Source organism: Bos grunniens, chromosome 23, assembly GCF_055505025.1.
Source record: "Bos grunniens cultivar Pamir isolate PY7600 chromosome 23, Bosgru_T2T1.0, whole genome shotgun sequence".
NCBI classification, from domain to species: Eukaryota; Metazoa; Chordata; class Mammalia; order Artiodactyla; family Bovidae; genus Bos; species Bos grunniens.
The window spans coordinates 9157313-9225890 of NC_141187.1; the positions used below are offsets into that span (position 1 = coordinate 9157313).

A 68578-nucleotide genomic window follows, 5' to 3' on the forward strand; every position below is an offset into this window, starting at 1 on the left:
ATCAAGAAAGTAAAATATTTTTTTAATAAAAGGAGAGCTCCTCAGTCTGTGTAAGAGAGGCTCTTACGGTGACCTAGGCGAGATCCAGCAGAAAGGCAGAAGGTTCAAAGGCCCTTTCTAGCACTCACGTTCTGGGGTTTCTTCATTTCCCTCTTAATCTCCCCTGGTGCCCCATCTTAACCTCCTATGGCCGGCACAGGGCTGTGCCCTGAGCAGAACGCTCGATTCCCCCTTCCTGCGGTTGTCGCTCCTTTTCCTGGAACACTCGCCCTTCTTTCTCATCCTTCAGTCCTGCCTCTCTTCCAAGGCACAGCTCCAACGCCACCTCCGTGGTCACCCCACGTGGCAGGGAGTCCTCACTGCCTCTCCTCTCCTGTGTAACCCTCTGTGCAGCTGAGCAGAGGGCCCCCACTCCCCACTGAAGCACCACTGATATTTTCATATGAGGATCTTCAGTCTCTCATTAAATCAAAAGGTTCTTATGAATAGCATCACCATCGCTACAGTTCCTGGTTTCCTACAAGGCCCTAGCACCATGTGGCTTGTACCAGGCACTTGGAAAGTATCTGTCGGATGAATGAATGGAAGGAGAGAAGGACAGATGAATGACCTCATAAACAAATGAATGAGCTACTCAGCCAGATCTCCAAGGGTCTCCACCCTCTGGGCTCACTCCATCTCTCTACTTCATCTCTACTCCCAGCCACAAACCCCACTCAGAATGGGCTGGTCTGTCCACAGACTCACAGCCCACTGGACCTTCCCCTCCCTCTACTCCGCACCCCCACCAGTGCCCCAGCCCCTTCCCACTCCTGTCCCCCTTCAGGGCCTAGAGGAAGTCCCATCTCCTCCAAAGGTTTCCGTGACAACTCAGCTCTCCGCAAATGGTTCAACATTATTACACGATTGATCATCTGTACCATGCGGGTTAATCCACTGTATTATTGGGTATGTCCTACGTGGTTTGTGGTCAGTGCGTTTGTGTTTTTCTTGCCTCCTCAACTAGAATCTAGCTCCCAAGAGCTGAATCATCCACGGCACTTAGCGAAGAGATCAGCAGGGCACAGCCGAGCAGGACAGGCATGCACTTGCAGATTGCTGGATACCTGGGGCTCCCTCACCCTTTTGCCCTTTTTCAGTAAACGCAGACTGGAGAGCATACATGCATGCGCTCCTCCTTCTCCTCTTCGTATCTTTCTGTTCTCCCTCTTCCCAGATTTGCATACTTGCGTGGACTCATCCACCTGAGTTGCTGAATCTGCAAAGCCTGGCACAAGCTTCAGACCACAGTTGCCCCTCTGAGTCCAGGAGTCTAGGAAGAACAATCTAGAATGGTAGCCAACTTAGCCCCTTGCAGCAAACTGCACTTTTCTCGGTGACATGTTCAGGAGGAGGAGGGAATCATTTGGGCTGGACCTCGGAAGGGCTGCAAAGGAGGAAGAAGGCCACCGTGAAAGGGACCGTGGGATAAAGAGGTGGCAGGACATCACATTGGCAGGAAGATGGAGCCACCATGGAGACCAGCTGCAGCGTAGGTGGCCACGTGGGTGGCCAGCCCTAAAAGACGTAGATTCCAGGGACTTTCTTGGTGGTCCAGTGGTTAAGAATCCGTCTTGCAATGCAGGGGGCACGGGTTGGATCCCTGGTTGGGGAACTAAGATCTCACATGCCGAGGAGCAACTAAGCCCACATGCAACAAAAATCCTGGGTGCTGCGACTAAGACCTGACGCAGCAAATAAATAAATACTGAAAAGAAAAAAAAGACTCAGATTCCAGCTGACATCCCCACCTCACCCTCAGGCAGCTTCTATAGCACCCAAGGCTGAGAATGGGAACAGGAATCAGAAGCTCAGCCAGGGAGTTTTGATGGTTGATGCAGTACTAGGTTCTCAAGCAAGGAAGTGGCCCAGAAAAAGCGGTAGTTTGGGCTCCCTTTCATCATTAGGAAATAACTTCGTTGTCAGCTGACTTCTTTTTGCCACTCAGTATTTGCTGTTCAGTCGCTCAGTCGTGTCTGACTCTTTGCAACCCCATGGACTGCAGCACACCAGGCCTCCCTGCCCATCACCAACTCCCAGAGTTTACTCAAACTCATGTCCATTGAGTCGGCGATGCCATCCAACCATCTCATCCTCTGTCGCTCCCTTCTCCTCTTGCCCTCAATCTTTCCCAGCATCAGGATCTTTTCCAATGAATCAGCTCTTCGCATTAGGTGGCCAAAATATTGGAGCTTTAGCTTCAGCCTTCCAATGAATATTCAGGGTTGATTTCCTTTAGGATTGCAGGTTTGATCTTACTGTCCAAGGGACTCTCAAGAGTCTTCTCCAGCACCACAGTCTGAAAGTATCAGTTCTTCGGTCCTCACCCTTCTTAATGGTCCAACTCTCACATCCATACATGTCTACTGGAAAAGCCATAACTTTGACTATATGGATCTTTGCAGGCAAAGTAATCTCTCTGCTTTTTAATATGCTGTCTAGGTTTGTCATAGCTTTTCTTCCAAGGAGCAAGCATCTTTTAATTTCATGGTTACAGTCCTCATCCACAGTGATTTTGAAGCCCAAGAAAACCAAATCTGTCACTGTGGTTTGACTCAATTTTCTCACCAAGGACGCAGGGCATGAACCTCAGTCACAACTTTAGGAGGCCAAAGATAATCAGGTGTTACCTTGCTTGGAAATCCATACAATGTAAGCTAAAATGTAAAGAAGTTTTTATTATCCAGGCATTCTTTCTTTCTGCTGGTGTGGATTTTTTTTTTTTTTTTTTCTTTGCGAGAGGGGTGGAGAGGCTGTGTGGATTTTTGAAAGCTGATTGGCTATGAGAATACAAAAATTGCTTCCTTTTGCATTGTGTAAGGTTCACATGAAGAGACCACTTACTTCTCAGGTCTGATGCCTGCCTTGTGATACACGCACATTATTTTATTAGCCACCGTTTCTCACCCAGGTTCCCTGAAGGACTGCAGGAAACCGCTGAACGGCTCTTGCGGTGGTATACTCTAGTATACCATACAGTGTGATGATCAGAATCAACAAACAGAAAGGGCAATGAAAGTGAAAAAAGTCGCTCAGTCGTGTCCGATTCTTTGCGACTCCACGGACTGTAGTCCATGGAATTCTCCAGGCCAGAACACTGGAGTGGGTAGCTGTTCCCTTCTCCAGGGGACCTTCCCAACGCAGGGATTGAACCCAGGTCTCCCGCATTGCAGGAGGAAACCAGTGAACTGTTCTTGTGGCGTATACTCTAGTCACCCATAAATTGAAAATACCATACAGCATGATGATCAGAATCAACAACAGAAGGGCTAATAAGGCACACCAAATAATCACTGGTGACCTCAGCAATTTTATTAACAAATTTATTTCCCTAATTGGGTAACGTATCTCAGTGCTTGACTCGAGTGCATTGTAATAGGTTTCTACACTGCAGGAGAAGGAATTAATTAGAACCATTTGCTCTCGGTTCTGCATTTACACTGTCCACCCATCTTGTAAACATTGAACCTGGTTTCCTGGGTCTTCCAGGGGCCTCTCTTCTAACTCCCCCACCCTACCCACCCCACCCCCAATAAATAAATAGAAAGCAAAGAGTGTAAGTTCACATCTTCCTCCTGCGAGGTCCACCCCCATCGGAAGCTGCACTTCATGGTCAGGATCTGGCAGAATCATCACTTCCCATAGAACCTGCCCTTCCATGGGCAAAAATGGGGAGGCTGGAGTCTCCGTTTGCCAGTGCTGTGTCTGGAATTTTCCTTGTCCATTTGGAACCTGGGGTCAGAGCTGGTGAGATGGAAGCTCTGTCTCACGTCTCCCTGCCCCACCTACCGCTTTGAGGAAGGTAAGAGACATTACTAGCCTCTGTCTGCCCCAGGAGCCAGCAGCCCATGCGAGCAGAAAAACCATAAACTCGGGAACACATTCTTCTAGGCTTCTTTAAGTAAGATTTTTTTTTTCCCTCACAGTTTGTGAAAGTGCAGCATGACAACAAGAAAGCGTCCTTCAGTGCAAGTGCTGCAGAATCTCGCTGTGACGCTGGCCCCTAACTCCTCTGCAGCTTTCCTTACTCCAGAAAAGCACCATTTCATACTCACATGCAGCCTGTAAGGGCCAGCATGAGCACAAGATGCCAGGGTACATGCATTACCTCCAGAGTTGGTGTCCTTAGCAGCTGTTAGTATAGCCTGTCATGTGGAGAGATGGCTTTTGAACATAGATATAATTATTACAGACCCATCTCAAGGGGGTCTAGACTACCAATAGGTCCCCTTGGAGGGCTTTTCTCCGGAAAAGTCCGGATGGGCCCAACAAGTCTCACTGTCCCTCATGAATACGTTGCAGGATCTGGATGAGGTTTTCCAGGCCAAAGATATAGCCTGGATCTGGTCCATCGTAGGTAGTATGTTCATTCCAGGAGCCTTTGTATGTTGTGTGAGCAAAGTCGATCATCCGGACGTCGACTTTGATGACACTGCTGCCGTGGGGCGTCTGTGGAGTCTCCTGCCCATCGTAGATGATGAGAAGAGAGCTAGAGTAGAACCGGTATGAACTCTGGCTCCTAATGACCGAGAGGAGGGCCTGGAGCTGGTGCTGGATGGGCTCCAGCAGCTCCATCCGGAAGCGGGTCCCATCGTGCAGGAACTGGTAAAGCGCTTGCCTGAAGCCCTCCACCGAGAGCTTTCTTCCGTAGTACTTGTCTTTGCAGAGAAAGTGCTTCTTATCGGTTTGATAAACCTTACATTAAAAAGAAGATAGAAAATGTTAAGAATTGCAAACTTAAAAAAAATAGAAATCACATGTGCTACAGAGGCAGCATCTGAAGAAAACTTAATACAGAAACACATTTCTAGAGATGCCGAGCAGGAATGGCTGCAGTGACTGGCAAGACAATCTTTCACCAAGACCAGTGTTAATTTTACACTTAAAAATGTTTTCTGTGCAAGGCGTTAATAGAAATCCAAGGTCCAAAGATCCTTCATCCTACAGAGGTGACCCTCTGCCCATGAGGAAAAGGTTTGGATCTCCTTCCTTGTGCATTTCCAATGTCAACCGCCAAGTCATGATTTAAGTCCTGGCTTCTGGCCCTCTTCAAACATTAGCAAACCCAAGCCAGAAAGCTTTAGTGGGAATCTGAAATCACAGCCAATGGCCTTGGGAAGCCAAGTAAATTAAAATTTCCCCCAACAAAGTTTGTGAAGTCCTTTCTCTGCAGAGTCTGAGGAAGCTGTAATGGCTCCAGGGGTGGAGCAGGGTGAATTGTTTGAAGATGGAAAGACAGGCTAGATCAGGTGTGCCTGGAGTTTTCAGGCGGCGGGTGATGTTGAGGGGAGCCTGGATGGAGCAGGCTCTGCGGCTGGTGGCGCCTCTCCTTGGCACCAGCTCCTCCCCAGTCCCCTGTCACGTCTTGGCCACCAGAACGAAGCAGATGGAGGAGAGACGCTGATGGGGGGAACAGTGGCAGCCGCTCCCATTTCATTCAGATGGCAGAGGCTGAATGGAGGCCAGCGGCTGGCACAGCCAGAGGGTGGACTTGGCACCCCTCCGCCTGGTACACCTGGGAAGGGCTGCCTGTACCTGGCCATGGCAGTTTCTCAGGTCTTCCCTGACTTCAGATTACATGGCATCTTTACAGAAAACACGAGTGGAAAAAAAAAAATCAGAAAGATACGACAGACTTGGTGTTGCCTTTGGAGGGCTGAAGATCAGCTGCTAAATTGGCCCGTCCTAAACACAGGATAGGCCTCACTTTCCAAATAAATCAGATCAATTTCAGAAGGTTTGAGGTCCAGAAAGAAATTCCATTTACACCACAGCGCATCACACTCCATCCTCTCGAGAACTACATTCCAAGCTTTCCTAGGGACATCTGTGCCTCAAATTTATAGATTCGACTTCCAGTTTCAAGGGGTGGCAGTTTCAATTAAGGAAAGCGATAGTGTTTACCATCAAATCCGGGTCTGGTTTTGCTTTGAGTAGATAGATTCTAAGAGGGAACCAGTAGAGAAAGTTTATTTCCTCCTGTTCTCCTGCAGCCCCAGCCACAAGCCACAAGAGACCAGCAAAAATGAAGCGTGGACTCTGGGCAATAAGAAGTCAGCCATTCCTTTGCTGAGCTTTGCTGCTTACGACTTTACCATTGCTAACCAGAACAGGTAATAATAAGCAGTAGAAAAGGCAGAGTAAGAAGAGAGAATGGCTGATATGGACTTGAAAAGCTGACTGCCTCCCAACATCTGAGGAGGAGAGGGTTCAGCCTCATCATTCAAGAGAATGAGGACCCCACGGAGCACATGGGGAAGCATTCCCTCAGTTCTCTCCCAGCCCTGCTCACACACTGGCATCAAAGGTCTGCGCTCAACATGGGCAGGACTCACGTGGCCAGGGCAGAAAGTTCCAGCAACCAGAGACCCTGAGATGAGTTTAAAACTGGTGGTTTTTAAAATTTTTTTAAAATTAAATATGTAAAAATTTTAAAAATTAAAAAATTTTTTATTTAAAAATTTATTGATCTACAATGTTGTGCTGACTTCTTCCGTTTAGCTAAGCGATTCAGTTATATATATAGATTCTTTTTCCTATTCCTTTCCATTGTGGTTTATCACCGGATATTGAATATAGTTCCCTGTGCTCTACAATAGGTCCTTGCTGCTTATCATTCTATATATAACACTTTGCATCTGCCAATCCCAATCCTTTCTTTTCCCACCCCTCCCCACCTTGGGAATCACAAGTCTGTTCTCTGTGTGAGTCCATTTCTGTTTCCTAAACGTTCATTTGTGTCGTATTTTAGATTCCACATATAAGTGATATTACATAATATTTGTCTTTCTCTTTCTGACTTACTTTGCCTAGTATGATAACCTCTAGGTCCACCCATACATCTGCAAGTGGCATTATTTCACTCTTTTTTATGGCAGAGAAGTATTGCATTGGGGTCACACAGAGTCGGACACGACTGAAGTGACTTAGCAGCAGCAGCAGTATTGCATTGTGGAGAAGGTGATGGCACCCCACTCCAGTACTGTTGCCTGGAAAATCCCATGGACCGAGGAGCCTGGAAGTCTGCAGTCCATGGGGTAGCTGAGGGTCGGACACAACTGAGCGACTTCACTTTCACTTTTCACTTTCATACACAGGAGAAGGACATGGCAACCCACTCCAGTGTTCTTGCCTGGAGAATCCCAGGGACGGGGGAGCCTGGTGGGCTGCTGTCTATGGGGTCGCACAGAGTCGGACACGACTGAAGCGACTTAGCAGCAGCAGCAGCAGTATTGCGTTGTATGTATGTTCCACATCTTCTTTATCCATTTATCTGTCAGTGGACATTTAGGTTGCTTTCATATTCTGGCTGTTGTAAATAGTGCTGCTATGAACACAGCGATGCATACATCTTTTCGAATTACAGTTTTGTCTGGGTGCATCCCCAGGAGTGGGATTGCTGGATCATATGGCAGCTCTATTTTTAGTTTTTGAGGAACCTCTGTACCATTTTCCATCGTGGTTACTCCAATTTACATTCCTCCCCAAATGGTGAGATTTTGACACCACTGTCCTGAAAGGTGCTCTTAAAAAAAAACCCAGCATGTCCTGGATCAGGATATGTGTTTCCTTGGGGAAAGGGGTGCTTGGCCACTGCCTCTGTTGCTCCCACAAAGCGAAGGCAACGGTGTCTGGTTGGGGGACACCCTTGCCTCCAGCGGACCTCCCGGGATGCCCAGTCCCGCGGTTGCCCCAACCCCCACCTACCTGCATGCCACAGATGCGCATGCCCAGATGGGCCGAGGTGCTCTGCGCACACTTCCTCATGTGGCGGGCCTTCTTCTCCTCCGAGGCATCGTCCCCGTGCTGCCGGGTCCCCATCTTCAGGTCTAAGATGCAGGGATGCTTGTACTGTGACACGACGTTTTCCAGCAACAGGAACCCTGGTCGCGCAGCATTAAGGAAGGCTTCCTGGGACACAGAGGCCACTTTCCCGCAGGAGGTGGTCAGTGGGCCTCTGAAGCCAGCTGGAGACCCCCCACCGGCTGAACCCTAGCCCTTCAACCCTGTTTCTTTCACTACAGACCAGCCTGTTGTCTCTATGAAGAATTCAAGGCATTGACTTTGCAGGCTGCTCTCATAAGTCCATTTTTTTTAGGGAGAGTTTATTAGGATGTGAGCTTCTGTTCCTTTCCCTTTTTGCTCTGAGGTTGAAATTTAAATGCAGGCATGAAATCCCTGGCAGGCCATGCCCAATTTACATTTTATGGCAGAAAATATGAAGGCTAAAACCTCCAGTCACTGAATGGGCCAGTACCTTTTGGGAGAAGTGTCTTGATATTAGCTTCAGAGATGAGTTGCAGGAATATTAATTTCAGCCGAATAATTATCCTGCAAAAAGCTTCTTAGGGATGCAGATTGCTGATGTCTTAGTAAGTACCTCAAAACCAGGCACCAGTTTGTGGGAAGGAGCCTAGTGGTGACAAAGGGGGCCTTCCAAGCCTGAATATGCTCCCTGAGTGTGTGGCAAGCAGAGGGGGACAGGGGAGTACCTCTCCTAAGGGTCCACTCCGCAGGTCCCTCCCTAAGAGAGGGGCCATGCTACATTCTCACCCATCAGCTCCGTGATGGCTGTGGGGAGGATTGGGAGCGTAAAAAGGAGGTTGAGGTATGGGAACCCACCCACTCACTGAGTCCCCCTGGCCCTGCTTCAGTGCAGCAATCATGTTTCCTAACTGCCCACAGAGACCCCAGCCCTGCCCATCCTCACCGCCCAGGTGGCAGAGACATGACCAGTGACCCAACAGAGGCACTCAGTTCACCCCCCACCCCACCCCCCATCTGCCTTCCCCAGCCTCTGACTTCTCTTTGCTTTCCTGGTGGCTCAGGAGGTCAAGAATCTGCCTGCAATGCAGGAGACACAGGAGATGCAGGTTTGATCCCTGGGTCAGGAAGATACTCCGGAGGAGGATATACTCGTGCCTGAAAAATCCCCTGGACGGCGGAGTCTGGTGGGCTTAGAACCCAAAGGGTCATGAAGAGCCGGTCACGACTGAGCAACCGAGCACAGCACAGCTCTCCTCCAGGGGCCAACTTGGAGGGCTGTGCGTCCCACTCTCCCTGACATCCCTGTCTCTCCCCGGCCCTGCCTCAGCACGGTTGTCTCGGTCACCCCCCCTTGCCCCTGCCTCCCCCACAGCAGCGTGCATGGTGGGCGGGCGGGCGGGCGGGGATACGGTGCCGCTTGTTCTCCGGGTACTCGGCACACAGGCGACTCAGGTGGGCCTGGTGGCAGTGGAGACCCCATGGGTTAAAGCTTCCCTTCTCCGTCAGGTTCCCATTCGCGTCTTCCACCAGCGAGGGGACTTGGGCCTTGAGGTGGAGCTCGGACCTCAGGAGCGCCGTGGCCGGGCTGTGGGCGAGGGGAGCACATGGCAGTCAGGACCTCGGTGGCTGGCAGGGGCCGTGGACTGCCCCTGACTACCCTCCAGGATGCCCCCCAGGACCTTGGTGCCTCCCTGTCCCGCTCAGGCCCCAGGCCCCAGGCCAGGCTAGGCTGCCGGCCTCGCTGGGTCTCTCTAAAGTCCAGAATAAGTCACACAGCATAGTGGGGGCAACCCTGCCTGGGATCAGAAGGCTGGGGGTTAGGCTGTTCCTGTGGCCTCATCGGGGGTGAGAACCACAGATCCACGGTCCACCCTCCTGCCCTCTACATTTCAGCTCCCCGGGTCTGTAGCAGGGAGATAATACACACCACTTCCTGACGCCAAGCCAGGAGGCTTAATTAGAATCTGCTGCGCTCCCTGGGGAAGGGAGGTACTTTCGTTGTATTAGCTCCCTTTTGTTTCCCATAAATGTTTAAAATTCCCCAGGGATGCCTTTCTTCTGAGAAAGGTCAGCTAACACCATCAGAGGTTTCAGAGACCTCTCCAAGGACCTCAGGTGCCCTGAGCCGCCTGCATCTCCAGGGCCCCACTGGCCCCTCTCTCCTCACCTCGACTCGACCGCTAAGGAAAAGGATTTCCGAGAGGCATTAGCCACACTTTTTCCTTTATGTCAACTATTCTGGGGCTTCTGCTCTGCACATCTCCCCCCTCCAGACATACTCCATGGTCTCAGTGAAATAGATATTTAATTAAACAAATACACATTGAATGCCTTCTCTGTACAGGACTCGGCACGCTCACCCACTTTCGAGAAGAAACGCATTGAAATCCTCCCTCTGGAAGTGGCACCAAAGAAAATGCATTCCTTTCTTTGGTCACAGGAGTTCTGCTAGACAGAGCCCTCGTCTGAATTTGTCATTTTCTCGACTCTGGCCCCAAAGGGGAGCCGTTGGCCTTGGCACGGGCGTGAACGGTGCTGGTCCCCGCTAGGGACGCGCAGCCTGGCTTCCGGCATCCTGCCACGTGGCCTCACCTCTCCTTGAGCGAGTGTGCCCGCTGGGGGTGCTGCCACTGGGCGAGGGGGAGGGCGCTACCGCCAGTGGTCTGCTGGAGGGTCTGCCATATGGCCACTGCTGCCGACTCCGTGGAGACCGTGAAGGGCCCCCGGTTCTCAGTCAGGGGGTTGGCAACCAGGCTGAGACGGCCGCGGCTATCCTTCTGGAGGTGCACGGTGATGGTGCCTGCAGAGGGGGAGGGGTGGACATTGTGCGATGTCCTTTCGAACCACAGTTTAATGGCAGGGGTCAACCTGCCCCCTTCCCCAGCTCCTCTCTCTAGAAAGCGCTCTGGGGACTGGCCTGACACAGATCCTACTCTGGAACGAGCCAGAGCCCATGGAGCCTGCCAGAAATGGCCTTGGGCTGATGCTTGCACAGCCCCTGCTTCATGGCCTCTCCCTGCCCCTTCACGCTTGAAACAGGGCAGCTGCGTGCATTTATTTCATCCTCACATTCCTGCTCCTTTGGGCACAGCCCACATCACCCAGGCACCCCGTGGCACCCCATTCGGGTCCAGCCTTGGGGCATCTGAGCTGGTCCTCTGCAGAGAAGAGCCCCACCTGTGAGTGGCAGTGAGGGAAGTCGGTGGGGGGGGCGCATCTCTTTCTGTCTCCTTCATCACCCTTGCCTTCTCCTCCATGTAATCATGATCTGAGCAGCTTCTTCCAGGAAGCCTTCCTCTAACAGCCTCCTGCCGCCCGGGCTGCCCCTTCACCATCCTTCCCGTATCCTTGGCTTTCACACTGAGACACGTGATACACACCCCATGAGGATTATGGACAGAATGTGGTTCTTTGGTAGAAAATAGAAGGAAAGTAAGATTTTTCCAACGGTACCTTCTAACCATCCGTGTTTGTGTTTGTTTATTTTGGCCATGTCACAAGGCTTGTGGGACCTCAGCCCCCCAACCAAGGATTGAACCTGCAGTTCTAACTACTGGACTGCCAGGGAACTCCCTAACCCCTGGTGTTTGTAATCCAAGCGTGACCTCCTCCTCTGGATGCTGGCTGTGACAGCAAAGGACATGCGGACCCCCCAGGAACCCGTGCACTAGCCGGGCTTCTCCTCTGGGACGTTGGCCAGGCCAGGTCCTAGGCTCTGGCTGCACATTCACGGCTCTGTGGTCATCCCCCATGGACTTCTTGCTCTGATGGCAGGGTCCACGCCTCCCTCCGTGGGGCCTGGCATCCAGTGGGTGCCCAGCCTTGCCAGAGTCCCGGTGAAGCCGGAAGGTACACTTGATCACAGCCCAGGAGACTGCCACACGAGTGCTTTTATGAAAACTGGCTCTCTGTAAAGTCCTTGATGCCCCCTCTCCCTGCAGCTGGTGCAGTGACGACTCCTCTTGGCTCTCTCACCTAACACCCCGCTCTCCATCTCTCTCCACCCTGCTTTGTGCCCGAGGGGCTGACTCTAGCGTGTACCTGTGGCTTCCTCGCCTGCCAGTTGGGCCAGTGAGGGTCACCGGTGATAGACAGGGGAGAGGAGGAGAAAGGCTGGGGGCTGCATCCCCCGGCTCCCCTCCCTGCTGCCCCATGGCTCTGCGCTGTTTCGCTGCGGCCCCCTTCTCGCCAGGTCAGCTCCACCATGCCCTCACTTGGCCTTTCCGGCCCAGGGGTGGCTGTAGCTTTCCCATCCCGCTGGTCCCTGGCTGCCTCACCATCCCTAGCTGTTTCCTCTCACCTCTTTTTTGTTGGCCACGTGACATGAGGGATCTTATTTCCCCAGCCAGGAGCTGAACCTGCGCCCCTTGCAGTGGAAGCACACTCTTAACAACTGGGCCATCAGGAAAGTGCCCCCAGTTGCTCCCTTCATCCTGTGTGCAGTTCTGCCGATAGACCCTTAAAGAATACTCTTTATTTAACCCTCTGGCATGTACCACTCATTTTCTGCTGGGACCCTGGCGGGTGGGAGAGTGCCTGCGATCGCATCCTCCCAGGCGTTTATTACCTCCCCCAGGCACTGGGTCACCTTCCCGGCCTCTAAGTGGTCATTTCTGCTGAGCCAGCCGCCGGGGCGGCTGCTTTCCCCACGCGAGGTCCTGCCGGGCCCTCCTGGGCTGCTCAGCGCAGACACTCCTTTGCAGGGCTGCCCTGTCATTCGCTCTTCAGGCCCATCTACGCCTAGCTCAGCGGTCTCCCCGGGCCAGGCCTGTCATCTCGGGTTCTCAGAGCCCTGATTCTGCGGCCTGACGGTGACCTTCGTTTCCCTCCAGTTCCTTAAAAATTCTGCTCTTCCTTAGCTCATCCCAGACCCTAGTATCCCGTGGAGCAATCGTGATGCTAACGGTCACAGCGCCCTTGAGCGCAGCATGCTGTCCTTCACCTGGACGGCCGCCTGCCTCTCTAGATGGAGCCCACCCGTGCTGTTCTTGCTGGTGAGAGCAGGGGGCTGGTGGCGGCTGGAGACACAGCACAGGAGTGATAACCGCTGCCTGCTCTTTTACACCTACTGTGTGCCAGCATTATGTGAGTTTTGTTTACTGCTAAGTTAGTGTCTACCGCTAAGCCTGCAAGGCATTGACTGTGGTCCCCGAGGCTCAGAGAGATTGAATAACTTGCCCCAGGTCACACGGTCGGTAAGGGTGACGGCTGTGCCAGCCGTGACTGTGGGAGAAGGAACAGGCTGCCGCACGAAGCCCAGGATCTCTCGGGAGAGTCGGGGTTGTCACGCTGTGTTTCCCCGAGTGTGGCTGATGAGGACATTCCTGCTGTGTCCCCAGTCACATGTGGCTGGTCATTCTGTTCCACGGGAGCAAACAGCGAGGCCACGGAGCCACCACCTCATGAGAGGCGATCAGTGTCAAGAAGCCCAGGACATGGTGCTTCGTTTCCAGCCTTGACCTTGCGGTGCTCATCCCGGGAAGGAGCCCCCCCCAGCCCAGGCCCCAGAGCCCACTCTCCAGGTGCCAGGAGAGGGGGAGCCCCACGGCCTCTGTGCTGGTTCTTGGGGAGCTTGGAGCCTCCTGCTCGCTCGGAGAGGCAAGAGGGTGTGCCAGCCAAAGGCAAGACCCTTTTGGATCTCACAAAGTTCAAGTTACCGTCCGGTGGCCCCCCGGCCTTTCCCATTTGTGAGGCTAAGGTGACGGGCCTGCCAGAAATCAAGTTCCTGGGGAGCCCTGGGCCCAGGGGGCCTCCCTGGAGGGACAAGAAATGTGACCTTCACCTGCTTCTCCAGGCTCCAGCTCTGGTCTGATCTCATCTGGTCTGAGTGTCAAAATAGATGGAGGTGAGCAGAGGAGCAAATAACACCTAACCAGTAAAATTCAAAAGTTATTTCTATTTGTTGTGTCGTCAGCGCCACCCAGCCAGACTCCTGTCTCTGCCTTCTCGCTGCATCTCCCTGCACGCCTCTGCATGGCTCCGTGTCTCTCTCTTCCTTCCCTCTCTCAGCTCAGCCCAGCCCTTCCCTCTGAAACCTGGAACCATTGCACAGAGTGTTGTACTAGTCGCTCAGTCGTGTCCAACTCTGTGCGACCCCATGGGCTGTAGCCCGCCAGGCTCCTCTGTCCATGGGATTTCCCAGGCCAGAATACTGGAGTGGGTTGCCATACCCTTCTCCAGGGGGTCTTTCCAACCCAGGGATTGAACCCAGGTCTGCTGCACTGCAGGCGGATTCTTTACCATTTGAGCCACCAGGGGAGCCCCATAGCTCACAGCGACCTTGCAGTCTCAAGTTGCCTGTCCTTGACAAGAGCAGCCACTCAGTGGGATTCAGACTCCCTGAGGTTTGGATTGTTTCTTTGTCAAGAGCCTTGTTGGCCCCAGCCTGGCCTCCAGCTCGCCTTGGCTATCTCAGACGCCCACGGGCTCCCAATACACTGCTGCCCCTGCCCAGCCAGGCGGGTGGGAGACCCCAGCCCCATCTGCTTACTCACCAGCCCCCAAGCACCTCGACTGTGTCAGCTGGGCAGACGGGAGCGCTCCCTGACACACCCAGAGCATCTCAGCAATTCCGATTTGGCCGAGCAGCTTCCGTGAATATTCTGTCATGTATTTATTTTTAAGCTCATGAGGACATTAATTCGCCGACGTCTGTAATATGAACCTGGCTCATCCATTATCCAGCTGGACCTAGGAGCGTGTCCTCGCTCGCCCGAAGCCGAGGGGAGGAGGGACAGTTTCAAGATGCTCTCATGCCATGCTCTCATGCCCAAGGAGTCCAGGCGCTCTCCGGGTCCAGGGAGGCTGCCCCGGGGAACGCAGTGCCTGCCCAGCACCCCAAAGCCATCAGCGTGTAGGCGTGAGACAGAAGAGGGTGGGCTCCGGGGCATGCGGCGGCCACATCAGCAACGGCCCCTCTTTCCGGGCTGGTCCCATCAGGATGGAAAGGGAGACCCCTGCAGCGGCCTTGTGGGCACTTGACTCACTAGCTAAGTGACCCTGGGCAAGTCACTTCCCCTCCCTTGCTGGGCTGAATGGCTCCAAGCACTGGCGTCTGGGGAGTCGTCTCTGCAGGGATGGTCGTTGGAGGAGCGGGGCTGGGGGCCGAGAGGCCACACTTGGGAGCCAGACTTGAATCCTGGCTCCATTCTACTGGCTGTGTGGCCTGAGGCAAGTTGGGTGACCTTTCTGGGCCTGTTTCTTCCCCCATGAAGTGGGGACAACAGGAGTGTCTTTCTTAGAGTGTTGTCAGGGTTAAACAAGTCAATCACAGAAACAACTTCTAGGGTGTTCGGCACTGACGCTAAAGGTTGATCAATAGGACTTTTCTTGATTTTTTTTGGGGGGGAGCTGCATTGAGCCATATTTGGGATCTTAGTCCCCAACTAGGGGTCGAATCTGTGCCCCCTTGCGTGGAGGTGCGGCGTCCTAACCACTGGACTGCCAGGGAAGACTTGGCATTACTTTTCTTAACCGGGGAAGGAAGAAGCCTGCACAGCCCAAGGCCCTTCAAGGAGGGACCCTTTCCCATCCCCAGACCCGACCTTCTTCCCTCCTGCCCCAGGGGTCTGAGGGCACGCAGGCCTCACTTCTGGGCCTTTTTCTAGTGTCTCCTCACATGTGTGTTTCCTCGGGTGGCGCCTGCACCCTGGCACCGGACAGCCCGTGGTATGGCAGATGAGGGGATCAGCGTTCCTCATCGTCCAAGCCTTGTGTTTGGGTGTCAGGCCATCCCGTGGGCTCCACCTCACCCTCACCCACAGCCGGGCTGCATGGTCTCCCCTGATGGACATCCTGGGCCTCCCTGATCTGGCCTCTCCTGACTTGTTTGCAATCATAGTCTCCAAGTGAGGACTCAAATTAATCTACGGAGTTAATGGGGCTCCAAGGTGGGGTGGGGGGTGGGTACCAGGATGGGCCCAAGCTGAGAGGGAAGCAAGGCAGAGGAGTAGTCTGGACAGCTGACCAGTGCCCGAGGCTCCCCAGGGCAGGGGAGACGGTGCAGGCAGAAGGGGAGCAGGGAGGGCCCTGGGGTGTGGTTCTGAGACCATCAGCTCTTCCACTTCCACGGTCTGCCTGGGGTGGCCCTGGGAGCCAGTCTCAGCTCCAGTGCTGCGTGGGACCAGCGGGGAATGCTGCGGGCAGGAGGGCCCCCCTCCAGAGATCCGGCCGCCCCTCTGCTGGCTTGAGTTCACTTGTGAAGGAACAGCTGTTAACTCCAGCAGATGTTCTGACAAGGTGGGTGGTGACCCACAGCTGATGGGCAGCACCGGTCAGTGTGCACCAGCCGCCACCCCATCTCTCGTGTGTCTTGTGTCAGACTCTTGAGGGGTCCTGGCTGCCCACAACTGAAGCAGTGCCCAGGGCTCACGGCCTTGGGCCCCTCTCAGTGGGTCTGAATCTGGACGCTGAATACAGATTCTGGGCTCTGACCCAGGGATTACGATTCACAGGTCAGGAATGGGGCTTGGGAGCCTGCATTTACACATGCACACACACACACATATCCACATACATACATCAGTGATTCTGGTAAACTTGTTTGACCCCAGATCGTTCTTATGGGAAACACCAATGTATTAGGTTGCCCAAAATATTCGTAAGATGATATGGAAAAACCAGAATGACTTTTTTGGCAAACCAATAGACGGATCCCGTCCTTCCCAGTTTTCTCCATCTTTGAAATGCAGGTGTTTTTAAGTGACTTGTCTGAATGTTATCATCGCTTTCACTACAGATATTTGCACAACGAGGGCAGAAGCTTAAGGTCACAGGTCTAAAATCCTTTAAAGGAGGTCTCCTCTCTGAGCATTCCTCACTTTGTGGGGCTGGCGGCTGGCAGAGTCATGTCCTGAGCCCTGAAAGCCACTTTTACCAAAGGCTGGGGGTGGATACAACAGCCTGCCTCATGGATGCCAGCAGCCGCCCAGAGTGCACGCCCCCCGCCACCGGAGGCCGGCAAACAGCAGCCCTCCCCACGCAGCCTTCTCTCCCCAGACCTTGTGCTCAGATCTGGAACACATGCTGGGGGAGCAGCCTGCACGCCGGCTTTGCCCCTGGATGACAGTGGGAATTCTGGCTTCCCAAACACACTGTGAACCGGCTCCTCCATAACCTGTCCCAGACCCAAGGCTCCCGCCATCCGCCTGGGTCACACAAGGAAGGTCTCCACCCATCCTGTGTCTACCAACCACGGTTGCAGGACCCGGGCACGGCGCACCTAAGGCACAGAGCAGAGTGCCCCAAGGTGGGGTGGGGCTGGGGGTCACCTTATCCCGTTCTCAATCCCTCGAAGACTGGTGGCTTGAGCTAATTTACAGGGGATGCCAAATGGCATTACACTCCAGGCCTGGGGGCTGGAAGAGTTCAGAGTACCTGGGGCGGTGAAGGCCAGCGCCTGTGCAGAGGGGCAGGTCTCCATGGCAACCCTTCAACACACCACGGTGCTTGAGGAGGTGGTGGGGGCGTGCGGAGAGGCCAGCCCCTTGGGGGCTGCCTGGACACTCACCTTTGTACTGCGGGGTGAAGCGCTTCATGGCCAGTGGCAGGGACTCATAGAACCTCTGTTCCCGGGAGATGAGGGGCTTGCACACCGTGTGCTCATCATACCTCATCACGCTCAGGTGCCCCCCGACCTGGTGCAGGAAGGGCTCCAGCGGCACGCCGGGGGCGTCCACGCTGTCCTGCACCACCATGCTCCAGCGTGGGAGGGCGGGGTGGCTCCCTGCAGTCCACAAGAGGCTTCGGGGTCTGGGACTGAGGTCGCAGCTTCCGGACAGAAGGTGGGCTGTTAGTAGTCCTCAACTTTCCTTTCTCAGCCTTGGCTAGAGCACAAGAGTCTTCCTGGCTGAGGGCTCTCGGCAGTGGGGGTCCCTGGAAAACAGAGGAGAAAGGGAAGGGATGTGAGGGAGACCGTTTGGAGGGGACGAGGGCACCTGAAGTTCCCAGCCACCCCCCAGGTGTTAGATAAGACCGTAAACAGGCATTGATTTCTTCTGGAATCGTCTGTTACAAGCAACTAATAACAGTTTCCGCCTCGGGGGAGCAGGGCTGAGAGGGAGACTTCACTAAATACTATTTACAAGCGCCTTTTGAGTTTAAATATTAAAACATTCAAAAAACAAACAAAAAATCCAAAAGACGGTCCCTAAGATTACAAGCTTGAAGAGTGTAGCGAGCATGTCTGAACTGCTCACGTCCCATGGCTGGTCTTCCCCTTTGGAAATTTTGGTCCCAGCCCCAATGAGAAGAGAGTCCCTGCTGGTGGGGACTCACCATCCTGCAGGGGCTGGAGGGGTGCAGGAATGTTTCATTTTGATATAGCATATACATAAGCTGGGCACCATTTGGGCCCCACAACATCATTGCTGTGTGACCCAGGGAAGTTACTAAACCTCTCTGGGCCTCAGTTTCCCCATCTATAGAACAAGATAACAATGATACCCACTTCACAGAGTTAGGGGCAGAATTGAGGTATAAAGGCTATGAAAATGTTAGCCCAGTGCCTGGAGCTAAGTGCTTGATAAATGTGATCCATCACGATTATTTCTAGCATTATTGCCCTGGGGATCAGATTTTCTTACCAGTCCTGAGAGGGCCAGCTTTATCACGGATGCTTGCAAATGAGGAAAGTGAAGCCTGCAACGGCTTGCTGGGGCCCACCTCAGGCCAGGAACAGAGGCAGAAGCTAGGCAGGGGCTCCTGATTGGGTCCCCCACCGTCCGCTTGCCCTTCACCCTTTGTGAGGTCTGGCTTGCCAGACCTTAGGCAAACGCTGGAAACTCTGGCTGGAAACTTGGCCCCTAAAGACATCCTGACTTTGGGACTTTGCTGGTGGTCTAGCGGTTAGGACTCTGAGCTTGCAGTGCAAGGGGCCCCGGGTTCGACCCCTGGTCAGGGAACTAGATCCCACATGCCGCAACAGAGTTCACGTGCTGGAACTGAAGACCCCACGTGCTGCAACTAAGACACCCAGCACAGCCAAATAAATATGTTTTTAAAATATAAAGATGTCCTGACTTTGTCTCAGGAGAGAGCCAAGGAGACACTGCCAGGGGAGGCTCTTGTGGCCGCATTCGTCATGTTCGAGAGGACAGTCCTGCGGTGGTGCCGTCACCATGGAGTTATTAATACTCTCGTCTGCTGGACTCCCGGCTGAGGATGCAACCAGGCCGTGCAGTGCTGGGCATGATCAACTCTCTAACTGACCTTCAGTCCAGACCATGGGCATGGCTGGCTGCCTCCACACGCAGCAGTGCCTGTCACTTTGTCCAGGCCCCCAGCTCACAGAAGTCCCACCATCCACTTGGATCTCCAGCGCCAGGAGGCATTGAAAGCCTCAGCCTGGCCCGTTCACGGCCCTCCACCCCGTTTCCCTTCCGAGGGGAGCTCTGTGGCCTGCCGAGCAGTAACCAATTCAGGGGTGTCTTCTGCCTGTTCTGTGCAATTGCTATGCCGGATGCATGACTAAAGCGCGACTAGGGAGTCTGGGGGTGCTGGGCAAGGCCTTGGGCCTGTTGGGGAGGGCTTTCCCCAGCCCTGCTCTGAGAGCCCCCTGCCCACCACCACCCGAGGTGAGTCCTCCTTGGGATGTGCCCCAGGAGCTGAGAGAAGAAGTTGGGAGGCATGTAAATGTGAGGAGAATCAGGGATGGGTTGATACTTTCGGTCTGGTTATCAGATAAGACATTGCAGTTGCTTGGCAAACCTAATCCTCCCTGCAAACTCCTGCCGAGGCAGGAAGGAGGAAGGAAGAGAAAAACCAAGGCGGCCCGACGCCTCTTCTCTCACTGGGCTCACTTGGGTGCCAGCCTTTGCCAGCTGACCTGTCCCCAGGTCAGGGAGGCAGAGGCGCAGCTGGGAGGCAGAGGGACAGCCTGCTTGTGAAGTTCATTTATAGCCACTCCTGGAAGGAGCCAAGGCCCTGGCCTGCACAGTCTCCCTGGGGGTCAGCGCTGGCCAGACCCACACTCACCTCCTCAAGCCCAGCTCTGCCCGGGAACCCAGGTGGCGTCCCCAGCAGACCCTTGTGCAGCCACCCAGGGCGGCCCCTCACGCTTCTCTCCCCTCACCCGGTCTCCCAGAGGAGCCCTAAGGACATAGATGTTACCTTGCTGTGTGGTGTGGGAGGAGATGGTAACAATAAATGGGAACAATAATGGGAACAGTAAATGGTAAAAAACACAACACAGGCAATGTCCCGGGTGTTTACCTACATTCACCCATGTGAGCCTCACCGCTGCCTGATGAGGGAATTAGTGTCATCAGCCTTTTATAGGTGAGGAAAATGAGGCACAGAGAGGTTCAGTAACTTGCCTGTGTGCACCCAGCTACTCAGGGGAGACCAGGGATTTGAACCCAGGCACACTAGCCCAGAGCACAATCACGGGTCGTCCTGCGGAAATGCCGGGGGCTGCTGTTTTTCTACTTCGAGAGTCAGGAAATAGAGCCCCAAGGAGGCTGGGACTTGGCCAAAGTCACTCACAAGTCACTGGCTGTGATGACACAGGCACTTGGGTTTTCTTGTCCCCAGGCCTGGTTTCTCCTATCCTGATACCCTTTGGCCAGCCCTCCCCCCACCTGCTACAGTGAGTGCGTGTCCCAGTGGTGGCTGGGGTCCACGTGTCTGCAGAAATCAGCACGAGGGGTCAGGTGAGGCCCCCTGGAGCTGGGCCTTGGTACTGGCCTGCATGGGGCTTTCAGCTGAGGGGGTGTCAGCTGGATCTGAGAGGCACTGTCCGTTCCCAGAGCCTCCCCATCCCGTCACCTGCCACCCGCACGGTCAGACGTTCTCAGGGGCCCTGGCCGAACCTCCTCAGGGAGCCAGGATCAGCCAGAAGTTCCTCCAAGATGGCCCCTACACAGCAACGCAAACCCTCCCGCCCCCAGGCTTGGCAGCAGCTTTTTTAAAACGCTGGACTTGAAGCTGGGGAAAACTGAGGCCCTTCCGCTTAAGGGTCACCTTAGGGTATGGCCTGGGGCAAGATTGAGGGTCCTCGGGCTCCTGATGCAGATTGTGGGAAAGGGGCGCAGGGAGGACGGACGGGCGCGGGGGTGGGAGATAGAGGGGCGCGGGGAGAGGCACGGAGGGGCGCACGGGGGGAGGACGGACGGGCGGGGAGGGGACGGAGGGGCGCGCGTTGCGGGGTACGGAGGGATGCGCGGGGGAGGACGGAGGGCGCGCGGGGGGGACAGACGGGAGCACGAGGAGGACAGACGGGCGCGCAGGGGAGGACGAAGGGGCGAGCGGGGAGGACAGATGAGGGGCGCGCGGCGGTGGGGGACGGAGGGGCGCGCGGCGGGGGGAGGACGGAGGGGCGCGCAGGGGGGGACGGAGGGGCGCGCTGGGGGGTGGGGATAGACGGGCGCGCGGGATGGAGGGGCAGTGGCTTAGTCCCCTGGCTTCCTGCCTGAGCCGGGCAAGTGGGTTTGCTGCTGCTCAAGGAGCCGCTCTGTGGCTTCCCCCAAGCGCTGACGCTGACCTTGGATTCCCAAGGAGGCTGAAGTTCCCATCGGTCGCTGTGGGACCGAGCTAGAGAAGGCCTCCCTTTCCCCCATCCCTCCTGCCCAGTCCTAAATGAATAATTCAGGCTGACAGAGCTTTCTCAGCCGACCTGCCTTTCACCACTGGACAGGCACTTCAGTCAGTGGCCAGAGCCTCAGCCCTGAGCATTGCCTCTGGGCCCAGGAGTTCTGGGCAGGAGTGTTTGGTGCCTGGCTCTGCTCCAGGCCCCCCACCAGGTAGCTGAGACCCCTGGGGTGAACCAAGCCTTGGTTTACCGCCACTGCCACCGCCTTCGCAGGAGCTTCACAGCCCCCTTTGGAGAGCCCGTTTCCCCGGCATCCTCAGCGCTGGGGCTTTGTCACTGCATGGGCGGTGCCCAGGACCGACTCCTGTGGCTCGGCCTGGGTGCTGGGAGGGCGGGCGAGGCGCTCGCCGAGGCAGGACCTCACAGCCCCTCTGACACGCTGAGGGGCTCCCTTTAGTGCTTTGTGGGGACACACAGGGCCCTCTACCCAGCCCAGGCCTCCTCTCGCAGACCACAGCCCAGACCTCCGGCTCAGAGTCCGTCCTGAGTGCTCTCTGGGGAGGAAGTGGCTGAGGGAAGATGGAGGAGGGGAGAGGGAGGGCGAGGCACCCCAGCCTGTCGAGTTAGAGCCCCCGCCCCGGGAGGAACGGACAAACAGCCCCAGATCCCTGTGTCCTCCTGCCCCGTCGCTGGGTCATGTCCTGAATGAAATGACTCCAGGAGGACTCAAGGGGCGAATTTCTCTAGTGGGGCCCAGCCATGGAGCTGGGTGTCAAAGGAGGCCCTGGACCAGCTGGTTCACTGCAGGGGTCTGAGTGACGGCCACCCTGGTCTGAAAGGAGGGTCACGGACAGCAGGGCCTGCCGGTGTATTTGGCTCCCTGGGTGGGGACAGATGACAGCAGCGGTGAAGCCAGGAGCAGGGACAGAGGCCACCCATCGAGCTGAGGTGGAAGAGGGCATCGTGGCTCAGGGCTCGTCACCACAGGCCAGCACATGTTAGTTCCTCTTCCTGGGAGACTTCGTTGTGTATCTGACTTTCCCTCGAGGCTTCCCAGGTGGCGCCAGTGATAAAGAACCCGCCTGCCAAGGCAGGAGACAGGAGTTTGATACCTGAGTTGGGAAGATCCCCTGGAGGAGGGCATGGCAGTCCCCTCCAGGATTCTTGCCTGGAGAATCTCATGGACAGAGGAGCCTGGCGGGCTACAGTCCACGGGGTCGCAAAGAGTCAGACACAGCTGAAGAGACTGAGCATGCACACACGCACGCAACCTCTCCCCACAGGCTAAACTGGAGTTCATTAAAAATTTCAGAAGGAACACCTCGTTTAGAACTTGTCTCTCCCTTTTTAGGGAAGATGGCAGGTGAAACCACAAACTAAACTTGTAAGGGTTCAACGTGGACTAAATGAGTCACGAACTCTATCTTATCAGAGGCTGTCAGCTCCTTGTATCTGGAAACTAGTTGGTTGACTGTGGTTATTGTCAAAACTGTTCACAAATATTCTGTTTGTTTTTTTTTTCCCCTGCAGGAACGTGGTATGACTGCACTTCCCTTGTCCTCTGAAGGTACGTCGGCCAAAACATGATGTGCTTTGGCTAACATCACGTGGAATGGAGTGACGGATGCCACTTCCGGGAGGAGCATTTAGAGCAAGCAGTGCCCCGCATACTCTTTGCCTGGCCAGGATGATTTGGGAAGCACAGTCACTTCCTCAGTGACGGTCATGACAGAGAAAGCAATCCAGGTTATATTAGGCACTGAGGTTTGGGGGTGTTTTTGTCACACAGCACAACCTAGTCCGTCCTGACTAACTCACCAGCTGACAGCCAGATACCCAGTATGGAGCAGCCCCAGGCTTGAATACACCCTCTGTGTTGTAGCCCCTCCTGTGAGGCATGCACGGCGGGCCACTGGCCTTACAACGTCCCCCTCTGTTTCTCAGAATAATTTTCAGATGGAGACAAGTGGAAGGGCTTTCTCAGGGTCCAGAGAGTGAGCACCAGTGCTGAAACTCAGCCACAGTGACTCTGTCTCCTTCCAAAGCTGATGCCACTCTGCCCTACCATGGGGTCCCCTTCTAAGAGGGTGGGGCACTCTGGGTGCCTCTGAGAGTCCTGAGACCTGAGTGGGGCCCAGGCTCCTATCTGAGACCCTCTCTGTGCTGTGAGCCTCAGCTGCCCACATCAGCCGCAGGAGCCCACTGGGAGCTCACACTTGGCAGGGCGGTGGGGGTGCCATCCCTGGGGGCAGGGTTCCACGAGGAGCCGGGCAGTGTGGATTCACGGTGCCACGGGAAGACTCCCTTCCGTGGGCCACTCAAGCCCTGACCCAAAGCCACACCAGCAGCACCAGCATCATTATCTGCAGACTAGAAAAGCAATATCCACAGCTTGCGATCATTTCTCAGATGTATCTAAATGCTTCGGTGTTTACCAAAATACAAATTCATTTAAAGGCATTATTAAGTTCCTAGTAGTTTTTATCATCATCTATTTTCTCAATCAACAGATACTAAAAGTCTAATGAATATCGCAGAGGGACTCCTAGGGAACAAATTAGGTTGAAAAATGAGTCCTAGTTAGAAAGGTTAGAAGAGATATTGCTGAGGGACCGGGGCAGGGGTATGAGATGGGGGAGATGGAGGCTGGGCCTGGGGGAGCTTGAGGAAGGCCTATTTCAGGGTGCGTGTGTGCAGGGAGCACAGTGAGGAAGGGAAGGACAGGCAGGGAGATGGGACCAGAGGGAGGGCTGAGTGGGGAGGCAGAGGTGGGTACTGCTGGGGTCCAGGCAGAGGAGGTCTTACCCCTCCATCAGTCTAGGCAGGAGGGGGTTGCCTGAGAACACCGAGGTATGAACGCTTTCTGGACTGTGTCTCAGTAGATCGAAGGGGGAGAGGTGCGCTCTGGGGAGGAGATAATTAAGAAACAGCTTGCAGCAAAAGAAGACTGCAAAATAAAATGCGTCGGGCAGCAGACTCAGAAGCAGCATGGTTTATGGCCTGCCCTCTCGCCTCTGAAGCTCTAAGGTACATTTCGCAGGCCACTCAGAGCCAGAGGTTTGGTACAAGTACCACTCAATGTCTCTGTGATGCCCAAGGGAGCATTTTTTAATCTATTAGAGATGAGAGGACCCGAAAACCATTTAAAACCACTTAGGTTGGAATGGGCAGGAGCATTTTGGAGTTGCTCACATGGCAGAGTGCTGTGTATCATCTGAGACCATCTAGGCTTGGAAGGCACAAGATTATTTTCTGGGGAGAAAAAAAAATCAAGTTTTTAAATCCATCCTAGAAATGACTCAAGGGCTGTGGGACGGCGAGCCCCACGGTCCGCACGGTCCCAGTCCAGTGGGATCAATACTGAATGCTGGGGACGTCACACATCACCTTCTCAGTTGTGGCTGAAAGATGTGGCTTTGGAGAGCATCTATTTCCCGGGGAAGGCTTGATTTCCAGAGTCACAGAGCAATACTTCATCTTCCTGACTTATTTCTGAGCTGATGTTATCCTTTGAGGGAAGATATTCTTCCCCGTCTCCTTTTCTCTTAACATTTAAAATCTCCCAACGTTCCTCCAGCTTGAGGACCTAATGCGATTTTAATACAGCTATTATTAGTTTAGAAGCCCTTCAGCCCCTGACAAATGTCTGTAGCAGCAGCGACGATGTTCTGATCTTGCTGTCAGGGCGGGAGATGCATGGGGCAAAGATGACTCAAGAGCCCAGCGCTCCTGGAAGGGCTGCTGGGGCCAGCGAGGATGGGGTGGGGTGGGGTGGGGTGGGGTAGGGCAGGGAGGGCTTCTGTCTTCCCAACCCCAATGGAGCCGGACCTCATGATAGCACCTTGGGACCTCGGCCCCGCCATCCCCCGGGCACGCTGGGCACCTCGCCTACCGCCCCTCCCAGGCAGGCTTGTCTCCTGGAAACTGCTGCCCCTGGAAGCTTGGATGCTGGAGAAGCTTGATGGGACCTTGGACCCTCCTCCCAGGGTCTGGATATCACTAGACGTCCAGACCACATTTTCCAGCCTCTGACACCCTTCCCCACACCTTTCTCTAAGTCACATGACCAGCCACCCGCCGAGCCAGAGATAGACGGTCTTGTCGGTGGTTACTGTGGAATCTTTAGGACTCTAACAAGAGATAGGTTTTTGAAGGTCAAAACACAACAGTGAGGGGTGGAACAAGCCTACGTGTGTGCGCGCGCAGTCACCGTCCTTCGGGCCGTGGAGCTGAGCTGGGCAAGTGTGAAGCGTGAGGCTTTGCCCAGCAGAGGGCAGCAGCAGACGGGCCGGAACCACCTAGAGAGGAAGCACTTGGACCGGCACCACCTTGGCCCAGCGACTAGGGGCCCTTCTCCAACGGCCCTGACTTTGCTCGGCCTGTCCTCAGAGAGCTGGGACAGCAGCTGAAGGGCCGGTGAGGAGCACTGCTGAGGATCCGGGAGCCAGGCTCAACTCACAGGGGAAGGACCTCAAAACCAGAGACGGGGGCCGGCCGAGGAGGTGGCTGAGCAGAGTGGAAGCGTCTTCAGCATCTACACCCCACTGGCTCCTTCCCCCGGGATGGGCGGACCCCATGCCCCCTTCATCTGCCATCCGGGCCGGCCTCCCCAACCTGCTCCCTGAACAAGCTGGTGCTTGATTCTCATAAAGTTGACTCCTCTTCCCCAGTGGCTGCTGATGAACGAGACAGCAACCACACGGGAAGGACGTCTTAGGCGCTGTGCTTGGAGCTGGAGGACACAGGAGCAGGCTGTCGACCACGAGGGGGTGGGGGGCCTCAGCCTGGCCTGCTGCCCCCAGGGTGTCCTGGGGCAGAGCACTGGGAGGACTCCTGGGAGCCGCAGCCCCGTTGCAGAAGAGGGGTTTCTCAGATCCCTGATAAGAAGCTGACTTTGTAGGGGTACGAGGGGGCGAGGGTGCCTGGACGCCGCGCAGTGGGGCCCGGAGCCCTGGGTCTGCCTAGACTCCTGACCCCTTCCCCTCCAGGCCTCAGTCTCCCTCTCCGGAATAAGCTGCTGAGCCAGCCCAGTTCTCACCCTCCTGTGGGGCAGCTGGCCATTCAGTTCAGCTGGTCACTGCCGGGGGCGGGGTGAGAAACGGGGGTGGGGAGGGTGAGGGTTGGCTGAGATGCTACCAGACTGAAAGCGGGGGTCCTCCCCCCGCCCCATTGGATCCTCGTCTAAACAAAGCATTGAACACCATTTAGGAACAACTGGGGAAATTGGAACGTGGCCTGGACGTAGCCATCCTTGGGGAGCCAATAATATCGTCAGTGGGGTAAAGCACTGGGGTTACATAAGGACCTGAACTGAGGTACTTTGAGGGGAAATGCTGTGACGTCCATAGGTTACTTCAAAATACCTTAGCCTTAGAGAATACAATGAAGCAAATGCGGCAAAACTCAGACACACTGTGTAAATCCAGCCGCAGAATATGCAAATGTTCATTGTGTCATTCCTTCTATTTTTTTCTTGTAGGCTTAAAGTTTTTCATAGTAAAAAGGCTAAAAAAATAAACCAGCAGCTCTTAAAAACCGTAGAAGCCTGACTCTTGCCTGGTGGGATCCAAATCTCCTGGGAGGGACCCACCCTCGATGTTTTCAAGGCCCCCAGAGAGCCTGAGGACGGTGGCAGGCTCAGGTTCAAGTCTCAAGTTCCCTGGGGGTGGCCCCAGGAGAGCCCATGGGAAAGGGGACCCTAAAGACTGCCCCTGCCCAGGGCAGGGGGTGCCCTGGCGGTGACACACCTCCGTGGCCGTGTCCATGCCCGCCCCCGCTCCACCGAGGTGCCCGCGCCCCGGCCCCGGCCCCGGCCCCGGCCCCGGCCCCGAAGGTGCTGATGTCATCCGGTCCCGGGGCCCCTCCCGGCTGCTGGAACGAGATGTGCCGTTCCCGGGGCCCTTGCTGCCCAAAGCTCCTGGGACAGCTGCCCAGCGTGAAGGGTTAAACCCAGCAAGGGCTCCAGCCCCTGAACCTGCCCTCACAGCGTCCCTGAAGCCCAGCCCTGCCACCTTCACGCAGGAGCCCAGATTCCAGAACAACATAGGAGGGGGCCGGAGGGGGTGACTCCTGGGGGAGGGGAGGGCAAACGGAGAGGAGCCAGGGACAGAATTTCTATGCTGCTGAGCTGTGCCAACAGCCCCCATGCCCCCAACACAGACGCACACGGACACACTGGGGCCCCTCTAGTCGGGGGGTCCACCCCTGAGTCCCACAGCGTGAACAGGCCTCGCTCTGGCCCTGGCACCATCGGGGCCCTCCCTGCCCACGCTTATTCCCCATGGCAGCACTTACCGGAGCTGCACCCCGGGCGGGGCCACGGGGCTGTGCGGGAGACAGGGGTCCAGCGGAGAGCGGTCTTCCCAGTCAGTGACCGCCGGCTGGCGTGTTGGGCAAAGGCCCTTCCCAGTGCCCCAGTGTGGAGAAGTCAGCGTCCATAATAGCACTGGCAGAGCAGGCTGCCCAGACTCAGGTCAGCCCGCAGGGCTGGACTGCAGAGGCCCGGGGCGGGGGGGGTCACCTGACCCTCGGCGAGGGCCAGCAGGGGCTGGCTGGCGTGGGCAGCTGTCAGCTGGTGTCGGGCTGCCCTGGGGCAGGGCCAGAGGGCCTGGGAGGGAGAGGGAGGAAGGGGAGGAAGGGAGGAGGGGTCTGGAGGGATGTCAGGCCCTGGGCACCAAGGGCCAAGTGCCTCAGGCCCCTGGTTAGCTTTTGATTCCCTGTTTATGGGGTAAGGCTGGCGTGGGGGTCGTGTTCTCCCTTCTCCTCGTCTCCCGCCTCCACCCCAGTCCCGACAACGTCACTGCCAGTCTGCCCCTAGCAGCGGCTGCCAGAGGACAGTCTTGGGCGAGACATTCAATCAACAGTCAGCGTGAGGACAGTCAGTGCGTCAGGTGTTTTCAAGGCCCTCGTGGGTACAGATACTCGGCTAGGCTGAGCCAGGAACCTGCCGGAACAGGGCCTGTTGTCAGGGAGTTACAGTCAGGGCCTCCGGCAAGTCACAGGGCAGCTCCAGGGTAAGTGGTGAGAGGATGGGGCGTGGTGTGCGTGTGTGTTCAGGGGGCGTGGTGTGCATGAGTGTTGGTGGGGGGGGCGTGGTGTGCATGTGTGTTCAGGGGGCGTGGTGTGCGTGAGTGTTGGTGGGGGGGTGTGGTGTGCATGTGTGTTCGGGGGGCATGGCGTACGTATGTGTTGGTGGCCTGGGGGGGCGGTGGGGGGGCGTGGTGTGCGTGTGTGTTGGTGGGAGAGTGTGATGTGCATGTGTGTTCGGGGGGCGTGGTGTGCGTGTGTGTTGGTGTGCGGGCGTGGTGTGCGTGTGTGTTGGTGGGGGGTCATGGTGTGCGTGTGTGTTAGTGGGGGGGCAGTGTGTGTGTGTTGGGGGGGGTGTGTGTGTGTTGGTGGGGGGGTGTGATGTGCATGTGTGTTGGTGGCCTGGGGGGGGCGGTGGGGGGCAGTGTGTGTGTGTTGGTGGGGGGGCGGTGTGTGTGTGTTGGGGGGTGCATGTGTGTTAGTGGGGGGGCGTGGTGTGTGTGTGTGCATGTGTGTTGGTGGCGGGGGACGGTGTGTGTGCTGTCACCAGGCTGGGGGAAGCAGGGAAGGTATCCTGGAGGAGGTGACCTACAGAAGGAGACCTGAAGGAGGAGGCGGCTCATCGGGTTTGGTGTGGGGGAGCGTGGTGAGGGGAGAGCTCAGAGGGGCAGGTGTGGGGGTGGGCAGGGATGCCTTACAGCCCTCTGTCCTCAGCTTCTCAGGAGGTTCCCAAGGGCTTCCTACCAGAGAGAGCGGGGCTCCACTGTGTGCAGAGGGCTCGCTCTGGCCTGCTTTGGGGAGAGGGTTTGAGGATACCAGGCAGATGGGCAGGTGCTGAGCCGCAGCTGCTGTCCTCCAGGTGCGCCCTGGCCTGGCAGGGAGAGCAGGCGTGGGGTGGAAGCCACAGGCAGTTTCCTTAGATGTTGAGGAGGCAGGCTGGACAAGGTCTGGGGACAGTGAGCAAAGGACAGGGACTCAGCAAGGGGCAGACTTCAGGTCCGAGTGACGCTGGAACAGGTATCAGGAAGGCCTGAAGTCCGCCCTTCAGGTCCCCGCGGCCAGCCTGCACTCCTGGCCGTGGTGCCTCTGGGTGCTGAGCGGCCCACTCGCACTGACCCGCCCATGCCTTCTCTGTGTGTGAGCGCTTGGTCCCCTGAGGCTCTGCCCAGTCCCCTCTGCCAGCTTCTCTCTTGGCGGGTCCTGCCCCTGTCTCACTCTGGGCCACGTCCCCCATGTCCTGGTTCCCCAGGGCCCCCTCCCCCGCCTCCTGGTCTGACAAGCCCCCTCCCGCCGCCCCTCGCAGAGCTGTTGCTGCAGCACCAGGTGCCTGGCTTTCCCCATGCCCCTCCTGCGTTTCCCTGTGTCCATGGAGCCCCTCTACCAGTCTCCCTCACTGCTCACTCACAGCAGGAGAGCCAGGGCCAGAACCCCAGTCTCCTGACCCTCCTCCCAGAGGCTTCCTCGGTCCCTGTCCACGCAGTGCCTGCCGCACCCACTCTGGGGCCTGGCACAGCACGTGCTGCTGGACAGATGTGTTATTGGCAGAAAGAGGGGGCTGGGGCCCCCACCCACCAACCCAGCCCAGCTGCCCTTCCTGCCGATGAACTCTTTTCCAGTTTCCCCCCGCAGGTCCTCCCCTTCCCTGGACAGGGATTCCTGGGGCACCCTGAGGCCTGGTTTAAAGCAGAGTGAGGATCCCAGGCACCCTCGCCCTTTGTTCCCCAGCCCAGACTGGCGAATTCCATTTCAGCAGGGAAAGCAGGTCCAGCTAAAAGGCTGGGGTCTGATTGCCTGGCCATGACCTTCCTTCCCCACCACCCTCCCTCATTCCCCTTTCCTTCCTGGCTGGGCTCAGATCCCTGTTTGGGAACCTCACAGCAACACAGGCCGAGCAGGGGGGCCCCTAGAAGGGCAGAGGGGAGGGCCCACCATGGCCCCGAGGGGCGGAGTCTAGGGGAACTCAGGGCCTCAAGAGGGTTAGTTCATCTTCCAGTGGTTTCTATTTTTGCTCTGTTGTTGCAAAGAGCAAGATGCCACACTGACTCCTCATTCACTCATTAATTGAACAACGTTTCTGAGCACCTAGGATGTGATCTGAGACACAGCAGTGAGCAAAAGCACCCATGATGTGGGCCTTTCTGTTGCGCAATCAGAGGGCGCTCTATTTCTGTTTCCGGCTGCTGCCAAGTTCTCTCCGTGGTCACTTTCCCGAAGCTTGGCCTCGCCTGCAAGATGCCTGCTCCCTGCCTCTTTCCCCAGCCACATCCGGGACCCTGTGACGCTGGGCCTGGTTCCTGTCTCTCCTCCAGGAAATCAGCCCTGACCAGCACCTGGCTCTTCTGTGCACCGAACATTCCAGACTAGCTCTTAGCGCCCACCATTTGGAGGTAGAACGTGCCTGGGCTCATAAGCATGCTCCGGGCTTCCTTGTGGCTCAGATGGTAAAAAGTCTCCCTGCAGTGCAGGAAGCCTGGGTTCAATCCCTGGGTTGTGAAGGTCCTCTGGAGAAGGGAAATACTGCAGTATTCTCGCCTGGAGAATCCCATGGACAGAGGAGCTTGGCGGGCTACAGTCCCTGGGATGGCGAAGAGTCGGACACAACTGAACGACTAACACTGCTACCATGGGCGCACTGCAACCATCTGGGGCCCATCCTCAAGTCAAAGGAGTGGGCCGGTCCCTCCCTGGCTTGCTCCCCCTTCGCCCATCTGCCCACAGCTTCCCCTGACCTTTTCAGGACGCCCCTCTCCCGGCCCTTCCCTGCTGCCCTCCCAGCAGTTCATCCAGCTCCAGGTCTTGTGGATTTCACGTCCCAGGCTGGTCCCCTCTGCTCCATTTCCACGGCCACCTCCCTGCCGTCTCCCGCATGATGGTGCTATAGCTCCTCGTGCTGTCCTCCCAACAGCCATCCTCCCCAGACTGACGATTTAGAACGATTTGGGTCACGTCATTTACCTGCTTAATACTCTTCCATGACTCCCGGTCCTAAGAAAAAAAGTCCAAATGCCTCCCCGGGGCCCAGCTCCCTGGCCCCAGTTCAACTCTGTGGTCCAGTGACACCTTGCATGGGGCCTTGGCACCAGCTGTTCCTTCTGCCTGGGATGCCCTTCTTTCATCCCTCTGCCTAGTTTTCACCCTTCAGAGGCCAGCGAAGCATCACCTCCACCAAGAAGCCGTCCCTGAGCTCTCTGATGTGGGCCACCAACCAGTACCTTTCGTACTTGCGTGATTATTTGCTCCGGCATGTTCTCCTTCCTCGAGAATGGTGACTTGGCTCATTTCGTTTGACAGTATGTGCCCAGCATGTGGCTCAGCGCCAGTCTCCTGGTGTACATGTTTGATGAATGAGTGAAGGGGTGAGCTCGTTCTGGGTCTCTGGCTCCCCCTCCCAGCCTCTTCCTCTCCCAGCTCTGGCTCTCACAGCTGGGGGTGTGTACAGTCAAGAGCCTTCAGGGATTTCCTCTCCTTTCCCTGGCCCGGGACGTGGGGTCCTCAGCCTAGTCACTGTGATAGTTTTCCTTAGCAGCTCCCCCGTGACCCAGTTTCCTTGCTCTGGAGACAATGACCCTCGGCGTTCCAGGACGTGTCATCACCCCTCCCACGGGGTAGACATCACAGTGCCATGGGTCCTGCCAACTCGCCCAGTTTCCAGAAAAAAGCCCCTCCGCTCCACTGCATGGGCCCCAGCTGGGCATCCCACCCTCTCCTTCCTTCCCTGCCCCCTCCCTGGTGGTGTAGTGTCCTCCAGGACAAGTGTGCAGACCGCTTCCTCCACCACGCCCCCGCTGCGTGAGGAGCCCCATTTTACAGGCAGGAGCGTCGAGGCTCAGGGAGGAAGTACCCGTGGTCCTGTGAGCTTCTCCACGGTCTCTTTCTGTCTCCCTCTTTCTCTTCCTGTCAGTTAGGGCCTGGGCTGTCTTAGCTTTTTATTCACTCACTCATTTTTTTTTTTTTTTTCTTTTCTTTGCTGTGCTGTGGGCTTGCAGGGTCTTAGTTCCCCAACCAGGGATTGAACCTGGGCCCTGCAGTGAGAGGGTGGAGTCCTAGCCACTGGACCACGAGGGAATCCCTAGTCTTAGCTCTTTCTGTCTCAGGTTTTCCCTTTTCCGTCACATTCTCCTGCTCCCTTTTCTGTTTCTGCTGATACTTCTTGTTCTCATTCTGCTGTGTTCAGGCCATATGTGAGTTTACATGTGTGTGTGTGTGCACGTATCTGTGTGTATGTGTGACTGCAAGTGTGTGAACGTGCATGTTGATGGGAGCAGGTGTGATCCAGATGTGGGTGTGCAAGCAAGTTGAGTCGGGGACAGTCTGGGCTCAACAGGAACGTCCTGATTAGCAGGCCTAATCAGGTTCTCTGCAGAGGGCAGGGGAATGGATTTTGCCCAGAGACTTGGGCCCTGAGGGACCCCACAGAGGCCCCGGGAGCCCCAAAGGGAACCAGAGAGGAAGGTCCTGGGCACAGCGGCCCTGGGCTTCCTTCGAGGCTGGCGTGTGGCTCTAGCTTGCCTGCCCCCCCAAGTCTCCCAGACTCTCCCCAAGCCGCCCAAGCCCTCTGGTATTTGGCCACCTTGTCCATCAGCTGCTACCCCCAAAGACGGTGCTGGTCGCTGGCAGCTTCTCACGGTCTTGGGAAGCTGGGCGGCTGGCAACTGCCCCCGAATTGGGCCTGTACTGGCCTGACTGCCTTGCCTCCCACCCTGACCCCACCTGGGAGGGAACTTGTATCCTGGATCCCATCCCAGACTCGGCATCACGGGAGGCCTGGGCTTCGCTGGGATCCCAAACGGCTGACGAGCTATGACCTCCGGGGCTGCAGGGGCCACGACTGACCTTCCTCAGCCTCCACCCCCCAGGGAACTTGAAACTTTGAGGCGACTGCACCCAGCAGGGCAGGCGCCAAATCCTCTGTCAGTCGGCTGGGCTCCACTGACAAGGTCACCCAGGGATGCCACCCGGCAGTCCCAGGAGGAACGTCAGGGGAGGCGAGAGCATGGGGTCAGGGGTGGGGAAGTGCTAGGGAGCCCCCAGTGTGGCCACCCCCCAGCAGCAAGCTGTCGGGGGCACCTGCTCTTCACATGCACACATTTCCTCATCTCACCCTCACATCCAGGGCGGGGTTGGGGCCATTATACCCTCGGTCACAGCTGAGAAACAGCGGCCCAGAGAGGCCGCGTGAGTGGTACAGCTGGGGTTTGCACACAGGGCCCGCTCTCAGCCACTAGCTTATTCATCAATCAGCCCCACTGTCACACCCGCTAAGGCAAGGATACCCCTACATCAAGGAGAGGCCAGATGCCCGAGTGAGCCCCCACTCCCCCAGGCCAGTCTGGGGCCGGGTCTGGGCTGGGGAGGAGGCAGGAGGGAGGTGTGGCTGGGTCCCCATGCGGGGACACAGGCAGGGCATGCGGCACGGGGCTGGTTACGTCCCCAGCTAGCGTTTGGCGAGGGCTCAGCGAGGACTGCTTCCCCAGACAGCACTCAGGAGGGTGGATGCTCATGGGCTGTTAATCCAAGAAAGAGCCAGTGTGTGACGAGGATCGAGATTCCAGTTACATGTCAGGACTCTGGGGTCTGACTCCTCTGGCCTTAACTTGCATGAGGTCTCCCTGGAGGCCGATATCAAAGGCCACCAGAGGAAGGCGCCTGCCGTGCCCTGAGCCCCAGAGATTCTGCCGCTGTTCCTAGAGTGGAGGGCGGCCCTCCTGGAGGGCACAGGCTGCTGCCGGCTGTCTGGGCATGAGAGGAGTGGCGCGGGGAGGGGCTGTCCCAGAGCAGCCCCCCAGAGGGTGACCCCACCGTTTGTGCCTTTAATTTTCACAGCTTCGTTGGTTCTGCTGGTCAGAGCAACGCTTTCCGGACAGAAGTGAAATCTCAGAACATCCGAGCTGGAGGGACCCTCAGAGGCCACCAGCTATCATCTTTTCATTTTACAGCGGAGGAGAGACAAAGCAAGGCTGCAAAGAGATGAAAGGTCTTGCCCAGAGTCACATAACGGTCAGTGGAAGAGCCAGACTTGAACCTGCGGCCTGTGCTGCAGGGGATGGAGGGCTGGTGAGGAGCGTGGATAGTGAGGTGCACACACCTGGGTTCCAGTCTCAGCTCTGCCATTTCCTGGTGATGTGACCTGGGACGAGCATCTCAACCTCACCAAGCCTCAGTTTTTGCATCTGTGAAGTGGGCATAATTTTCTTAGGGCTATGTTTTGATGACGTTGTACAAATAAAAAACATTTAGCACAGTGTTTGACACAAGGTACCCCAGATGTTGGCTGTTATTATTATAAATTCCAGTAAGGCCTTACATGAATGGGCCTCTGTTGGGGAGGGGAACCACAGTGACTACATTTTCCAACTCTGAGTTCAGCTTCATGCCCTGAAATGGTTATATGGGGACAGCAGCCCAGAATATTTGAATTTGAGCCTGCCCCCCAATGCAGGACATGTGGGTACCACTGGGGCATGTGTGAAGTGCTGGGGAGTGTAAGGAGGGTGAGGTTAATTAGCTTGCCATGGGGTGAGCTTCAAGGCATCCAAGCTGGACCCTGAAGAGCACATAGGAGTCCTGGGCAGAGAAGAGAATGGAGGGAACAGCAAGGTGAAGAGCACCCATGAAAGTCCAGAGAGTGTGGAGAGCATGGAGTTTCCAGAAACCTTCAGAGTGGCTGGAGTGGCGGGGGTGGGGGGACAGTGGAGAGAGGACCCCTCATCTCTCCCCCCTCTTTGAGAGGTGCTGCATTTTGACTATGAAGCTAGGACCACAGTTCCAGGCAAGGGCCACCCTTCAGAGCTAACATAATTTTTCTGTCATTTCACAGGTGAGGAACAGGAGACCCGCAGAGGGGATGGCCTCCCGGGGACCCCAGCTGCGCGGGTAGAAGCAGGTAATGGCCCACTCTCAGGCCAGCTGTGGGTGGTGGGAGCAGGGGAGGGCTGGCTTGGGGAACCGGGGCTCCCGGGTGATGACTGGTGCTGGCAGGAAGGGCCGCCTGGGCCTGTAAGAGTGATGGGCAGGGGTGACGGCCAGGGGCAGCTGATGCACATTATTTATGGCTGCTTCTCCACGAGTCCTTCAGGGCCGTGAAGGTAATTGAATAAGTGAGCGTGAGCAAACGTGGGCGATCGTTTAATTGTGGCAGAAAATGAAGTTGGTTGCAGCTGGGGGCCGCCAGCCCATTACCGTCGGCCGTGGTTTCTGCTGAGCTGAGCACACGGGGCTGGGCGGCCATCTATCCTTGGCCCACCCCCGCCCCAGCCCTGGGCGGCCCACCCCAGGCCAGCAGGGCCCCGGCAGGCTGGTGATCGGGGAGTCTGTTCTTTGGGCAGCTGGTCCCCAGAACCCTTTCTCTGCCCTAGGAAGGCCCTGGAGTCTGCTACAGGTGGCGAGGGGCCTGGGACGACCCGGGAGGGCAGGGGCGAGGCCTCGGCCTGGTGGCAAGAACGGGGTGGCGGGTTCAAATCATGACATTTGGCACAGAATGTCAACAGACACGGATAAAGCCCTTGTCAAGCGCCGGGCACTGTTCTAACTACTAGTTGTTATCAACTTGGATTAATCCTCTGATCACCCTGTGAGGGAAGTGCTCTTCTTATGCCCAGATTTCACAGATAAGGAAGCTCTGGCTGCTGACTCCTTGCCCTGGATTGAGAAGCTCCGAGATTCTGGGGCCGGGCGGGGGGGGGGGTGGATCCTGATGTGTGAGGGCTGCTGTGGCAGCGATAAAGGGAAATGCAGTCAGGACCTGATCATGATGGTCCCACGGGCCTCTCGGGCGTTCTCTTCCTCACCACTTGCCCTGTTTCAGCGTGACTGGCCACCCGCTGCCTGCCCCTCTGAGCAAGACCAGCGCAGAAGCCTGAACCCCAAGTTCCGAGGCAGGGGGAGGCCCTCGAAGGCCTGGCTAGCTCACCTCCAGAGCTCTGGCCCTCTGGCCTTTGCTGCTCTGGTGACCTTTCCAGCCCTCCTAAGGGAGCAGAGAAAATTAGGCTTGGGGACTTCCCTGGTGGTTCAGTGGCCAAGACTCCACGCTCCCCGTGCAGGAGCCCTGGGTTCAATCCCTGGCCAGGGAACTAGATCCCACATGCTACAAGATGCGGCAAAGCCAAATAAATAAATAAAAATAAATATTAAAGAAGAAAGAAAGAAAATTAGGCCTGAGATGTGAGTAGCCAGTTCACCCTCCCCAGCAGAGGGGCAGCCACATGGCCCCAGGGTGATCCATGCCAGGAAGGCAGTCCAGCTGCCTGGGGGGCCAGGGCAGGGCTGGGGGCTGGGTCTAGACCTCGGGGGGCCCTGGGCTTCCTGCGTTTTATCTGACACTCCCACTCTGGCACCAGGCTCACCTCTCATGTAGGGGGCACCCCATCCTCTCCGTGCACCCAGGCTGCGGTGGGGCCCCGCGTGGGGCAGGGCCAGATCGTCAGCCTTGAGTTGGGCCTCCTGGCTGCCCTGCCTGTGCCTGGAGCTTGGCTGCCCGGATGGCCTTGGGTGGCCACTCCCTCCAGCCTCTTGTCACGGCGCCTCTGTCCTCCCCGCTGGGGTGGGTGACGTACTCGCGGCTGCCGCCCCGAATTTCCATGGCCTGTGGGCTGCACGGCCGCTTGCATGATCAGCCCCACTCTGAGCGCTAAGGCACGGATCTATCGACTTCCTCCTCCCTCCAACCTGCATCCTCCGCCCAGCTGTGCTGTGAGGTTTTTGAGGGCAGAGGACCCTGTCCTTTTGCCTTTCACTCATTCGTTTATCCAGGCGGCACCTGCCACGTACCAGTGTTGTGCTGGGTTTTGGGACTTTACAAAAATGAATCAATAATGCCCTTGCAGTTGATCCACACAGTGGAGTGAACACTGGGTCCCCAATCCCCCCTAAATGATGGCAAAGGGGGCAAAAAGAGGCGCTTCGAGGACAGAGGATGAGCCAGGGGAGGACTGCACGGGAGACTCAGCTTTGGGAGATGCAACTAACATCTAGCTATCCTCACTTTGGGGAAGGCCCACCGTTGAAGGGATTGAACAAGGAAGACGGGATTCAACAAGGAAAAAGTTGGGAGGCCTCTGAAATGAGGCAGCTTGTCCTCCTGATGCAGGAGGACGGGCTGAAAACTCAAGAGTCACCAGGCTCTGGGGGCTGGCGACACCCTGCTTCTAGACCCAGGCACTGCCCGCAGGTTGGGGCTCCCACAGTCAGAACAAGAGGGAGTGCCGGGAGGCCCAGTCTCAAGGCCAAGTCTGGAAGAGGCGATCTTAAAGGATGACTTCCGACAAAGTGAGGATAGAAATCAAGAAAGAAAGCAACCCCGGACCCGGCAAGCAGGGGTCCAGTGTTGAAAGGTGGTGCAGGGGAGGCCTAGGACCCCAAGGTTCTGTAGGGAGGGTCCCGCAGGACTGGTCAGATTACCAGAGGGATATGACCACCTCAAGAGGAGGGTTTTTTGTTGTTGCTGCTGTTTTTGCTGTGCCGCTCAGTTTGCCAGATCTTAGTTCTCTGACCAGGGATTGAACCCAGGCACCGGCAGTGAAAGTGCTGAGTCCTAACCACTGAACCTTCAGGGAATTTCCCTGAGAGAAGGTTTAAAGTCTGGTCAGAGGCTCTGGCGTAGATTGATGACGGGAACACAGAAATTTGAAGGAACAAATAAAAAGCCTCAAAAGGCAACTTGATTAACTTTAGGAAACAAAGAGTTTTCTAGGAGAGAAAATCTAATCCTGAGACACTGCATGATTCAGATTCAATCATATCGACATGCTGTAGCAGGAATGTACGCCTGAGACGCTGATTTCATGGAAATGATAGTAGACGTTTAGAGGTTGGGAGTGGGAGGGGAAATGGGTGATGGAGTACTTGAATCTTAATGGGAAGTAAAATTCTAATCGACAGTAAGAAATCAATAGATACAATCCAAAATAGAAAAATCACGAATTTGTAGTATCTGCACATCAGGTAGAAGAGAGACACCCAGGAGCAGAAGAAAACGACCAACGGAGGTGAAAGTTGGCCTGGAGGCGGGCAGGGGCGGGTTTCTTTATCAGCTGTGAAATACTGTTTGATTCTTAAAATTATGACCACATGTGACTATAAACGTTAAACTTACTTAAAAAGGAGAGGAGGATGTTTTGCCACAATTTAAAAAGAGGAAAGGGAAGGAAGAGGCCCCCAACATAAAGATCTAGTGCACCAAGGCGGCCCCCCACTCCCACCCCCACCCCCCACCTCGGGCTCAGCTGAAGCCGGCGGGTGGACCCGGGCAGGTGGGCGGCTGTGGAAGCACAGAGCCAGCTCACGGGAGGTCCCAGGCAGATGTCAGTGTGAGAAGCTAATCCTCGCTAACGGGTTAATTGCTCCACCTCTCAGATGTCACAAGGGCCCTTCAGCAGCTTCCGGCAGATTCTCCAAAGATTCACTGGCTGGAAGCAGTGACCCTAAATCAGAAAAGCAACTCCTGGGGGGCGCAGCTCCGGACACGACCCTGGGGAGGTATGGGGGGGAGCTGGAGGCCCAGAGTCTTCCCTTTTCTGGATTCCATGTCACGTGCAGGAGCCGGAGAGTGAGTGCGGTGGTGTGTGTGTGTTGGGGAGGGACATGTGTGCACGAAGCACGCACAGGTGTGTGCACAGAAGTGCACACGAGCCCGCGGGTGTGCGTGCACGCACACGTGTGCATGGCGTCTGCTTGGAGGGCTGTGGTCTGTTCCGTCCAGTCTCACGCCCCAAACCCAGGGGCCGCCCTGGGAGACTCGCCTCCCTCCCCGGCAGGTGTCTGGGAGCTGGGGAAGGAAATCCCGGAAACCCGCTTCCGCTTGGCTCTCTTCCTCAGTCTCCTCACATGTTTCTTCTCCAGGACTTGAAGCATTCTCTCTCTTCCTTCCTTGGACACACCTACTCGGAGGTGAGGCTCTGATGGGCTTTTATGTTTAAAAAGGACAAAGTGTTAAGCTAAAGGAATGAATTTTTAATGGTGGGATTTCAGGCCTTTTTCTCTCAGGAGAAGTTCTGTTTGTTTTGGCTTCAGTTTGGTTTTGTCAGAGAAGTTTCCCCACGTCCCTGGAGCCACTCTGAAGCCCCAGGCTCCCTCCTGGATGCTGTCAGCCAGGGCCCTCTCCCAACTGGTGCCAGAGCGCTTCCTGGGGTGGGCGTGTGGGGGGTCATCATCTTCCTCTGGCTCCAGAATGGGCCCCAGGCAGGGAGGGTTAGGGTTAGGGTGGGCGCACCTCTGCTCTGCCTTCAGCCCGCCCAGCCCTGGCGCACCGTCCCCAGAGGGAGGCAGGGGCATCCCAGGGGGCCAGGAGTGACCTGCACCCCCTCCCAAGCAGTGGGGGCCAGGCAGAGGGCAGCACGACCACCCCAGGTCTGGCCGACAACGGTGACACTCAGGCCGGCTCCCCTTGCTCCGTCGGGGGCGGCAAGTGCCCTCTCTGTGGGGGAGGCCTCAGAGGGGGCCAGGGGAGGGATGAACCCCTCGCCCACCCTCAGCCCCCAGGGGCCCACCCAGGGGCTCTGTGTGCCCCCTCAGGCTGCAGCGGCTGTGTCGGGCCCCCACCCGGTACTGACTCTCAGCGCAGCACAATCGCCTGCCCTCTTGTCAGTCCTGGAGGACGGGAAGGGGGAAGGACCGCCTCTGGGGATATCGCTGAGTCCCTGCCCCTCCCTGGACTTGCTCTCCTTCTCCTCAGGCTCCTGGCCCCGGGAGGGCCCCAGCGGAGCTGGAGGAGGGCCCAGCACCAGGGGTGGGTGAGATGCCAGCACCCCCTTGGAGATCAGAACTGCTAGTCGGGTCAGCTGACCCCATCTCTGGCCACCTGAGTGACCCTCCTGGGGGACTGGACCTGGAGCTTGGGCTCCTCGGGTGCCAGCGTCACTGCTCTGGTCTCCCCAGTCTGCCCAGAGCCCCCTAAAGCCCACCGTGTGCTCAGCCATGGGACTCCTCATCCGAAGCCTCCGAGCCCTCCTTTTCCCATCCCTCCACCACCCGGCCCGCTGGTACCAGAACTGCCCTGCAGGACAAGCCTCAGCCTGGGCCACAGGCAAGGCCGCTTGACTCAGCAGTCCCTGCTGTCCCCACAGCCGGCGGGGAGGTTGCAGGTGCCTCCCCTCCCTGCCCAGGCATCAAGTCACAGGGCTCGAATACTTCCCAGGACAGGGAGCTCATCAGCCCCAGGCAGCAGCCTGCTCCAGGCAGCAACGCTTCGACTTCTGAGACAAATCCTTTGTGATGAACTGACACCTGAACACCGGTCAGTTCCATCTGTTTACACATTTCCGTCATCCGCATCATTGTTAATCCTGTCTGCATAGCAGCACACTGCAGTGTGTCAGCGAGTCCTTCTCCACTTGTAGAGCTGGTGCCTGTGTCTCTCCATTATGTACTGGTAGATGGGAAACCTGAGGTCCAGAGGAAGCGTGTCACCTAAGTGTGTCTCACGGCCAGGAAGTCACAGAACCTGGGCTCAGATCCAGAGCCCAGGCCCTTGCCAGCCAGGGGTGTGCCCATCCAGGTTCCACCATCTGCTTAGCTCCCCTCTCCAGCGTGTTCTTACTTCTCTGCCAGGGGCCACTACCCCACAAAGCTCACACCTTCTCCCCCAGACCCTGCAGATGGATCAACTACTCCTCCAGGAAGTCCTCCTGAGACAGCCAAAGGGTATGGAAGGAACCCTCTTCCCAAGGTATCTTCTAATAGAGGAAGGGAGGGGTTAAGGGGTGGGAGACAGGTGTTTTATTCAGGGTTCTCATGGGTCAAAAATCTTGGTTAAACTTTAACCAAGAGCTTGCCTAAAACAAACAAACAAAACAAAATGAAGAAAGAAAAAAAAAAACGAAAAAAAAGAGCTCGCCTAGTGTCATGCCATCTCAGTAAAGGGCAAGACCTTCAAACTCATCTAGTTCCATCCATCTATTCCATGCTAGCATATCTGTTGTGTGCCCATGTAGCCTCTGCTTACGTACCTCCAGTGATGGGGGGCTCATTATCTACCAAGGCAGTTCAAGGCTCAAAATACCTTCTCCTACAGAGCCAAGGTTTGTCTCCTTGAGGTTTCTGTTTCATAGGTCCAGCCCTGCCCTTCATGGGTCATCAGAACTAGCCTAACCCTTCCCTTATGATGTTGGGAGCAAGGGACCATATTCCTGCTGAACCTTCTCTCAGCGAAACCCAAGAGAGGGGGCCAGTAAGAGATCCCTCAGAGAAAATGAGAGGTGCCCCCCAGACAAGAGTGCAACATCCCACTCCCAGTCCTCAGCTGAGCTGCCAGAACTGTGAGCTGGACTGTGTTAGCTTCGGGGTGGAGGGCGGAGGGAGTTCTTGGAGTAATCCTCCCATGTCCGCACCCCCCCCACCACTTTGGGAAGTCCCAGGCCTGACTCTTGCTGGGATGTGTTTAAAGGGAGAGGCTGCCTGGGGGTGCCCTGGCCCCAGGAAAGGAGAGATGGGCATGGGGACCTGATACCAGGGGGACAGAGAAGAGGGCGATCAGGCTTGAGCTGCCTAAAAGGTACCTGCCCAACAGGACAGCCTGACCAAACCAGGCTTCAGACTCACGTGCTCTGACTCCCAGTCCCGCTAACTTCACACCTGGGTGGTATACCTTTACTGATGCACCCACGATCGACTTCTGCACTGCTTCCCATAGTCCTGACCATCAGCCCGTGGTTCCAAAGCCCTGCTGGAACTTGGCTCCGGCGCCCTCTGCATCCCCAGTTCTGTGCAGTGAGGCCTGTGGTCCCAGATGCTGGCATCTCATTGCCTTTCTCCTGTGAGTTGCTATTCCTTGCCCATTCCTCCGCACATGAAGGCAGGGCACAAATAAATCAATAAAACAAAAATAAACACGTTTGTCCCTGTTAAGTTTCATCTTGTTAGATCCACCCCATTGCTCCGGCCTGTCAACTTTCCTTTAGAGCCCGGCTCTGTCATCTGGCATATTTGCCATCATCCCCCCAACAGTGTGGCATCTGCAAATTTGATAAAGTACATGGAGCGTGTGTGTCTCAGATGAAACCCCCTCCCCCAACGGGATGGCTGGAGCACAGTCATGCATAAGCGCGTGTCCATACACATACATCCACACACATACTCTTCTCTCTGTCTGGGCCCCATCAACCACCTTCAAGATCCTGGGCCGGGGGGAGCCCCGGGTACCTGTGCCCCCACAGAGGACTTGGTACTCAGCAGATGTTGCTGTGCATGTGGGGGGTTGGGACACTCTGGGGACCTGGGCACCTTCTCACCTCCCCTGGCCATTGTTCCGTCAATCTCTGACCTACCTGCGCCCTGCCAGCCTCTTCCACCGAGGTCTTGGGTCTCCTGGATGGCTGTGCGGCCCTCCCTGCCTCCCCTGCTAAACATGCAGTGCCCCCCACCCCCGCAGGTTGTGATGGGGGCTGCCGGCGTGGAGCCAGCCTGACTGCCTGGAGTGAGGACTCCTTCTCCCCCACACCTGCTGAGCACCAGCCCTCTGATCCTTCTCTTCAGGGGACCCCAGACTTCATCTTTGCAGTAATTGCATACCAGGGGTAGCCAAGTCAGAAAGATCCAGGTCCTCACTGCAGAGGCCTGCCAGACACCACTTTGGCAGAATGAAAAATAAAACCCAAGGCCTAGACTGATCTTCCAGAATCTTCTGGTCCATTCCCAGCCTCCAAGCACTGGATGTTGGATTGGCGGGGTAGAGGGATCAGACAGTTTCCTCCTCCTCCCTTCCTGTGACACCAGCTTCTTGTTCTTCCCTCCAGAAAGGTGGCAAAAGTTAGTTACATGTATTCTTCAGCTGATGCTAGGAATAAACACCGCCCAATTCCTGGTGGCTGACGCCAACATACAGTGATTTCTTACACTATCGCACCGTGGGTCCGCCCGAGATCCAGCCTAGGCTGTTGCTTCTCCAGGACTCAGGGTTCGGCAGCACCACTGAACCACAGCCGAGGAAGTAGGGCAGACCCGCGCCAGCTCTCGAAGCCTCTGCCTCCCAGCCCCACTGTTGCTTCAGGTCACCAGCTAACGCAAGTTATGGAAAGTGACAGTCGCTCAGTCCTGTCCGACTCTCTGTGACCCCACGGACTATACAGTCCCTGGAACTCTCCAGGCCAGAATACTGGAGTGGGTAGCCGTTCCCTTCTCCAGGGGATCTTCCCAACCCAGGTATCAAACCCAGGTCTCCTGTGCTGCAGGCAGATTCTTTACCAGCTGAGCCACAAGGGAAGCCCATGGTCAGGCCCAATTTTCAAAGAGAGTAGGGAAGTGTGATCTTTTCTTGTGGCGGGAACTTTGGCAAATGGCCTTGGTGATTCTTCTGCCCGCTAGCCGATCCTGTCCCTCAGAGGGGCCCGAGTTCCCACCATCCACTTGGATGCTGGCTCTTGAGTCCAGTGTGGGCTGCTCTTACCCTTTCCTCCCTACCGCCTGTGTGCCCAGGACGCGGCCCTCGTCTCTCGAATTTCTGCTCCACGGTACACGTCTTGTCTTTTCTCTTCCCGTCTCGGTGTGTCACCCCTTCCTCTGAGAGGCCCTCCTCCCACTTCCTGCTTGGAGAATCCCGAGGACAGAGGAGACTGGCTACAGGTTACAGTTCACAGGGTCTCAAAGAGTCGGACACCTCCCGCCTCCTATCTCCAGTGCTGCTCGTGGGAGGCCTGGGGCTCCATCCCCAGTGGCTGGCCAGGAGGTGGGCCCCACTCCTGTCCATCTGAGCCCTTCCCATCTCTCCCTCCCTCCGATGTCCCAGAGCAGCAGCAGCCAGGTGGGGGAGCCCTCTGAGAATGTGTGGCCGCAGTCAGGCCCTGGTGCCCCCCCCACCCCCCGAGCCTGGATGGAGCTCGGAGGCCCCCTCACGCTTGCCTCTCCAGGGATTGGCTTCTGTGAGCACATGCGCACACCTGGTGCCCAGATTTGTCTGAGCTTGTTTTTGTCACTTCGAGCTATAACACACACTCATGGGGAACTTGTCCGTACCTGTGTCTGTTCTATCACAAGCAACAGACCACCCAAAATGTAGTTGTGATAACATTTCATAGAAACACACACACACAGCATGTCAGAGTGGTTAGACCTAAATAAGGTCTGTGCCTGGGTGAATAGTTACTCTCTCAAGGTCGGTTTCCTAGTTTGGACAGGGTACACAATTCTGTGGGGTCGCTGGAGGAGCTGGGTTGAAGGGTACAGGAGAAATTGCAGTACTGGTTTTGTATCTCTTTATGAGCCAAACGATTTCAAATGAAGAAGTTATAATAATAACACAAGGACTTCCCTGCTCGTCCAGGGGTTGAGACTCCACCCTTCTGCTGTAGGGGGCGCAGATTTGATCTTTGGTTGGGAACTAAGCTCCCCGTTATGCTACATGGCGCAGCCAAAAAATTCAAAAAGCGAAAACAACAGACTTAGTAGCTTAAAACAACACCAGGCATTTACTCCTGATCCTGCGATTTGGGCGCTGCTGGAGAGGGACGGCTGATCTCTGCTCACCTGGGACTGGGGCCCCAGCTGGGATGCTGCACCAGCTGGGGTTGGCAGGCATCTGTCTCCCCACAAGGTCCTTCAGCAAGGCAGCTGCGCCTCGTTACGTGGTGGCTCCAGGCCCAAGAGGGTGAAAGCAGGAGTGACAAGGCCCCCAATGCCTCCGACCAAAATTAGCCAGTGTCCCTCTGGCCACATTCCACTGGTCAAAGCTGACCCAGGGCCAACCCAGATTCAAGGAAGAAGAAATACCACTTGGATGCGTGTTTTCTGGGTCCAGCGTGGAATGGTCTTCCATGAGACGGAGGAAGTGGCAGAGAACCTGCGGCATCTTTAACTCACGGCCATCACTGATGTGATGGACAGGGAGGCCTGGCGTGCTGCGATTTATGGGGTCGCAAAGAGTCAGACACGACTGAGCGACTGATCTGATCTGATCACTGATGTATCAGAAGCTTCTGAATTTGCCCCAGGGTGTCTGGTCCAGCCTCCTCACTGGGGATGTGGGGATGGAGGCTGGAGAGCCGGCGGGGGTTGGGGGGTGGTCAGCCACGCAGAGGGGCGTGGGTTTAGGAGCAGAGCTGGACTGCTGACCCAGGGCTCACCCTACATCACCCCGGGGACGCCCCAGTCCCACACAGGGCAGCTTCGCCAGCCTGGCATCACCGCTTGGGATTCTGTTTTGCACGTGCTGGTGTTTGCAATCAAAAAGTTCAGCGGCCCTTCCAGTGTGCTTAAATTAGTCCCCACGAAAACCAAATCATTTCATTTGCAGAGAAGGGCTTAATTGCAAGGGGAACGAGGCAAAGGGAATTCTGTTGCCTGTTTTCATTGAAGAAAATTACTGTACTTTCCCCTGTCTTCTTTACTAAACAGAAGCAGCTTAGAAATTGGGCTGTAATCACCAGTGATACCTCTCCTACCCTTTCTGTTCAGAGCCTGCTCAGCATTCCCGGCTCCTGAGACCCTGCTCTGGGCCATTCTTGCCCACCCACCTGGCAGGGCAGCCTGATCCCAAGTCCTGGTGCTGGGCAGCATCTCCCCGGTTTGGCTGGAGTCTCACCTCGCCCCTGCGATGTTGAGAGGATTGCCTGAGATGTTACTGGGGCCTCAGCCAGGGACTGGCCCACGCTCTTGGCAGGAAGAAACACCTCATCCCTTTCTTCAGAAAACACATGAAGTGGACTTCTCTGGTGGTCCAGTGGTTAAGATTCCATGTTTCCAATGCAGGAGATGTGAGTTCGATCCCTGGTCGGGGAATTAAGATCCCATACGCCACAGTGGGGGAAAAAGAAAAAAAAAGAAAACACATGAAATCTGCTCCAAGCCCCTACTCACCAGGGCTGCAGAGAAGTTCCATTTTGAACGAAGAGCATCCCCATTAGCATCTTATGCAAATCCTAGGGCTGGTCATGTATGGATGTGAGAGTTGGACTGTAAAGAAAGCTGAGCGCCGAAGAATGGATGCTTTTGAACTGTGGTGTTGGAGAAGACTCTTGAGAGTCTGCTGGACTGCAAGGAGATCCAACTAGTCCATCCTAAAGAAAATCAGTCCTGAATATTCATCAGAAGGACTGATGCTGAAGCTGAAACTCCAATACTTTGGCCACCTGATGTCAAGAACTGACTCATTTGAAAAGACCCTGATGCTGGGAAAAGATTGAAGGCAGGAGGAGAAGGGGACGACAGAGGATGAGATAATTGCATGGCATCACCGACTCAATGGACATGAGTTTGAGTAAGCTCGGGGAGTTGGTGATGGACAGGGAGGCCTGGTGTGCTGCAGTCCATGGGGTCGCAAAGAGTCGGACACAATTGAGCAACTGAACTGAACTGAGGGCTGGTGTGCTTTAGTGCCTGGCAGAAGGTAGGGAGCCTGGGCCGTCTGCACCTTCTGTCCTTTGATGCTGTGGGCTGGCAAGTCCTTGGGGCTCGGTCCCATAGGAGGTGCATGAGGAAGCGAAATTTGTAGCACTTCCTGTGTTGAGAGAAATGAAGGAGGGCTGGGCCTAGAGAGTGTGCAGGGTGGGGTGCAGCCAGTTCCCCATGGGGATAGCGGTCGGGAGGAGATCAGGGTTGGGAGAGGCAAGCACAGAGGCTCAGAGGCAGCAGTGGGCCTGAGGAGGGCCACAAGGCGTGTGGCCTGAGTGGAAGGAGGAGCAGGGGCCGCGGGAGCCTCCAGGGTCTCTGTGAGGTCCTGGTTGTTTGTCTGGAACGAGGTGGTTCCATTCTGTTCCGGCAAACCCTCAGCAACTCAACAGATTCCCCTTCTTTGGAGAAGAAAAGAGAGGCAGGCCATCTAGGGTCACACCCTGGCTCCATTACCTTCCTGACCTCTCCGAGCCTGTCCCCCCCAGGAGCGGGTAACAACAGCACCCGCCCCCTGGGGGCGTCATGAGCGCATCGCGAAGCTATCATATGTTGACTAGTTTTATCATGTCTTTTAAAAGAACTTCCTGTGCTACAGGGATACGCTGATTAGCCCCAGTTGGTCCTGAGAAGGCTGGGTCTCCACCTCCACCCCCTGGAAACACAGCACCCGGCGGAATGCTGCCCCTCACTCACCAGCCCCTCCTTTTCAGAGGACCCTCTGTCCAGATCCTTTTCTCTCAAGCTTGCTCAGGGATGGGAGTGCAGAGCTGACCCGGCTGCCCAAGAGGTGCTGCTCCCTGAGTAACTGCTCCCCTTATCCCTCCCTTTGGGGGAGGCCGACAGGATAATGGATTTGAGTCCACACACCTGTCTCAACAAAAGGGTTTTTTTTTTTTTGAGGCTCAAAGTCAATGGTGTATTAATTAAGGGGGAACAGCTGCTAACTACTGCAGTTCTTATGATAAGTCAGTGACAAACGGCTGTGTTTACCTTTTTCCCAAGCAGAGAGTCTGGAAGGTGGCCTGGAGGTCCTGGGTGGATGTCCACAGGCGAGATTTGTGGGGTGCACCTCCTGCTTCCTCAGCCATCAAGCTTCTTTACTGGTGCCCCCCAAGCCCGAGAGGGCTGTTCGTCCCCGAGGAGGACAGGGCTGTGGCCTGGGGAGCCGGGGAAGGGACCAGCGGAAACTTCTCAACAGTGGGCCCCCCCAAAGATGCCCTCAGACCCCTTCCTCACGCAAATCCCACTGCCTCGTGCTGTTCCTAGGGAAATGAGAGCTGCTGAAAGGGGGGGCTTGGCCCTTCAAAGCTGAGAAAGGCTGCAGAGCTGAGTGGAGCTGCCTGCAGGACTGAGGATGTTGCTTGCCCGCCTGGGGCCTTTGTGCCAGGTGCTCTCCACCATAAAGGAAGGGGCTGGGCGGCGGGGGCCTTTTGTTATTTCCTTTATTTTGATCTTGCTCCTGCTCTCCAAACAGCTTCACAGAAATAGAACCTGGCGTTAGCTCCCTTCTCAACTTAAGACAAAACACGGCAGCGGGGAAAATCTTGCACTGAAAATCAGAAATGGGAAGATGGGTTTGTTTTTTCCAGGGTTGTGTTTCTGGGTCCTTGACTATCAATTTACCCACCATGTTTCCAGCTGATGGGAGGATGGCAGGATGGTGCTAACCTGCCAATCGCACCCATGTGGCCGGGCAGTGGAGTGGCCTTCATCCCAGGCTGACCCAGGAAGGCCCACCGCACATGGCGCTGACCCCCACTGCTAGCAGCTCACCCGCTGTGCCCCCAGGGTACAGGCAATGCTGGTAGAGAGCAGTAGGACCCTCAAAGCCCTCCCAGCAACCCTCTGACTCCATGGAGGGACTCCGACACATCCCGAGCTGTGTTCTCCCCAGTGGCCAGCCCCGAAGAGACAAGTTTGCCATCAATGTCCACTTCCTGCTTCCCTAGGAGTCACCATCAGTGGCCGAGACACCCCGTCCAACTTCACCCGGCTCTTTCTCTCCTTCCTACGGCAGGTGCTCAGCACCTCTGGGAGCCTCTGTGGCCTTGAGGGAGGCAGAAATGGGGCAAGAGAAAGTGGCCCCCGCTTCTTACTACCCAGAGCCCAGGCATACATCTTTTGAGTTCAACCTGCAGGGCAGCGTCATCACACCGTGTTATAAAGTGGAAACTGAGGGTCCAAGGTATGTGGTTTGCCTGAGGCCGCTCCGGCCTTCTCTCGCAGAATAAGTCTCCCTGGCCAGCGCTTAATAACTCTGCACGTTGCCTCTCCTTACATATTGCTTTGAGGGGAGAGGGAAAGAACCACTGACGAGAACCACATCCATTTTTAATAAGCATTTATTTATCCAAGAGTTTCAGCTCTGATAGTGAAGCCTGTTGCAGTTTCTTCTGGCTGGAGCCTGCTTATGAGACCTGCTTTGCCACGGGGCAGGCGCTGGGATTCCAGGCCTGCCCATCACCCCAGACATCAGAAAAAATGAGAGAGTATTGCTCAAATGAGGGAGACTGGCGCTTTATTAAGGAAACAAAAAATACCAGTAAGACCAGAGAGGTGCTTAAAGCCTTTTGGAGGCAGCTGTTCCGTCTCCTCGGCTCGTCCCCTCCCCCGCCCGCCACGGACCAGAGCCCGCGGGGATGTGGCTCACCCGGAGGGGCCCCAGCCCTGAGCTCATCAGGCCCCCGCGAGGGTTTGGGGGCGCTCCGCCGGCGGGGAGGGCGGGGCGCTTAGGGCTGGAGCCCGGGGGCGGCAGGGGGCGCCCTCACTCCCGCCTGGAGCCCAGCAGCCGATGTTCCGGCAAATCGCCCCGGGGCGGGGAGGCGGGGTGGTCACCGTCAACCCAGCGATCCTCACCCACCGGGAGTTCCAGGCTCCGCGGGGCCGCCCAGCTGGCGGCAGCCCGACTCGCCTCTCCTCGGGGTTCCTTCCGAGAGGTCACCCCAGCTGCTCAGGCCCCCCAGCCAGAGCCCTCGCGCGGCCAGACCGTGTCTAAACAGTTCTCCTAGGGTACTTAACTTCCAGCCCCTTCCCCTAGGGATCACAGGCCCCACCCAGCTCGAGGAGGCTTTCTCCCTCACTCCTGGGCTCCCCAGGAACACCCCGCGAAGGCACATGACCGAGCTGCTCCCCAGGCCCTGCTGCCCCAGCCCGCCACCCCAAACCACCTCCCGCGGGCGCAGTGGGCTCACCGGGCGCACACTTGCTCTGCAAGGGCTCATGGCCCCTGCGCTTTTATTTCTTCGTGAAAAACCAACCCCTCTCCTCTTTGTGCCAGCAACACTGGGTAGACAGGATGGCCAGATGCAGAGGCAGCTGCCCCCTGGCTCCTCCCCTTGCCCTCTGAGGACGCTCACGTTTTCCCACGGAGCCCAGTCTCACACCTTTGGAACCAAGGTCAGGAGGCGGGCGAGTCAAGGCAAAGGTGAATTCAGCACCGGCAGGGCGTAGCCCTCTCGTGTCCGTCCCAGAGGCGACTGGCCTGGGACAGGCTGATTAGGTACCGCCCCCGCCCAGGGTTTATCGCTCTGAGTCAGAGAAGGAAGAGGGCTTAGTCCATCTCCACACCAGCATATCTTCCCCGGCCACGCGGTGGGACTCCGTCTGGATCCGGGATTCGTTGGAGGCCAGGAACTCCACCGCCCGGTCCCACACTCGCTTCATGCGCCTCCTGCAGAGAGGGGGAGGGGAAGCTCAGGAGGCCAGACGGCCCAGGGCTGCCAAGGGAGGTGGGCTGTGGATGCCCTCTGTACCAAAGCAGGGAGCTCACCCAGAATTTATCTATCTGCGGGAAGAGTGGTCAGGTGCTAACAGGGCTCTTGCAGAGGAGAGAAATTTCGTGAGCCCAGAGAAAGGCTTCCTCAACCTTCTCTGCTCCAAAAGCTTTCAGTTAAAGGGAGCTGAAAGGAGCTGCAGCTCCCCGCCCCCCACCCCAGGTGTCCAAGTGGGAAGACTCTTGCCAGGACTTGATACTGCAGCAGGCCCGCCGCCCCCCCTCCAGTGAGGGCTGCATTTTAATGTCTCGTGTGGGCCAATTAGACAGTGACCACTGGGCTGTTGAGTCCAGACTCCACAGCACTTCAGGGGATGGGGCTGAACTAAGCCTCCAGCGGGGGAGGCCTGGACGCTGGAGCTGCCTGTGGAAACAGAGCCACTAGGTCGGGCAGTCTTTGCAGTGATCAGAGTCCCTGCTCTTTGGGGTCCCCGGGGCCCTGCACCCCCTCAGACAGCCTCCTAGTTTCTCTTTGCTCCTCTAGACCAGACAGGAAGATCCCAGGGCGGTGGGGGAGGGCTGCTCTGATGTCTACCCTTTGGTGAGACCCAGCCTCATGTCTGACTGCAGACCACTCCCCAGCACCCCAAGCATGCAATGAATGTTGGGGGGTGTGTGGAGCAGGGGGTTCAGCGGGGAGCGCGGATGGAGGGAAGCTCCGGAGGTGGCTCCTGACTCAGGAGGCAGAGTGGGGTCTCGGGGCTTTCTTCCCGGGGAGGTCAGGTCCAAACCCCAGGGCTGTTCAGCAGTCCTCACTTGGCTGGTCTGGCCCTGGCTCCGGGGACCGAGACCTTCACAGCGGCTCCTGAGCGGGGAGGGCCTCACTCGGCCCCTTCCCGGGCCGCCCATTATCAGGTGATGAGCAAGCTGGCCCGCGTGCCTCCCCAAACCAGCTCTTCAGAGCTCCCTCACCGCCCACAAGCAGGCCCTCCCCGCAGGGCAGCGTGTGCACGCAGGGCTGACTGATCGCCTGTGTCCCCATGAGCCAAGGGCTCGGCTGCCCTGACTGAGCGCCCACCAGCGGCCTCCCCGAGAGCTGGAGGGCTGCGGTGGCCTCGTGCGGGGACTCACTGGTCATCCTACACCCTGTCAGTCTGCTTGAAGTTCCCTGCCTGTCGCCATCCTGGGGCTGGGGTGGACGTGAGTGCGCCTCAGCATCTTCACATCTTCCAGCTCCTCCTGGACTGACAACCACAGAGCCCGGCACTGGGAACATAGAAGGGGCGCCAGCCCACGGTCTCCGAGCAGCTTCCTCACCATCCTTGTGCCTCAGTGTCCTCATCTGTAAAGTGGGGTCCTCGCTGTTCCCCCCACCCCCCAGGACCATGCTGAAGGTGGAGTGAGAGAGCGCGGCACCTGGCCGGAGAACTCGGTAGAGTGTGAGCCCACACTGCAGTGGGCCCTCCCTGCTGGCCACCTCCTGGGACTCTGGCCCCCGATTCTACCCCACCCCTGGGTTTGTCAGGGATCCATCCAGCATCTGCAGCCCACAGGGACAGAGGTCCCGGAGTCGTGCATGACAATGGCCGGCCAACTCCTTCCATGAGTCGTGAGCCCATTCACTGCTGTGAAACGCTGTTTCCAAGTACAGGTGTGTGCATTCGTATATGGGAACTGGACTGTGTTATCTTAGGTAAGACGTGTTTCTGACTGTGCATCATGGCTAATGACGTGTGAAAAACAACCTCCTCTTCCTCGCCAGTGACTGATTCAAGGAGAGATGAGTCACTGGCCAGTGGAACGTCAGAGGTGTGTCCCCGGAGGCTCCTGGAGATGCTTTTCCCGCTCAGGAGAGCGGCAGGGGGCCCACCTCCCCTCCACCGGCTACACGGCCGGTGCTGCTCTGCCTGTCGGCCGCCACTCTGTGCCCACACAGACCGCCCGCCTGCTGACAGCATCCGCAGAGGGCAGGAGCAGGAGAGCCCCAGAGCGGTGGGACCAGAGACCTGACCCTGCTGTCCCTGACCTCCATTCACGGAACCCGTCAGGTCCTTCCCTGCAGAGCCTCTCAGGAGGAAAGGAGACCGAGGACTCACTGTCCAGAGCACCCATCAGTATCAGCACCAACAGTGCGGCGTCTCCAGAGCAGTGGCAGCAGCAGGGCAGAGGCAGGGATGGAGCCTCAGGCTGGGACCTGGGGCTGAACCGCCCCCGCATGCACGACTGGCCCGGGGCCCTCAGCGAGGTCCGAGCGGGGACTCACCGGCTCTGTGGAGGGATCAGGGTGTCGCGCACGTGCAGGATGCCCACGTATGGGTAGCGCTCCATGTCCTGCTCCCAGTCCACGTAGTGGTCCTGGACCACGTCTGTGGGACAGAGGGCGCTGTTCAGGGTGAGGCCCCGCGGTGGGGGGCCAGCAGCCCTCCCCCCGGGGCCACGCACCTATGATCTTCTTCACCATTTCATACATGGCCTGCTCCTCCTCTTCCAACTTCCGCCACCGGTACTTCAGGAGGATCAGGAGCCCCCACAGGAAGGCCAAGCCTGGGAGGGGACAAAGCGCGGTTAATCCCGCCCGCCACTTTCCCTGGCCAGGAGCCCACTGGCTCTCACGGGGCAGGGGGCTGTGCTGGAGGCTGAGGGGGTGGCGTCCCAACTGTGTGAGACCCGGGCTAGCAAGCAGGAGGCGGAGGATGGGACATGCGGGGTGGGGGAGACAAGCTGTTCAGTGGTCATCTTCCTCCCGCCGGCTGTCATCAGAGCGGCGTCCCTAGTCCTCCTCCCAGCCTCGTTCCCGGGCTTTCATCTTCTCCCTTGCGAACCAGAACTCGCGATTCATACATATACACATGCCAAGCCCTTTGTATTCGAGATGCTGCTGCCGATAATGATGTCTGTGCCTGCCCGCGTTGGGAAGGGAGCCGTGCGCACGCCCAGACGGCCTGTGATTTGTAAGCCGGCTCTCTGCAGAGTCAGGCAGCTTCTGTGACACGGCCTTTTGCCTTCACAGACGCCCCAAGGTCTCCGCTCAAAGGCAGCCCCTGATGTTGGGAGACTCCCCTTTGCTGCTCAGCGCCCCGGGCCTGGATCGCTTTCGTCAGGCATCTGCAGCTCCTCAGCAGGTGCTCACATTGTTCAGGGAGTAAAATCAGGCCAAGCTCTGGCTGCGTCTTTCCTGCCGTGACGCCTGCACTCTGGAGCCCGGGGAAGGACGGTGCCCAACTGTAGCCCAGGCCAGGTGCCCCTTCGGGATACTGATGGCCCCCACCCCAAACCAAGGGTTTCTAGTTAATCTTTGTGCACCGGCTGCCGGGCCTCCGGAGGAAAGCTGACCAGGGTGGTGGCGGACCGCGTCACCTCCGTTTCGCTGGACAGACCTCAGGTCACTGGGCAGAATGAACTCCGCCGGCCTGGGTTCTAGACCTTGTCTCCTGTGTTCCAAGTGCTGCTGAGCTGGGCTGCCGGGAGGCGCTGCGGGCGGGGCAGGGGGGCAGGGCGGCAGGACTTACACCAGAAGAAGATGAGCAGGTTGGTGACAGCTGTGAGCAGGGCGCGGCTCAGGCGGCAGCCAACACCCATGCGGGGCCGCGAGGACTCCAGGCAGACCACCTTGTCCACCGTGGTCACCAGCTCAGACGGGTCCTCCCCTTTCAACCTGAGACAGAACACAGGGCTGTAAACAGGTTCAAAAGCCCTGAGGAGCCGCTGTAGAAGCCTCACTTTGAGCAGAAAGAGGAGGAAGGAGGGGCTGGGAAGCCTCCACTTGCTGATAAAATAGACTTGTACCCTGGCTGCACTCTTTCCAGAAATTTCCCACGTTGGCTACTTAGAAAGAATAAAGCTTTAAAGATGGCAGCAGGCTTGAACCCCTGCCGCTAAAGTGACGCCCCCCTCTGTTGGGTCGTTGACAACCCCTCTCAGCGTGTGGAAGATTAAACTGTAAATTGCATTCCCACCCCCCAGCACAGAGAAATGGAGATGTTTACGGAATCGCTGGCTTTGCGAGGCATGGCGAGGGATTGAAACAGTCTGGGAGGGGGTGCTTCTCCTTGGCGACGAGGAGGCACGTCGGCTGTTTAAGTGCAGAGGCCACGGGGCCCCGCAGCACAAACAGGCCCGGCTCCTAGAGGCCAGACCCCAGCCCCAGCGAGGGGGGCATCAGGACGCTGGGAGACGCCACCGACCCCCGTCCTTCTAGGAGGCGACAAGCCCCTGCTCTGGACCGCACGGTGAATGGCTGGTGCTTGAACTGTTGGGATTTCTCATGACCGACTTCTTTAAAAAATTTTTTTTCACATTGAAGCATAGTTGATTTACAATGTCGCGTCAATTACTCTGTACAGCAAAGTCCCACGACCTACTTCTAATGCTGGTCGCGGGGGCTGGGCTCAAGCCAAGCTGCCCCCTCCAACGGGAAAAGGCGGTGTCATCATTCCTGTGTTGGCTGCTTCGGCGTGTGCTGCCGAGGATAAAAATCCGTGTTCTTTGCCTTTTCTAACACTCGGGAAAATCGCTCAGCCACTCAGGGAAGGTTTATTATGATTTTTTTTAAAGCCAACGAATTCTAATCGTGCCATGCATCCAGTTATCAAGCTTCAGGCTCAGCTGCCCGAGGGGCTTCCGCTGGCTGCACTGCTGATGGAATTAGTAATTTGAGTGGATTAGAGAGGAAGAGAACAAAACCCCAGAGTGTGCTTTAGTATCAGCAGCTGTAGCCTGAACAGACACCTGAACCCTGAGGGGTGGGGGGTGACGAGGCAGGGTCTCCCCAGCAGGGGACTCCCGCATCTGCAAGTGGCTGGTGCCCCCACCGCTGGGCTGAGGAGCCAGTCGGGGGCCTTTCAGGAGGGTGAGTGCGCTGTTTCTGCGAACCATGCTCACCAGGGACAGGAACAGGCCAAACCGCCCAGCTGGAATAAAACCCGGTCTCTCCATTTACAGTTTCCATACTGAGTGAAACCAACATACAGAATCGCCTCATCTACAAATGAAAATTAGCACCAAGGCAAGGCAGCACAGAAAAGTGCCTTTGCCAGCAAAGCGTGGGGGCCAGCGACAGGAAGGGGCATGGCCTGAGTTACTTCAAACAGGTGTAGCTGGACTGCCAGGCAGTCACCCTGACGTTTGGATTTTTGCGTCCCATCCTAAACTGCTCCTCCTGTGGCATCGCTGACCCTTCTCCCTCCACCGCCCAGCTTCAGGCCTGGCCCTTCACGACTCAGCTGGGAGACCTGGCCTCCACCTCCGGGCCCCAGACACCAGAGCTGCTGGGCAAGGACAGGGCCTTACTCACCAGATGCCCACGTCCTTGTTACTGCTCAGTATCCAAGTCAGCGCGGCTTCAAACTTGGTGGAGGAGCTGCTGGTCACATTCTGTGGGAGGGGGCAGGGGAGATTAGTGCTCCGTCTGGGCGGGGGAGATTAGTGCTCCGTCTGGGCAGAGCAGCTGGGTCATGGAAGCCCCCTTTGTCCTCCGTGTGCCCCCTAGCCCCACTCCACTAAACGCATAGCAAACTGGTGGGATGGCGATCTGGGGCAGATGATCCCGGAGAAGAGGCTGTAACTGGAGGAGGTGATGCGGAAGTGCGCGTGGGAAAACGGGGCAGGTCTGCGGCAGCTGGAGGAATGCAGTTTCCTTAAGGGCCGCGGTGCCAGGCCAGAGAGCTGGCGGCTCATCTGGATGGACGTGGAAGACGACGTTGGGGCAGGGGCCCTCCCTGTGGCCAGAGCCGGCCGTGTGGCCTTGTGCAAAGACCCTCCCCTCTCCGGGCCCCAGGTGCCTCATCGGTGAAATGAAAACTGGATGAGGTGACCCCTTGGGTCTCTCTCTGCTGGCTCTAAAACCTGTAATTCTGTCCACCTGAGGCCACATCGAAAATCAAAAGGACCCGGAGCAACCTGGATGGTAATCCTAAGGGGGAAGTGAAATGGCAGGTGAAATATCTTAAATAAGCTGCTGAGAAGGGGAAAATGAGCCAGAAGAGGAGCAAGTCACAGGACTGCTCCGGGAAGGGGCAGGGCAGTGGCCCGGTCAGCTGGCTGGGGGGCAATGGGTCAGGGGCGAGCTGCCTGCAGGCCGGGCCCTGGCTCTCAGCTCACCCTGGGCCCAGTCACCCCACTGCTGCCTTAACTTCAGGGAGCCGAGCACTCAACTGTGTTAAAAAAAAAAAAAATCTTTTTTTTTTAAAGGGAAAGCAAACAAGCCAAAAAGCAAACACAAAACAAGGGAAAAAAAACAAAACAAAACACAGGGCTTGAAAGATCAATACAGAACACCAGGGCTTCCGGGGAATGGACGCACACGGCAGCCTACTTACTGCTATATATTCCTGGGCTTCCGTGACAGGAATGCATTTGCTCTTTAGCTTCTCTGGATTTCCACATTCAAAATTACCTAGGACGGGAAAAAACACACATTCAAACACAAAGAGGTAAAAAAATTTACCTGGCAACCGACTGAACACGGCAGCAAGAATCAAGCCATCAGCTCTGACGGGGAGCCTGTGGCCCGCCGGCCCTGACAGCTGTGGGGCATCTTCACTGTGCAGCAAGATCAAAAGCCACTTAGCTTGGATCGAGGCCAGATCATTAAAACCTGACCTGCAAAGCAGTGCAGCAATTTGCATTAAATGACTAAAAAGCTGCCCAATACCAAGGTCTGTTTGCAATTGATCCCTAAAAGGATCAGACAGACAGCTCTGGAAGGTACTGGGATGGGACTATAAATAAACGCAGCCTAGGAAAAAGAAAGGCAGGGAGCGCTGCACTGCAGGGTTTCTGACTGGTCACAGGCTGGTGACCTAGAATGCCAGGTTTTGAGGGGCCCTGGGGAGTGATGGCCAAGGAAGAAGGGGTGTCTGTGTGCTGGGACCTCGGCACGGTGCCCCAAAGCCCTCTGCTGAGCACCCTGTACAGCCGGCTCCCACTTAGGGTAGCTGGGAGCCTCGCCCTTCGTCCGGCCCAGGCTTCTAGGCCCGGCCCACGGACCAGCCCCTCTGAAAAGGCCCCAGCCATGGGGACCTCGTTTAGCCAGATCAGCTGGCCTTGGGGCCCCGCCACAGCCCTTAGCTCCCGATCACCCGCTGTGGCTCACTTGCCAGCAGCTGCTTTACCAGGAGACCCCATGGGAGCAGGGACTGTGTGAGGCTGGGCCTTAACCCCTCACCGGCCTGACTGCCCTCAGCCTGGCACAGCCTGGGCTCTGGATGGCCAGTCTGTATGTGTCTGTGTGCTGGGGAGAGAGTGGCTGAAGATAATATCACAAAATCCTGAGAATGAACTGAAGCCTGCTCCTCGCCCCCAGCAACCAGATCTTCCTACTTCAAAGCTGGCCTTGTCCTTCTGGGCCCCCTGAGACTCAGCTGGCTTCTCCCATGCTCCTGCCCGACCCCAGACTGCCCTACCCTGCTCAGGCTGCTGGGACCACTGCCTAGGTCTTCTGGTTTCCTTCTCTCCCCTTTCTCATCCATGTTTGGTCAACAAAGCTTTAAAATGATCCTGCTTAGACGACACTCTTCCACTCAAAGCGCTGCCTTCCCGCACCTGGCTCTCTGTCACTCCCCTGCTCCAAGCCTTCCTGCCTGCAGCATGGAGCTGCAACGGCCTGGCAACCATGGCTGACCAGGTGAGACTCATTCACGCTCCCTGTTTCTCCTTCCTCATGCAGCTGCTTCCAACCCCGACTCTGTAATTTCCTGCCTCTTTGGCCCTGCCTTTGCCCAACAAATACATATCTAATCCCACCTGGGCTTGAAGGCCTGGCACAGAGACCCCTTCCCCTGTGACACTTTCCTGACGGCTCCAGCCAAAAGGCACTGTGCCTCCCAGAACTTCTAGCCTCTTGGTTCCCACCTATCAGCATTTTATATCACCCGTGGTCAGGGGGGTGGGTGGGCTGTCTCTTCTACTGGACCACAGGCAGTCTGTGGACAGGATCCTTGAGTCACCTTGTATCCTGCAAAGGCCAGCTCAGTGCCCCGTCCATAGCTGACCTCCAACAGGAGGAAGGGGACAGAGTATGGCCAGAGAGCCTGCACTCCTCTGCAGCCTGTCTCAGTGAGAGGCAAACCCTCAGAAGACAGCGGGTACCAGGCCCCCTGACGACAAGAGCCAGGACCGCGTATGGGGGGTGGGAGGGGGAGAACTGCCTACTGGGATCCATAGTTTAAGAGTGGAGCTCCTCAACGTCACCTCCTGGGGGCCTCGGTAAACCTCAGACTTTGATGCAATAGATTTGAGATGAGCCCGAGATGCTGTATTTCCAATAAGCTCCTGGGGGACACTGATGCTGCTGTGCTTGGACCACAACCGAGTCACAAAGGTTTCAAATACGCCCTCCGGCCAGAATTTATATGCCAAACACCTGGGCCGAAACTGATTGTGATGCTGTGAGCCCCGACCCCGCCTCTCCTCCAGGGAGCTCACAGAGGCCCCTGTGACCAGCCTGGTCCCCTCGCAGTCAGGAGGGAGGAGGTGCAGAGCTGAGGCTCACAGGCTTGGCCCCGAGGGCTGAGGGCCGAGTCTAAGTCCACTCAACCTTGACCTCCCGGCGACAACCTTAGACAAGGGCTGGCCCTGTAGGTGAGCAGCACCCCTTGAACCTCCTGCAGACTGATGTCTGGTTTTTGTGATGAAGACCCTTAGCACAGGCACACGCCCTGAGCAGTCACCACGTCATCAGTGGTTCTGAGAGCCTCCTGGATATCAGGAGAGGACAGAGTATGACGATGCCACCTCGGGCCTCAAGGAACACGTTTACCAATGGAAACAGCGGCAGAGATTCCACACAGAGGCGTTTCCAGGGGGCGTCTTGGGAGGGGGTTGAGAAGGCCCTCTTCTAAAGAACGGCTCTTGGCTTTCATTTAGTTAAGAAAAGACAGACTAAGATCACTCGGTGAAATGGGGAGACTGAGGCCCTGAGATGTCAGGGACTGGTCCAGCGTCCCACGGGGGACACTGGGGTCCGTGACACCGGGGCCCCGGAGGGCGGGATGGGCCTGATGGTGCTCGGCCCACCACCCAGACCACTTGCTGCCTGCAGAAGCCTCTGCACCTGACCGGGCTGACCTGGTACAGGGAGGCCCTCCAGGTTGGGAGTCCTAGACTCTGAGACGGCCTGAGGCCTGGTCCCTTCCAACGCCACAGGGACCCCCAGAACATTAGGTGGAGGGCGCCCCAGAGAATGGGGTGCACCTGCTGAAAGGGATATATGTTCTGCTCAGATGCAAGGCTTACATGGGATGTGCCTGTGGGGGACGTGGGGAAGGTGAGGCGTGGCTTCTGGGAGACAACCGCAGCACCTCGGCCTCGGCCCGCTGAGGCAGCTCAGGCCTCGGGACGCCTACTCACCTGCCTGGATGGCCAGGAAGTTGTACAGCTCGTGCAGCAGCTCCAGCAAGGCCGCCTTCTGCTTGGCCTGACAGAACTGGAAGGGCACAGGACAAGCGGTCAGCAAGGCGGTGTGGGTGAGGGGCCTGGCTGCCTGCTTTCATCTCCTCAGCCACTCTGTCAAGAGCTAGGCCGCAAGGACAGCCTCACACCTTAAAACAACGACAGCAGCAAATTCTGCCAAGAGGTGGGCCCAAGGCTAGGGTCGATAAACACCAGGTCGACTGACTGAAAAGAACACTGAGAAAACAGAGGCAGACTGACAACAGACGCGGTAACCACCAAGGGCCGACATTCCAGAGGCTCCCAGGCCCCGGCCCCTGGGTTCCCGCAGGGAAAAGGCCACCAGCCGTGCAGCGCGGGGGGCAACCGTGGGCAACGCGGCACTCGGGCTCCTCAGAGGGCAAAGCCACTGCCGCACGACGCGGTCTGGTCTCCCCCTGGGCCACTCGCGTCAAGTTTTTGGAGAGGCAAGTACCTACAGTCTGCCTGTGGATTGTCTACTTTGTGCATTATCTGCTGCAAACGTTTAATCTTAGATTCTTCTAGAAATGGAAAATGTAGAGGAATCTGAACTGTCGGGAGGAAAATGTCACCTGTGTGAGGAGAGGCACGCCTGCATGCCCACTCCTGCAGCGCCCATGACAGCAGGGGCACCATTCAGCTGGACTCGCCGCATTTGGAACGTTCAAAACAGGCTGCTTTTCTTTGAGAGTGGATGGGAGGTTGGGTGCTGTGCTGAGTGGTCTGTATGTGAACCCTGAAGCCTTACCACATCCCTCACTGTACCCCAATTTCTCAGGTGAGTGGCCCAAGGTTTAGAGAGTAGAGGTGGCCACTAAGATCCCACAGCTTGTAGGTGGTGGAGCCGCATGGAGTGTGGCCAGTGGACTCCAAGCACACTCCCCCGCTCCAGACGGCTTCCAGGTTGTCACCAGGCACAGCCCTGGACCGGAAGTCGGAGGTCTGGGTTCTAGATCTGGCTCTGCAGCTAGAGAAGAAACCAAGATCGTTTTCCTTCTCGGGGCTCACGTGCTGCCCGATCTAACTTGGTTCTGAATACTCTCAGCGGCCGAGCTTTGTCCCCTCATGTGGCCTAAGGGCCCTGATGCCTTAACAAGGTACCAAATGATGTAACCAAGACTTATGCACAAGACTATAAATGTCCAAAACAACTCACATGCCTACTAGCAGAGTCAGAAACCCCAACTACTTTTTAAAGACTATTTAACGATATAGGCAAAGCTGGTAATTGTCAAATATAACTAAATATACAGAGATCCCAATTCTATAAACACATACATACACAGAGAGTGAAGGGAGGAAGAGAAGCTCCCCAAACATTAACGGTGATTATCTCTAGGTGGCAGAACCAAGGGTGGTTATTGTCCCATTTTTCGAACTTGCTAAACATCTATCATTGTCACAATCAGGAAAAAAAAGCAGGAGCAATTAATACTGTTCCGAACTCACAGACATTTAGGCAAAGCAAGGCTGAAAGGCTCAAAGGACAGAAGGTACCAGACAATGCGACAGCCTGATTAAGATAACACACCCACTGCCAGCCCCTCCCCAGGGTTTCCGCAGGACAAAAGCAGGAAGAATGACGAGCCTGGTAGAGAGCTGAGATGGGGGAAAAAATATCTGTCTCTCAAACCCAAATGCCCCTCTGGGTTTTGGGTGAGCTTGAGCCACAGAAAGTGTGAGGCTTTCAACAAGACACTCACTCAAGCTGAGAAATACCCCCCGAGCTGCCTGCTCCCACGCGCATCCTCCCCGAAGGCGGAGCGTGCCCCATGGAAGCTCAGTGCAGCAGAACCCAGCACCCAGCCTGCGATGTCTGGTCTGGGACGCGCCTGGCCAGGCTGGGCACGTCTTCAGCGAGGAGTTGGATGGTGCGTGATGGCTCACGCGGTGGGGATGAGCGCATCCCCCACCAAGGATGACCCCAGAGGGAATCTGCCCTCCGTCGTGGGTCTGACATACTCACAGCTGTGCAGGACCAAGAAACAGAAACCAGGGAGCCCGTTTCTAAATAGAAGACAAATGACTAGTATCGCCAGAGAAGTCTCACAGAAAAGAAAATTTTGTTCCCGTTTTTGTTTTCTGTCTTCAAAACTCTAGTTTCCCCTTCTGGCCATGTTTCTGGGCCACTTCCTTTAATCATCAACTGCAGTTTTTACGATAGAAGGCAGATTATACTTATTATGAGTCTGTTTTTATAAAACAGTAGGGAAGCAAAGATATCTGGTGGATGAAAGCAATAAATACGTGTAATAAAAACACCCCCAAATATGACACAGCAGAAGCTCAAGAGAAATAAAACCACTTGTCTGCATCAGGATGCCACTTCATTAATGTGGGCAACGTGGGCCTACGGATGAGTGTGTGCGGTTCCTCTCCCGGCCGCTCCCCCGTCCCCAACTGCCGGAGATGTGCCCTGAGGGCTGGGGGAGGCCTGGGGTTGCACACTTAATAATTAGACTACTAAGTCATGCCCTCTGGCAGCACAAGGCTCTGCCTGGCAGGATTTATGACCAGAAAATTTACAGCCTCTATCTTCCCTAGACTACTACCTTACCGGTGGTGTCCCAGCTCCTTGCTAATGCCGTTTTCATGACTCGTAAATGGACGGGGCGGCTCACCTTCCCCAAGTATTATTTGTAGGGAACATTAAAGTGTCACAAAACCAATCTATAGACTAAGAGAACTAACTCCACTTCAGATGTGTTTAAACAACCCCTTGATGACATTTCAAATCAGAACAGCATTTTCAGAGTCAGAGAGGGACGACCTGAGCATGTGGAATTGAGAACCTGGCCTCCTGGTGCTTAAAAAGCAGCCCACCCTTCCTCCTGAGGCCAGGGAGCTTGAGAGGTCCCTCAACCACCACCCACTCCACCCCCCAGATAGACTCAGGCAGAAGATCAAAGCCCTCGACGCTGCGGTTGATGGGAGAGCTCCTGTAACAAGTCAGGGGTTGGATCTTGGGAGCTCAAATTCTGTTTCAAGTACTCCTTCACGGCCACAATTGAGTCTGACACGTACATCACAGAACACGATGTGATTCTGGTACGTTACAGGACGCACTCCTGAAAATGATCCTTTTATGATCTTTTCCTGGGCAAGTCTACCTCCCGATGGAGGCTAACATCCTTGAGAGGAATAGCGAAAGCTAGAAAAACTCAAACTCACCTCATCTGTTTTTGTCTCACAGTCCACTGGCAGTAATTTCACTGAGACCAAGAAAAGAAACAGAGGAAATTAAAAGTGTGGGTTTTGGAAAAGGGTACAAAAAGGGATCATCCTCAAAATTCAGAGGAAGTAAAACATTACCAACAAAAAGGCGGGGATTAGAAAGATATCATCTAAATGAAGCATTTTAAAAATGTAGGCAGTAAAATGTAAAGGGGTTCTCAGTTCTGGATTAAGAATTAGGACACCTGTTTTCTAATCTCAGGGAAAAATGATTAGCCACAGGTTATTGGGTAACTACTCACTTAACCACTCTGAATCTCTGGTTTCTTCATCATAACATGGGATCACTAAAGCCTTTCTAGCTTAATTTAGACTCATTGTCAAAGAAGACAAGATATATGGTGGTTCTGTAAACTGTAAACAATGTTATGTTAAACATGTTTAATACCATCATGGGAGGGGAATTCCAGGTAAATTTCCAGTATTTATCCAAGAGCTGTTGTCTTAAAGCATCTCAGCAATGAGTATGACAGTATACTGTTTTTTGACATCACCAATGTAGTTACAGTTAGAACCAGTACAGTTCCATGACACTCCTGGGTCTGTTTAATTTCTCTAGCAAGTGGATAACCTGCTCTCATAGTCAAGAAATTATCTGAGTGTGTGCCTAAGTCTGGGATCCCCGCGCCCACAGACTTCCTCATACACCCAAATATCCATCTGCTCCAACAGCTAAGACATAATTTAGCTTTCCCCTGCATTTTGGCTGTTCGTGCTAGGCATGGAAAAATGTGGCTGGGAATAGTACTAATCACATTCATTTTTGTAAAGAATATTAAAAGCTGGTGAACTAAAGGGTCACTTTATACTTAAATTTATAAAGAAATGGTCACTCTGCTGTTTCCTATTAGCCTGGAGAATTCTGGAAGAAGCAAATTTCCCTTTTAGAAAACACACAGATCCTTAACTATTCGTTAACATACTGTATCTGGCAGATCTCATTCTGCCATGTCTTATCACAGAACTAACTGTGGACAGAGGCATGGCTGGGAATATCCTTGAGTCACAGGACCCTCTCTTAACACATTCCATGAAGGTGCTGCAAACAGTGATAAATGCCACCATTTACATCAGTTTAAACTCTTTAAAGGCTCTTGCACGCCTGTCTGAGGCAGGACTAGTATAATCTCCTCTTGACATACAGGGGGTCCCCTGGGCCAAAGAAGAGGATGTGGCCTTTTTGGTGCTGCAAAGCTGGGACCCCAATCAGAACCTATCTCTGCGCGGGTGACCTGGGGCACTAGCAAGAAATCAAAGGGGAGGGCAGAACTCAAAAGGAGTGGGGGTGGGCCTTCAGAGGGTTGTGTTAGAGGGCTTTCTCTAGAGAGCGGAAAGTAAAAGTGACTACGGATAGAGTGCTTCCAGCACGTGCTGGAAAGGGAAGTTAAGTAGGGAGGGCTAGGGCCGAAAATAAAAATAGGAGGAAGTGAAGACAGAAATGATTGCAGATGCAGGAATCCCACAGCTGGAGGAAGGAAAGTCTTTAAATCTGGAGGGAAGAAAGTGGCCTGAGGTATCTAGCAGGCCCGGGACGTGCGGCCTGGCGCTGAGAGGCCCGGGGGTCGTTCCGGGGACACCCGCGCGCCCAGCGCCCTCCCCTGCGCCGGCCCGGGACGTACTGTTGTCCGCCGCCTCCTGCGGCGCCGAGGGCTTGCCCATCTTCACCCAGAGGATGCCCAGGAAGACGAGCAGCAGCCCCAGGCTGGCCCAGAGCAGGAGCCGGGACAGGCAGCGCTCCAGCCGCCGCCCCGCCTCGGGCCGGGCGCGCGCCGAGGCCGCCGGGCCGGCTCTCGTCGCCCGCAGGCCCGGGCGCGGGTCGGGGCCGAGGAGGGCGGAGGGCGGCCGCGCCGAGGCCGGAGACGCGGCCCACCAGCGCCGGAGCCCGGGGCTGGCGCCCGGCGCGGTCCTGCCGAACGGCCGGCCGTCCTCGTCCTCCTCGGAGCTGCCCCGGGCCGAGGCGCGGCGTCTGAGCGGCGCGGGGCGGGCGAGGCCGCGGCTCCCGGACCAGGAGGCCGCGGGGGCTCCGATGTCACCGTAGGCCCCGGGCGTCGCATAGACCGGGCCCGAAGCCGCCGGGGAGAGCCAGGGCTCCGCCCGCGGGGAAGCCGCGGCGGGCCGGGCGCGCAGCGGCGCCTCCTCGCGCAGCCGGGCCTCCTCGCCCTGCGCCCGGGCCGCCTCCCGCGGCCGCTCCTCGCCGCGCAGCCGGGCCTCGCCGCGCAGGCGGCGCAGCTTGTTGCGATAGACGTCCCGGGTGGTGTCGGTGATGGGGCCCGGCTGGAAGCCCAGGGCCTGCAGCTCCCGCCGCAGCTCCAGGTCCGACAGGCCGGCCATGGCCAGGACACCACCCCCGGCGCGCGCCGCACCCGGAACTGCTCCCGCCCGCGGCCGCGGCGGAGCGGGCGGGGCTCCGCGCCATGACGGGAAGGTCAGTGGTGGCCGCCATATTGGGAGGTCTGTGACGTTCGACGTGTGGCCATGATGGTGAGGTCAGACTCGGCCTCCCAGGGCCACCATGTTGGTGAGGTCTGAGGGCGTTTTGGGGGGGGTTTGTTTTTGGTTTCCTTTTCTCTTTCCCATCTTGCTCACTCCTTCTCCCTGTAAGACCAAGTGTTCTTTCTCTCTGAATCCTCCATCCTTTCGTTGGGTGGAGGCATGGTGGTGGTAGTTTAGTAGCTAAGTCGTGTCCAACTCTTGAAAGCCCATGCACTGTAGCTTCCCAGACTCCTCTGTCCATGGGATTCTCCAGGCAAAAATACTGAAGTGGATTGCCATTTGCTTTTCCAGGGGATCTTCCTGACCCAGGGATCAAACCCAGGTCTTCTGCATTGCAGGCAGATTCTTTACCGACTGAACTAAGAGGGAAGCCTTAGGAGGGAGGCATGGTAGGCACTCAGTAAAGTCATACTGAATTGCTAAATGGTGCAATCAGCAAACGAAGGATCTAGCCACCACCTTACAGCCACCCGCATTGGTGAGCCCTGAGGCAACGCAAGGTGGAAACAAGGAATGCCCACCATCTAGCAGTCATCAAACTGCAGCCACCCTCAAGGTGCAGCTTGAGGAAACGCTGGATGAGAAAACACAGGATACTAGCTCCAGATAACTGAGGCGCATATCAAAGGAATAATTTCAGTGAGCTCAGTTTCTTGTATCTTCCCAAACATAAAAAAGTGCTAAATCTCTTAATTTGAGATATCTGGTTTTCTTTTATTGACAGTAATCTTTTGTTATGGCTACCTGGTATTGTTGCAAAAACTCATCTCATGGCTTCCCCTCATCCTCTTCTGAACAGTTTTCTCAGGGTTATCTGAGAGGCTGTCTCCTGGGCTTACAGTCCTAAGAACGTCCACCAAATAAAATAGAATTTTCAACTTTTAGGTTATACATTTTTTTAAGTCAACAATGGTGAAAGAGAAGCCCTGCCAAGAGTGGGGAGACAGAATCCTCTGCCTCTCTCTCTGCTTAGGGAGGGCTTTGTTTGGGTCGTGAAGTAGATCCCAGGCATGTTCTGGGACCCAGTACAACCTAAGGTCACGGTTGGCTGGCCTCTGTGTTTTCCTGACTTTTCACTCACTGACATAGAGCCCCAAGGGGGTGCAGGCTCTGCTCTCGGCCAGATGTTAGCTCAAAAGGTGCTCCTTCCATCCCATCATGACACCGCATCCCATCATGAGGGCAGAAGAGGCACATGCCCCTGGGCTCTGAGGGGCAGTTCAGGCCAGCGGGAGGAGGCTGTGTGGTCAGATGGTGCGATTTTTATAAGAAGTGATGGGGAGGGGAAGGGGCTTCCCTGGTGGTTCCGATGGTAGAGAATCTGCCTGCAATGCAGGAAACCTGGGTTCGATCCCTGGGTCGGGAAGATCCCCTGGAGAAGGGAATGGCTACCCACTCCAGTATTCTTGCCTGGATAATTCCATGGAGAGAGTCCATGGGGTCCCAAAGAGTTGGATATGACTGAGCGACTAACACTTTAACTTGGGTAGGGGAAGACTCCAGAGATGTAGTCTCATGTCGCCCGTGGATTTAGGTAGGGGGTTCTCAAGTCCCAACTCCATCACTAGACGTGCGATCGTATCCAATCAACATTTCTAGCCTGTTGTAAACTTCATAGGGTTACTATGAGGACTGTGTGCATGCTAAGTCTCTGTGAGGATTAGAAGAGGCAATTTGTATAAGGTACTCAGGACACTGGGCTTCCCAGGTGGCTCTAGTGGTAAAGAACTAGGCTGCCAATGCGGGAGACCTAAGAGACGAGGGTTCCATCCCGAGGTTGGGAAGGTCCCCTGGAGGAGGGCATGACAACCCCCCCACCCCCCAGTATTCTTGCCTAGAGAATCTCATGGACAGAGGAGGCTGATGGGCTCAGTCCATGGGGTCACAAAGAGTTGGACACGACTGAAGCGACTTAGCATGCACACTCAGGCACGTGTGTCATAGTGTTTGTACATAACCCATTTGTCTACAGCATCAGTGCTGTGTGGAAACTCCCACCTGGCAAGCTGTTTGATTATATGAAGCTCTTAGCAGAGAAACCCCGAAGGGAAGCACGGGGAGTAGCGACGAATGGAAGTAACACTGTGGTTCGTGGTCTTCTTTGAGCCTCCCTCTCCCTCTTTGTATTCCTTCCATAGGGATCATCAGCTACCTTTTCCTACCGCTTATCGCCAGCCTCATAAGTTCGTTCCCCTTTCTATGCCTCCTGTTCCGTTCTCCCCTTCCCCCGTCTCCCCTCCTCCGCGACAGTCCCACTGCCCACCCCCACCTCGGCCCCACCCTGGGCCCCAGTGTTTGCGTTCCCACCACTCGCTCTATCATGGGCATTTATCACTGGTCACACTGGGGGGGAATGGCAGCCTCCACTTGGTCAGGCTGCTGAGATAGCCTCGCCATCTCCCCCGCTTAGCTGCTCCCATGTGGCGTGATTTCTCTCACCAAGTGTTGTTTTCCTTTCCTCTGCCTGTGTTTGCACGGAATGCCATGAATTTGATATAGTGATTGCCTAACACACATACCACATAATAGTATTTTCTTTCTTTCTGAAGCACTGTTTGCATGACAAATGAGTTGGTAACATTTGTGCCTCTCCTTGCAGCTGTGCAGTTCAATATGTAAAGAATGAGCCTTTCAGCATCAATACTGGCCCTCTGTATTCTAAGAGGGCTCGAAACTGATGCTTAAACAAACTTAACGTTACAGCGTTTTGCAGAGTTACGGTCTATTTCCACACAGTGGATCTTGGGGAGATTTAAAAAGATACTGAAATGGAGCTGTCCCCAGGGGTGGTCCCCAGTATGGGCTCTGTCATCCGTCCTTGTGTTTGGGGTCCTGGCTGCTGCTGCATACACCCAGGGCCAAGTGGCCCACAGCCCTCCTCCAGCCCCACCCCAGCCCTGTCTTCCCTCCAGCCTAGAACCCAGCATGTTTGCAGCAGGTCCCCCCTCCCACCCCACACTGGCCCACCTCTGCCCCCCTGGGTCTAGCAGGACTTTGGGGTCATGTGCTACCACTGACAGCATATTTGCTGATCATGCTTCCCTCCCTCCCAC

General features: G+C 56.2%; 2 protein-coding genes and 1 long non-coding RNA gene across 4 annotated transcripts; 1 reads left to right on the top strand and 2 right to left on the bottom strand.

Annotated features, from left to right (window-relative positions):
• Window positions 1-3329: 3329 nt before the first annotated feature.
• IP6K3 (inositol hexakisphosphate kinase 3) lies at window positions 3330-27781 on the bottom strand. Of its 2 annotated transcripts, XM_086371203.1 has the most exons (6): window positions 27629-27781; window positions 17315-17679; window positions 10399-10606; window positions 9216-9391; window positions 7747-7922; window positions 3330-4734 (listed from the first exon to the last, which is right to left on the bottom strand). In XM_086371203.1, the coding sequence occupies exons 2-6, from the start codon at window positions 17499-17501 to the stop codon at window positions 4315-4317; spliced, it is 1167 nt and encodes a 388-aa protein (XP_086227329.1). In that variant the 5' UTR covers window positions 17502-17679; window positions 27629-27781; the 3' UTR covers window positions 3330-4314. The 2 variants fall into 2 exon arrangements, with proteins under 2 accessions (XP_086227329.1, XP_086227331.1); XM_086371205.1 differs by lacking the exons at window positions 10399-10606; window positions 17315-17679; window positions 27629-27781 and adding an exon at window positions 10167-10373.
• A 155-nt stretch (window positions 27782-27936) lies between these two features.
• On the top strand, window positions 27937-41181 carry LOC147346599 (uncharacterized). The gene is made up of 5 exons (XR_015153014.1): window positions 27937-28347; window positions 34184-34357; window positions 35178-35243; window positions 39197-39244; window positions 40029-41181. It is a non-coding gene; the product is annotated as an uncharacterized LOC147346599 (long non-coding RNA).
• Window positions 41182-48999: 7818 nt separating this feature from the next.
• Window positions 49000-65411, bottom strand: LEMD2 (LEM domain nuclear envelope protein 2). Its single transcript, XM_086371202.1, has 9 exons — window positions 64652-65411; window positions 62970-63010; window positions 59736-59811; window positions 56705-56781; window positions 55681-55760; window positions 53897-54042; window positions 52830-52931; window positions 52651-52753; window positions 49000-50345 (listed from the first exon to the last, which is right to left on the bottom strand). Exons 1-9 carry the CDS (start codon window positions 65361-65363, stop codon window positions 50195-50197), a joined length of 1488 nt encoding a protein of 495 aa, XP_086227328.1. The 5' UTR covers window positions 65364-65411; the 3' UTR covers window positions 49000-50194.
• Window positions 65412-68578: the final 3167 nt, after the last annotated feature.

Coding starts and splice junctions, on each gene's coding strand:
- IP6K3 (XM_086371203.1), bottom strand. CDS start 17,501: ATGGTGGTGCAGGACAGCGTGGACGCCCCCGGCGTGCCGCTGGAGCCC. Junction 9,392..10,398: donor GCACACTCGCTCAAGGAGAG/GTGAGGCCACGT, acceptor CCTCGCCCACAG/CCCGGCCACGGCGCTCCTGA. Junction 4,735..7,746: donor TGCGCATCTGTGGCATGCAG/GTAGGTGGGGGT, acceptor TTTTAATGTAAG/GTTTATCAAACCGATAAGAA.
- LEMD2 (XM_086371202.1), bottom strand. CDS start 65,363: ATGGCCGGCCTGTCGGACCTGGAGCTGCGGCGGGAGCTGCAGGCCCTG. Junction 52,932..53,896: donor CCTGCTCATCTTCTTCTGGT/GTAAGTCCTGCC, acceptor GTCCCCTCCCAG/GCTTGGCCTTCCTGTGGGGG. Junction 52,754..52,829: donor AATGGTGAAGAAGATCATAG/GTGCGTGGCCCC, acceptor TCTGTCCCACAG/ACGTGGTCCAGGACCACTAC.